Source organism: Mytilus edulis, chromosome 4 (genome assembly GCF_963676685.1).
Source record: "Mytilus edulis chromosome 4, xbMytEdul2.2, whole genome shotgun sequence".
Taxonomy (NCBI): domain Eukaryota; kingdom Metazoa; phylum Mollusca; class Bivalvia; order Mytilida; family Mytilidae; genus Mytilus; species Mytilus edulis.
Genome location: NC_092347.1, coordinates 77432500 through 77504588, shown reverse-complemented (window position 1 = coordinate 77504588; position 72089 = coordinate 77432500). Strand labels below are relative to the sequence as shown.

Sequence of the window (72089 nt, the reverse complement as noted above, 5' to 3'; positions counted from 1 at the left end):
ACGATAAAATATCAATTGGCAGACTTAACTCCATCAAAAAACGTAAATTAATACACAATGAACGAACTTGAACGAATATACACATTTCTAACGTCAAAAGACATTTACATCTTATTTATTTGTGTTCTAAACATTTGTTTTAGTACTCATTGAATAAATGAATTTATAACAAGCGATACGGATTGTTATTTTGCACAAGAAAAGTTCGCGTATTTATACGATCGGTTACTAGCCAAAAACGAAAGTAAAATCTCTGTGGCAACAATACATCGGAATACCCTCACGGTCATCGCGATGTAAAAGAGCGTCCAGGCGGCGAGCTGATTATGTTCATAGAGATATCGATTTACCAACGGGGAAAAGTCTTTGATATCCAAAAAGAACTGTCTTCCTTCTCAATATCTTTTGCTATGTTAATAATAAATTTATTTTCTGTTTGACAAGATTTTTGATTTTCGTTGTGTCTGAAGTTGTCCAATTTTTATAGTCTGAGGCTACTCAGTTGGTATCTTCAAAGAGCGGGACATCAGCATTTGTACATTTTAATTTTTTTGGAATATTCATTTTACCATTTGAATATTCATTGTAATTTGGAGCTGTATTGGATTGGATTGTTTGAATGAATGTTTCTTTTAAGTAATGATATTTTTTGTCTATTTCGATATTACCAAGGTGGGTAGACTATAGCAGTGTGACCAGTAAATTAGAATCTAATAGGTCGGTAGACGTATTTGCAACCGCTTTTAAATTCCGCCATTGCATCATTACTTCAAATATAATTATAAGAAAGAAGATGTGGTAAGATTGCCATTGAGACAACTGTCCACAAGAGACCAAAATAACGCAGACATTGACAATTATAGGTCGCTGTACGGCCTTCAACAATGAGCAAAGCACATACCACATAGTCAGCTATAAAAGGCCCCGATAAGACAATGTAAAACAATTCAAACGAGAAAATAATGGCCTTATTATATAAAAGAAAAATGAACGAAAAACAAATATGTAACACATAACCAAACGACAACCACTGAATTACAGGCTCCTGACTTGGGAAAGTCACATACATAAATAATGTGGCGGGGTTAAACATGTTAGTTAGTTGGTTAAACCATGTGATTGAAAATAATAGACTGAACAGGTTGTTAACACTTTCAACTATCAATAGGGTCAAGCAACATTTTCGGAATATTAAGTTCATGTAAGCGTTAATTGTGTTACAGTTACGAAATTTTAGTGATGTTGATCCTAAAACATTGAACTGGTCATGATCTAAGTTTGTGAATTATGTTTGCAGATTTATTGACATGCATTGTGACGTGTCATCGTATTAATTCTATGTTAGAAAACTATAGCAGTTATATTAGAAAAGTATCGCATTCATAAATTTTTGATATTAAAAAATCATCGCTATGATATAAGACAAATATCGTATTGATATTTTAAAATATAGCATTATCGTTGACTTATAGGTGATTTTGGCGTAGCAAACAATTGAATTCATCTCAATTGCATTCCACTGAATTTGCTACATGATATTTATAGAATGTGTACATCTACAAATGATAAATCGTGCATTTATGTTTCATTGATTCAATAACTCAATTTTCTCGTTTAAATACACCTTGCTTGTTATTACATAAAATAACTCACGAAAATTATACACCAGACGTATGTCATGTTAAATGTCACCCTGTTTTAAGAAAAGAGTCATTACTTTATACCGAGAAATCTGCCTTTCTTCGTACAAATGCTAACATTCGTCTGAAATTTCCCACAATGCAACTCGTTGATATAAGACAATATCGCTCGTTGATATAAGAAAAGCTTTTATCGAATCGCTTCTTCCATAGACTGGAATATAAGTAAATTATTCTGAACAATTTGACATAATTCCATAAAATTATAATATCAGTCAGTCGGTACACAATGTTGTTAATACTACTTTATATACATTATTTCAAATGGACAGGTTTAAAATCCTTTTAACATAAATTGCCATGTGTATAAAAGAGAAAATATTTTTTGGAGCCCTATATAACTTGCTATTCGGTTTGAGAACAGGCTCCGTGTTAAAAACCGTATTTTGACCTATAATGGTTTACGTTTAAAAATTGTGACTTGGTTAGAGAGTTGTCTTATTGGCACTCTTACCACATGTTCTTATATCTATATATATAGTTATACTACCAGTATTTGTTTTTGCATTTGGTTAAGAATTATTGTCTAATACTTTCTTTTTAATACAAATTAATACTTTCAAATATTTCGAAGTGAATTTAACTTTAAGGTTGAGCCTTAAAACTATGGCCCTTCGATTATATGTAAATAATTTTTTCTTAAGACTTCCAAACAGCAACCGTGATACCATGACATGATAAAATAACATGCGTATAATTTATATTATAAGCCTGGTAACTTTGATAACTATTACCAAATATATTTTTTAAATGACAGGACGTTATGAGTGTCTAATTATCCCTCACAAACTGATAGATATACCTCACTTTAGCTAGTTATAATATTTCTATACAAAAGTCAATTAATCTTTATGAAACTAAAGATGTTTGCGTTTATGTGTACTGGAATTACATACTGGATATTTATTGTTTCACTTTGATTAGCTTACCCATTTGTTTTTAAAAAGAATAAAAGTATAAACAATTATCTTACACGTTTGCGGCTTGCTATCAACCAAGGTTTTATTCGCCATTTTTGTGAGAAAGGTATAAATGCTCAATCATTAACTGCATTACGAAAGTATTAGCATACGACAAAGATATTAAAATCAAATTTACATAGAAGAAAAGCAATTTCCTTTAACTGTGGTATAAAATATTAGAAATACAAAGTAGCCAGTCACCTTCTTAATATTCTATTTATTTTTAGTTATCATGAAAAAGACGAAAAACACCTTATTTCTAAAAAATTGTTATGTACGATCGATGTATAAAGTTATTTTTAAACAACATTTGCAAAACGGGGAATTTGATGACAATTTCAATGCAGATGTCTCACTCAATTATTTTTGTCAGAACTAAGAGTGAAAATCTGAATCTTGCTTTCCGTGATGGCATTGGATGTACTTATAATGATGAGCAAACTGTTTATTGATAGGGTACCGGAATTTTAAAAGGGTGTTTTTTTAAACGAGATATCACAGCCCTAAAGTTTTATAAATGCATTATTTTACTTAATGATTTCATAATGCACTTTTGTGTCATTGAGAGAAATGATCCCTGTTATATTTGATCATACACATTTTGATCATATAATTGATAATGGAAATGAGGAATTTGTAAAAGAGACAACAACCCATGTTTGATAAACAATCTGGTCGTTGCTGCTTTTATTAACGATGCATTCGTGTTTTGACCCCTTGTGGATACTAATGTGGGTAGTAGATTTTATAGGATATTCATGACGTCAAGTCTACTGTTCATGATGTATAGATGTTTTTGTATTTCATTTTGTTCTACAAAACGCGATAGGAAAAGTCCAGTTTAATATAAAACTTCGTTAAACGCTTCACTTCTAACCCACTAACGAACCATAGAGGTTGAGTAAAATCCATCTGCAATTCGGCCTTGGGCTTCACCTTAGGGATTAACTAAACCTCTATTGGTTCGTTGAGGGTCAGTAGTGAACGAAATAATCGAGAAGACATATGAAAGGTCAATACATATTCTAATTTAAATAATTACACAGACAAATTTACGACAAAATAAAACTGTCTGTCAAAATGGTTCAACATTATGATCAGTATTTGAGAATATCTAGTTTTAAAAGTACATAGTTATTACAAAACAACAAAAGGTAATTTACTTCTCGACATTTCAATGACATAAAAAATGTAAACAAACATGTTTTTTTTTTCTCACAAATTCGACTAGAAAAACTACTTTAATACGAATAAGGGCGTTCTATTTGAATTAATCAAATGGATCTCATAGTTATTTTGTATAAACATAATCTGAAACTTGGTAAATAAAGAACTATTTACACAAAAATAGATTTTTCAGATCGTGAAAGATCACGTACCGCATTTTTGAAGGTCGTGAAAAGGATCGTGAAAGATCTGATGCTACGAAGACGTTCAAATTATTCTTCAATTATCTCATAATTAATATGTGTTATTGGTATTGAGAAAAGCTATATAGGTCAACATCCTCAATAGGTTTAAGCTTTTCAAAGTATTAATATTTTTAGAAAATGAAATGTAAAATAGTTGGATGATTGTAGGATGAAGCTTTTTTATTGTCATGTGAAGTATACTCACTTATCACGAGTTATAGGATACCCACAGTTTGTTTATTGGATCCTATAAACTACATGTCCGTCAGACAAGATTCACCTGACCCCGAATTTGCCTTATTTCATGGATTAAGATTCATTTTTGTGGTCAAGTCCGTATTGCGGATTCGTTAAGCTTTAGGATAACTGTCTGTTGTTATGATTGTGAGGTGTACATTTTCGACTTCTGCAAGGTTTCAAATAACATCGAACTCATTATCATGCATCATTCGGCAATGCTCGTTTTATGTTGTCTAGCCTTTTGGATATATACCTGTATGCTATAGCGCCATGGTATTTCGTGTATGGTGTACATGTCTGTCTGCATGTTTCATTTATGACCATGAAGAAGTCAATTGTATTTGATATATTGAATGAAATTAAGATGTCTATGTCTTGCTGTGTCTGTGTTATTTTGGTCTTTTGTGGATAGTTGTCTCATTGGCAATCATACCACATCTTCTTTTTTATATTAACAACTATAGGTCACCATACGGCCTTCAACAATGAGCAAAGCCCATACCGCATAGTCAGCTATAAAAGGCCCCGATATGACAATGTAAAACAATTCAAACGAGAAAACTAACGGCCTTATTTGTATAAAAAAATGAACGAAAAACAAATATGTAACACATAAACAAACGACAAAGACTGAATTACAGGCTCCTGACTTTCGACAGGCACATACATAAATAATGTGGCGGGGTTAGACATGTTAGCGGGATTCCAACCCTTCCCCTAACCTGAGACAGTGGTATAACAGTACAACATAAGAACGAACTATAAAAATCAATTGGAAAGGCTTAACTCATCAAATTGACAAAAATACATTAAGCGCATTAAGCGCATTTGACACTTCTAGTAAAACCCTTGATATTATAGACGTTCAAAAAATTAACTATCATAAGTAAAGCAGACGAGACATTACAGCATTTGCGCTCTGGTATTTTATAGTCTGTAGTATGTAGTTAAATCAATCCACATCTGCGTTGTATATACAGAACTTAAGAAAGTACTGTTGCACAAAATGTTGGTTATCGTTCAATCTCAAATTACTCATGAAAGATGCGGTTTTGCTGTAATTTTTTGTTTGATAGATATCATTTTGGTTTAAACGTTGCATATCCATATTATTGGCGAAATAGTGTCGGTCTGTCTGAATTGCACTTGTGAGATTCTCAGAGCTGAATCTTTCAAATTATTTAGAGACGTTTTTAGTTGTTGTTTTTATAACTTTCGAGGTAAAGTGTTGAATAAAAAAAATTTGCTTTTATGTTCATCCTTATCAAAATAGTTACAGGCTTCAACCAGTTGCAGGTTTATCAAATGGTAAAAGAAATACTGATTTCTGATTACTATTAAAAAGTCGGGTCACGCATTATCTTTCAAGATCAAAATAATGCGTTGCCTGATCTTTCACGATCAAGTTTGATGGATATTCAACAAATTCAAGGTTTTCATATACAAATTAACGCTTTTAAGAGAAGAACATACCTTAATTGTACTGTACTATCAGATACACCAAAGATTAAATTTCAAATATATCACTATAAACTGAAATATGACCATTATAGGTACAAAAAACGTGTTATTTGTAAATAATTTTATAGACATGCATTGCGCCTTTTGTGTTTTTTCATAAAGTACTGCATATTTTCTCTATCTTATTTCACAGATATGTTGAGGAAGTTAAACCATTTCGACAGACATATTTTTTTGTTAGTATTTGTTCCGCGTTTTGAAAATTAAGCGATTTTTTCACAGATTCTGACCTAGAAATTTCATTAAATGTCTTTCACGATCCGTTACCAGAGCTTTCACGATCGTCTCTCAATACTTGACCGCCGTTAGATATTCTTTCACGACCATTTCTCTCGATAAACCGAATGATACCCGTGACTTTAGCTAGTTATAATATTTCTATACAAAAGTCAATTAATCTTTATGAAACTAAAGATGTTTGCGTTTATGTGTACTGGAATTACATACTGGATATTTATTGTTTCACTTTGATTAGCTTACTCATTTGTTTTTAAAAAGAATAAAAGTATAAACAATTATCTTACACGTTTGCGGCTTGCTATCAACCAAGGTTTTATTTGCCATTTTTGTGAGAAAGGTATAAATGCTCAATCATTAACTGCATTACGAAAGTATAAGCATACGACAAAGATATTAAAATCAAATTTACATAGAAGAAAAGCAATTTCCTTTAACTGTGGTATAAAATATTAGAAATACAAAGTAGCCAGTCACCTTCTTAATATTCTATTTATTTTTAGTTATCATGAAAAAGATGAAAAACAACTTATTTCCAAGAAATTGTTATGTACGATCAATGTATAAAGTTATTTTAAACAACATTTGCAAAACGGGGAATTTGATGACAATTTCAATGCAGATGTCTCACTCAATTATTTTTGTCAGAACTAAGAGTGAAAATCTGAATCTTGCTTTCCGTGATGGCATTGGATGTACTTATAATGATGAGTAAACTGTTTATTGATAGGGTACCGGAATTTAAAAGGGTGTTTTTAAACGAGATATAACAGCCCTCTAGTTTCATAAATGCATTATTTTACTTAAGGTAGCACAATACAAAGATTTTTTTACTTCCAATCACTAACCGTTGAAATGCTGTAACTTTCTTATGAATGCATAGAAAATAATAAAAGAGGTATATATAGATAGATAAAAGATTAATCTTTTAAATGAATGCAATATTTTTATTATGCAATCATTATGTAATCAATTATTATGTAATTAGTGGCAAAATCTGGGTAAGTTCACTTGAATGAATTTAGCTCTATCATCTCTTTAACTATACAGAAAATTTTAACGAAATCTTAATCAACACTTCATGGGCTTCAAAAGGGTGTCTCAGATTGTCTCTATTGTATTCCATTCTCTCATAAATCTCTAATTAGTGTAAACATCCTAACCACATAAAAGAAGATAATGTTTAATTAGGTGTAAAATTTGTTCTATACATTCTATCTGAAATCTGAGACACCCTTTTGTAGATAATGGCCATAGGAACAACATACAATAAAATCAACCCTCTAGGGATACCTATGCAGATGCTAATTTCATTTAAAGTGGAAATTTGGTGAAAAATATTTTAGACACAGTTAACATTATAATTGGTTACATAATTGTTGCATAATACTAACATTGCATTTATTTGAAAGAGTAATCTGTTAGCTATCCAAAACTACCACTTTTAAAAACTTTCAAGCATTATTAAGAAAGTTACAGCATTTTAAAACTTGGTAGTTGGAGTTATAAAATCTTTGTATTGTGCTACCTTAATGATTTCATATAATGCACTTTTGTGTCATTGAGAGAAATGATCCCTGTTATATTTGATCATACTTATTTTGATCATAAAATTGATAATGGAAATGAGGAATTTGTAAAAGAGACAACAACCCATGTTTTATAAACAATCTGGTCGTTGCTGCCTTTATTAACGATGCATTCGTATTTTGACCCCTTGTGGATACTAATGTGGGTAGCAGATTTTATAGGATATTCATGACGTCAATTCTACTGTTCATGATGTATAGATGTTTTTGTATTTTATTTTTTTCTACAAAACGCGACAGGAAAAGTCCAGTGTAATATAAAACTTCGTTAATGCCCGCGTCACACTGTCCCGATTTTTACGCCGATGGCAACACGATTATGGAAATTTTCAAAATCGGGACTGATCGTATCCAGATCGGGCTATTCGTAGTGCCATCTTTAACCATCTTTAACCATCGGCCACTTTTTCTAGCCTTCGGGGACAACTTCGGGAAGGGTTCTAAATTTTTTAACATGTTAAAAAATCCCCGAAGGTGCGTCCGATGTTGAGGGTTCGTATTGAGTTCGTATCACCATCCTCGCAATCGTAATGTCACCGGGAATGCATCTTTGAACATCGTATTGCATTCGTGTTTCCATCGTTTCCATCGAGCAGTTTTGACATTACGATGTCTACACGAATGAATCACGAAGCTACCCGAAGGTCTTACGATGGCAACACGACTTCGTGAAGACCTCGTAATCCCGTCCTGTTGCCATCGAATAAAAGTACGAAGGCGACAAGATGGAACTACGACGGCAATAAATCTAGCTAAATGTAAGTTAATTTTCGCGCTAAAATACATTTAAAGTGCCATGCGCGATATGAACTGGCCAGTCTAATACGACAGTTAAGAAAGACGTTCACAAAACATGGAGCTCATATCATATGATTCTATGAGAACAAGAAAGGCGACAGCGTTGTTTCTATTAATTCAAATGGAACAAGAAGAGCAGCTATTACAGGCTCAGGATTTACTTTTACAAGTAAAATATCATTTTTTGTAAGTTTTTCATATCAAGTAACATAATGAAAATCATAAACGCGCCTCGTACACCAACACTGCAGGTACACGTATATAGGGAAACCAACTTTTTCTTCATTATTCTGATTTTTTATGTACCGTCTGAGTTGTTGTCAAACGAATGTTTACTCCATAACCATTTTGTTTTCTATATGTCATATTTTGCCGCATTTGTTGCTTTCCCCACATCCTTCCTTTTGTCTATATTATTATGATATTCTCCTGGAAAGACCTTTTTTTTTTAAAAAAAGGGATCAACGAACCCATTACCTTACCTTTAAGATATAGATCAGTAAACATGGGCATAATTATGGGTGATTATTCAGACTAGTGCACACATTTTACAGTTCAAACAAGGCAATGCCGAGCGTGGCATCCCCTCGTATGTAATATATTGACTCATTTCCCATCCCTCTTCCTCTTGCTCTCCCTCTCCCTGATTTTGGTGGCATTACATGCAGAGACTTAGAGTCAAGTTTATTCTTCAAGCCTACGGTCTTCCGTCTTATGATTAAACCAGAAATGAAATGTACAATATAATATATATTCAATATTGATCAAACAATTAAAAACGCGTGATGCCTTCTAATTTAAATGCATCGTAAGCTGTACACGACGTCTTTTAGACATCGTATGGCCATCGCGTCATCATCGTAATCCATCGTGTAGCCTTCGTAATCCATCGTGTAGCCTTCGTGATCCATCGTGTAGGCTTCGGCTGATATATGAAGCTTAAATACCCGTCTGCGGTTAACCTTCGTATGTCCATCTTTTGCTATCGTATATAATTTCGGCACCATCGTATAGACTTCGTTATTCATCGTACTTGCTTCGGTCACTTTTTTGGTATTTTAACGAGATCGGGACCAACTTCGTACGAACTAAAACATTTCGCATTCGGGTGTCCATCGTATATAAAAATCGGGACAGTGTGACGCGGGCATAAACGGTTCACTTCTAACCCACTAACGAACCATAGAGGTTGAGTAAAATCCATCTGCAATTCGGCCTTGGGCTTCACCTTAGGGATTAACTAACCCTCTATGGATTCGTAGAGGGTCAGTAGTGAACGAAATAACTTATAATATCATGCTCACTTGAATCGACATCATACTACGCACATATAACCCACTAGTCAACGCGGGAACGCTGCAAATATACTTCATATGTTGCTAAATCATACACATTTGTTCAGAAATTAGAAACTAGTTAGCTTTACCCTTAGTACCATTATATTGAAAAATCTTTGCATAAAGTGTACAAAACTAATTTAAACGATTAAGTAAGTTCCTGATAGTGACTCCGATTGTTAATGTTCAGTATAGGTGTTTTACCTGAGAAAAAAAAACAACAACAAGGGAATACCAATTGTTCTTGATTGTAAATATTTAGGCCATGGGAAAACTTTAATTACAAATCCGCATGTACGAGGAAATTAATTAGACATTAAAGGAGTAGACAAGATTTCCTGACACGATTTTGAAGATTTATATATAATTATTAATTTTAATTGAGAAAACTTTCCTTTTTATGGTCTGCAGTTTTAATAATCCATTTCAGGTCTTTTCCCTTGATTCGGTACCGGTATATATTTGAAACAAGTACACGCAAAATTATGCTAGAATCTACTTGTATTTACGCTACACTCAAAGTATAAAAGTAAGTCGAGAAACAGCTTACAGAAAATTATCTCATTGAGGTACAAAAAACACTTTTGAAATAAGATATTTCAGATATATCGTTAGTGGTTTTGTTTTGCTTCCACTGCTTTTTTTCTTTTTTGGTAAACTTGAAATTGAATGTAGTTCTTTGCTAGTCTCTGTTATATTCACATGTAGTTGTTGCTTTTATAGAATCGGAAGATTGGTGCATTGTGCAGATACCTCATATTGTTCAGGACAGTAATAAATCTAGATATCTTTTGTGTTGTGTTTATGCATTATCATTGTATTTAGAGATTAAAGAAATTAGTTTAGAGAAATCTATTTCGGAATAGATTCTTTTACTCGGGATTGCTTTCTTCATCCCTCTATTTCTTTTTTTATTTTTGTGAACATGAACAGTGTTAAGGATGTCACGTTGTTTATTAATGGTTTTAATTGTTACAAGTAACCAGGTCATATATTGTTGTATGACCTTCGATTACACAATCTCATTTGCTCATAATCAGCTTCAAGAAAGAGTTATCTTCTTTATTGTGTTATCTGATCAACTAATTGGCTTTTGCACAAATAACATAGTGTAGTTTTTTTTTATAAATTTGTCTAATGAAATTATTCTGAGATCCTGTATTAGTTAACATAAGAAATTTATTTTTGTTTCCCTTTCATACTTTCTAAGTACAAAGGTGTGCAGTTCGATTTCTGATGATATTTACCTGTACTTTTACTAAAAGATTTTAAATATAAAAAAAACAACAAAAAAAAACAGAACAATCAGTGGTGAAATAAGACAACAAATCAAAAAGATTAAGAAAAATGGAGACATTGTAATTTCTATTCCACTTTCCAATATGTTGCCATTTGTCAACTGACCGGTGCTTCTTTGCGATTTCAAATTTATGATGACAGAAGGTATTGAAAAGAGAACAGTTTGTGAACATCTTGATCGACCGATCGAGATCGATAGATAAACAATAAAACGCAAATAACCAAGTATTTATAAAAGATAGCTCAAATACTTGAGAAATAGTTGATGCAAGTTATACTTTATCGTAGTTTTTACGCTATCGCTCGGGAAAAATAATCACGAATATAATACTTTCTCATTTTAAGGGCATACTATACAGTTACAGGGAAGGTAATGACGTGGTTAACGTAAAATACTATTTTCGCGACATGTAGGGAAAAGACACATGTTCGACTGATTTTTATCATTCAAACTGATTTAACTTTTAAACGAGTTCATGGATCCCTCTTTTTTAAAATGACATTTGATTTGATTACGTACGAAGATTATTTGTACCAATTTTCTTGAAACCATAAATAGTGGAATGTTTTTTAATTTGATAAATGTACAGCGAAAATGACGTTTTTTTTCTACATTCATGAACATTTGATAAATATGAGTTATTTGTAAAAATAAAATATATAAATTTATAGGCCAATTATGTTAAACAGAAATTACAAATAATTTAATAAAAACAGCTTGTGTTTATCTTTTAAAACATAAAAGTTTAGTAACTAAACATCTGAAATTTCGACCTCATTTTACTAAAAAAAAAGTAGCACATGAAGGTATATTTTTTATTACATATTTGATTTAATCAGGTATAAAAATAGCCTATATGGACATTTTCATCAAAATTTGAATACGGGATCAAAACTGTATCGTATGCCCTTATAACTACAATAACGTATAGCTTGCATCAATTATTTCGATTCTGATTTAGACAATTAAGGTAATTTCTATGTCCGATGTGTATAAGTGTAGATCGTTTGTGTAGGCTCTTACATCAACATCCCTTTTTTGTTTGTAAACAAGCAGTCGACTGGCTGACAATTTACGAAACGTGTTCACTATATAATGATAATTTTTCATATGAGAATACCTCACCCAATTCCTCGTATGTATATCAAAGCTAAGTATTACTTTTGGTTATATTGAATATCATTTCAATTTAACCATACATACTCAAATAAATTGACAGAAGAGACACGTAAAGCAATACACGAAGTCCTGAATAACAAATTTAGTTTCTATGTATGTTAGCGGTTTTTTCTCTCAAGTCAGTGTCCCTGTTGTTTGTTTGTTTTTCTCTTATAGTTGTTGTGTTACCCTCGGTTTTAGTTTGTAACCCGGATTTATGTTCTCTCAATCTATTTTTGAACTTTGAACCTCGGTTAAATAGTGTTGCCTTTATTAATTCGATACCTTGACGAGAATTTTTGTTTAGAGCAATGAAAAGAATTTAAGAATTGCGTTGCTGTTTTGAAGGTACTATAAACAACACATAAATCAATCTAACAAGACATGATAACATGCTAAGATAATTATATGATTTAACATAATACAAACAACACTGAGAGCATTACATTTAATACGATCACATGCAAAGTTTATCCATAGTTCTATTCATTTGGAAAATAAAAGTTAAGTTTTCAAGGACTCACATGGAAAGTAACCCCTTGCTATAAAACATCCTTATGTATTACATGGTTATCAAATATAAACAAATTATCATTTTTAGTTGTATATCATCGCTCCATTACTTGTAAGACATTACGTAATTTATAATAAAGATGTACGGCATATTTCCCATTAATATATTTAACTACACACAATTTTTCAATATTTCTTTCAATCTCTATTAGGGACCTCGATGGTCGAATTGTTTGTGAGTTGGTATCTCGTGTGACTTGTGCGTTTGACTCCGATCGTTATTGACTAGGAATGCCAGTTTTGAAGAAGATTTGGATGGTACAAGAGGCAGATTAAGCTAGCTATAATGCAAACCATGTTTTACCCTCTCTTTTATCGGAAAATGTCTGCTCCAGGTCGGAAATATGATTGTTGTTCTTCACTCTTACCGATGATTGATAATGGTTTATATGGATTTACCCTGTTTAATTTTTTTTTTTTCATGTTCTGAACTCCGGGGTCATTTGAAAAGTCGAAATGCCTAATATAAACGGCATTCAGAAAGTATAAACATACTATCAAGTTATTAAAAGCAAGTTGATATTGCAGAATAGATGCACTCCCTTATCCGTGTAAAAAGTAAAATCACACAAAGGAAAAATCAAACCGGAAAGTCCCTAACCAAATGGCAAAATCAAAAGCTCAAACACATCAAACAAAGGGATAAAAACTGTCATATTCCTGACTTGAAACAGACATTTTCTTATGGATAGATTATGGGTTGAACCTGGTAAATTTATCAAACATTACAAATACATAGTGACTAGTCAAAAACGTTTTAAAACATGTTTACAGTGATTATGGAAAACATGAAACGATGTATAAAGTAGCTTTTGGAGAACTTTCGTAATCTGAAAAATTTTATAACAATCCCTGTTCAGAATTTATGCTTATCAATTTGTGTCAGATTTATGACAGACAATCTGAATTTTGCCTTTTCTGATGGAAATTTAAGATGTCTTTTCTGACCAGATATAACATCCCTTAAATTTCATGAATGCAGATGCAAGTTTTCTAATATTGCCTTACGGATTTAATTATGTACTTTGATTATGAATATTTTTGGCTCCCTTAATTAAGAGGGCTTTGTGTAAACAAATAGAAATATTATAACGTGTATTTAAAATAAACTTTGTCATTATCGCTTTCATTGATCGTGCGATTTCTTCTTTTTATGATAACTATTTATATATTTATTATTCGTAAACAAAGCATATTTTTTGGAATTCAAATGTGCTTGTTTTTCGCTATCAAAATTTTACTAAAAGGTATTACAGAACCACAATGGGCCTGTAATGCGTAGTTGAACGGCATATTTTCATTATGCTTGTATAACATGTTAGTGAACAACGAGAGAGTGCGGCAAATAAATATTCCACATGAGTTTTTTTGCTAAATGCGAATTTTTAGAAATTAATTCGCATTCCCCATAGTAAAATTTAAATCAGAAAGTCTATGCATAAAGTGCACAAAGTCTATGCATAACGTGTACAAAGTTTATTTTAAACGACAAGTAAGTTCTTAATAATGACTCTGGGAAATGCAAATGTTTAATATTCCTAATAGGTGTTTTACCTTAAGTGAATAACAAACGGGAAACAAGTTGTACTAGATTGTAAATATTAAGCCATGGGAAAGCTTAAATTACAAATCCGTACATATGCAGAAATTGATCAGATGTGAAAGGAATATACAAATGTTCCTTGATACGAAGATACTTATCTATTAATTAACTTTAATTTCAGAAGAATATTCCGTGCCAAGTAATCCTCGCTAAAAAGTATCAGAACTCAAAAATTTAATTTCATTCAGTAAATTAATTGATAACCTGTATATACGTGTCGCTTAGAACACGGTCGTATACCAAATGGTCAATATTAATCATCCATGCAATTTGCTCCATTGAATGTTTGCAAAATTTCAACCATGGCAATTTCTTGTCATGTTTTTATGTTCGGCATTATTATAAAAATATTCGTTGTAACTTGATTCGGCACCGGATTATCATGAAGTTTATAAACAAGTACACACACATTTTCTCATTGAGGACTCAAAACCGTTTTGAGAAATTCGTTTGCAGCTGTGTTTTGCTTTGTAATTTTACTACTTTTTTCACAATTTGGTAAATTTGATGTTGAATACATGTCTTTTATGGTATATATTGTTTAATTTACATGCGTTAATTGCTTATGGAGATAATGTCTTAAATCGGTACTGCGCAATTAGGTATACAATTGGTGATGAATAAATTTAATTCCTTCTTATAGATTGATCAATGCACAAGTACCACAAAAAACTAAAACCTGTTATCGATCGCGCTCGATACAGTTTTTCTCGCCTTTTGTCCTGTTTAAGAATATGTTATTACATAAGGAACTTATAACAAAAATAGATACGATTGAGGAAATCTTTTCCGATTGGCTCTTTATTTTGAATGTCCATTATAGTATATTAAAGAATACTTTTATGTACATTTATCTATGTGACAATTTACAAAACATGTTCCCAGTGTAATGATAGATTTTAACATGATTTGACTTCATCCAATTTTAGCTAAGAATAATATTTGGGTATACAAATAACAATTTTAATTCATGTTGAAATATTCAAGTGTAATCACACCCAGTCCAACACATTAACAATAAATAAGTTAATATCTGTTTTGTCATGTAAACATAAAATATGTACATCCCATATCATTTTTTCTTTCTTTTCAAAATTCAGCGATATATATCTTTTAAATCATTTATAACAAATATGTTGAAAATATATGTTTAAAAAAACACAACGAAAAAAGACCCAAAATTGACAAAATTGACTGCTTTCATGGACAATTTGACGCCAAAAAGCAGCATAATTTTATAAAACTATTCTAATATTAACACGGACCTACTATATTTTTTAAAAGTTGAATTTATTCAGATTGGTCCACTTAATCTTTAATGAAAGTATGAAAAAACGTTAAATTGTGAAACTGTGAATTTTCCCTTTCTAATAGCACACAAATTGGTAAACATTGATGAAAAGTGGGAAAACCATTAAATGGGATACTTTTGAGTGGCCGTGACGAAAAAAGATGTGCACCACAGTATGATGTTGTTCTCGTCATTTGATTCCTATAGATATATAACCCCAACAGTCCATTTAAGGAAAAAAATTAATTTAGAAATTTTTGGGTCCCCAGAGGTGTACATCATTAAGAACAAAGCGTTTTTATCCACCAGCAAGTGGTACATGTTACATATTCTATCATTTATTTGAATTTTCCACAGCAATACACGAGTTTTAAATAATACCTTTTTTCGATGACAGGACAAAAACAGTCTATAAAAAAGCAATAAAATAGAATTTTTAAAAATGCACTGCAATTTCGAAAGAGTTTATCTTACAGAGATCTCCGTAAACACGTAGATTTTGAGTTGGAATCCAAAGCTTGGCAGATGCGTTTGACTCCGATCACAATTGACTAAAATTGCCAGTTGCCATGCAATAGTTTGGTGTTTCTGGTCGGCTTCCTCGGATTCCTCGTCTATTAAACACTGGCTGATATAATAACAAAAAGAGTGAGTGCTGAAAGTGGCATTAAAAACATATTTTGAACAAATACACAAAGAATGAAAGGAAAAGACATTTGTATTCAAAACTAAAATAATTTCTTATGGACAAATAAATATTCATTTTGTAACTGGTTTAACCAGCTAATGATACATACAGCAAAACAAACTAACGTCATTAAAATTCAAAATCATTGCAGACTTGTATAAAAGCTTTGCAACATTTTTTGTATAGCAGCCATTATAAAAATACTCCGTTCGTAATTTCTTGAGTGTTGGAGAATCCCATTGATGTATCCATCTCTTACATTTTTATGATAAAATATGTCTTCATTTGTAATTGTTCCATTCCTATGCAATACACATAATATATTATAAAGTTTGTATCGAATTCGGTGTAGAATATCCGAAAACGTAGCATCCTCTTCAAGCCGAATTTCATTTTCGATAAACAAAATAGCTAGTATGGTTTTATTCGCATAAATACTGAGTATCACGTCCTGAAAAGAAAGAAAAAAATATAAATAAAAGTGAATATATAATTGAATATAAAATTGACAACAGCTGACTTCCCTTAGGTTACCTTAGCCGTATTTGGCACAATGTTTTGGAATTTTTGGTCCTCAACTTTATACTTGTTTGGCTTTTTAACTATTTGGATCTGAGCGCCACTGACGAGTCTTATGCAGACGAAACGCGCGCCTGGCGTATCAAATTATAAGCCTTGTACATTTGATAACTATATCTTCCCACAAGACATCAGGTGTTAGGTAAAGACGTACATGGGCACTGCGTAACTGTTTTTTTCTTTATAAAAACAAACACTTCCAGCTCATCTGTAACAGTTAATCAAAGTTTTCCATTCAATTACAACTACTTTTTTTCAGTAATTTTGGGAGAATTCGCATTAATTATGCCAAACAGCAATACTTAAACGCTCGAAGTAAAAAGGTAGAAAAAAGAATTTGAACTCATGGATGAACTACCAATTCCCCTGTAATTCTATAACTCGTATGGTAAAATAAGTTATCGAATTAGGTTAATGATTTAGGTACAAGAACATTTTGTTCACATTAAGTTTGTCACCCTTAAAAAAATGTTGGATAATCGAATCTGAATTTGTAGAACGTTCAAAACAAAACATTCAGTCAAATATGGTAAAGGCCATCTACCAATTTTTTATTAATAACCCGTATTATTTCTAATGTTTTATGAAAGTTATAGGTCTAACATAGACAATGTAAGTAAAAACTCATTGAACAACTTGAAATGATAATGTTGGTTAGCCGCTATTTAAGGCTACAATAATCAATTATAGCATGTTTCATTTTTTTTTTCATAAATTATTCAAAGTGTACACTTTTTAAAAATGACCAGACATAGCTGTGTAATTATATTAACGGTACAACCAGTGGATGATTCCTCTCTTGAGCATGGAATTTAATATTGGACAGAAGTTCATGTAGGTGACCATTATTTCTATACACAGGTCAACAAATCTTTGTTTGTGCACAACTAATCATTTGCGTTAACCTATTCTAAAAAGTAAGTACTTGTTTACTTAAAACATTAATGATTTATCGTTGTAACATTTTAAAAGTAGGTGACCATTATTTCTATACACAAGTCAACAAATCTTTGTTAGTGCACAACTATTATCCGCGTTAACCTATTCTAAAAAGTAAGTACTTGTTTAAAACATTTATGATTTATCGTTGTAACATTTTAAAAGTAGGTTAAGGTTACATGTTTAGTATGTGACAACATTTTCATAAAACTACCTTCCGTATCATGAACAATTAATCAGATAAACATTCACTCCCTTATAAAATCATGTAGTCAACTCATTTGTCAACAAATTGCTAGCATAAATAATGAAGAGATGCTTTATGTCAGTGGCGGATCCAGCCATTTTAAAGGGGGGAGGGGGTTCCCAACACAGAGTAAAGGGGGTTCCAACTATATGCTCCCATTCAAATGCATTGATCGGCCAAAAAAAGGCGGGTTCCAACTCCCGGAACCCCTCCCCCCTTGAATCCGCCACTGGAAGACCAGGAATCGAAGCCATTTCAATTTAACTGACTTTTATTGTTTTTTACTAGCAGAGACATACTGAGCAACAACAGGTGACTATGAATATTAAACGTTAAGTCAGTGTAAATATTTGTGGATGATATTAGCAATATTATAATAACTACAGAAGGACCAGTGAAAAAAGATTGATGACTTAAGAAACAGAAGGCAATGTAAAAGGGTAAAAGAGTTATACTTGACAAGAAAACAAGGAAAATATAAACAAAATCAAATTTATGAGACCGTGAATAAATGAAAATATATATTTCATGAACAATAAAATATAGTCCATGAAGGTATAATCTAATACCACAAGGTTAAAGACAAAAAGAATAATAATTAACATTGAGCAATCCATCTTGGAACGTGCAAATAGCAAATAACACCGAGTCTAAATGTTAGACGTCGGATTGGTTAGTTGCTGTTTCTTTATCATAAGGAATAAGATGATGTGGTATGACGGTCAATGAGAAAACTATTCATTTCAGTGTAAAGGATAGCGATGTAAATAACTAGTATATGTCACTATACGGAATTAGACAGTAAAAAGGGAAAATGCGTACCATATAGTAAGCGGAAATGGAAAGTCCCTGAATGAAAGCTTTGAAACAATTCAAAAGAGAAATCCAACGCCCTGATTTATGCTAGAAGCAATAAACGAAAAACAAATAAGACAAATAAAAGCAACAGTAGCAAACCGCTGTTCGAAAGTCATAAAACGATTGAGAGAAAAAAAAAATCCGGGTTATAAACTAAAACCGACAGAAACAAATCAACTATAAAAGGAAAACAAAAAAGCAAAAAAAAAAACAACATTGAAGTGAATAAAAACAAAGGAAAATGCAACACACACAGACACGAACTATAAGATAAAAACTGCCATTATCCTGACTTGCCACAGGACATTTTAAGAAAAATGGTGGGTTGAACCTGGTTTTGTGGCTAGCCAAACCTCTCATTTCTATGGCAAACACCAGAAAACCACTAGAAGACAGCATTATAGACAAAACTTCTCACACAGAAAAACAGCTGTTATCATTTATTTACCTAGTTTCATTATAATTCCCGATGACTTAGAACTTATAACCTTAGTATTGACAGGCTACTGATACATTAGATGGACTTCTTAGATTACTCAGCCACCGAAATAATATTTTAATGTCGTAATGTACTTATGTTGTAACTACAATACCCTTTCCTTTTCACGAATGTGACCTACCGAATAAGACTATTTACTGGATTTGTAATAACATAAGTAACACGACGGGTGTTACATGTGGAGCATGATCTGCTTACCCTTCCGGAGCACCTGAGATCACCCCCAGTTTTTGGTGGGATTCGTGTTGCTTAGTCTTTAGTTTTCTTTGTTGTGTCTTCTGTACCATTATTTGTGTGTTTGTCTTTTTTTATTTTTAGCCATGGCGTTGTCAGTTTATTTTTTATCTATGAGTTTGACTATTCCTCTGGTATTTTTCGTCCCTCTTTTAAGGAGAAAACTTCTTTAAAAAAAATAGAAGTGTGATATAAAGCATTTAAAGTATTATTTTGTCGGCAGAACTCAAACTGATTACTACAACATTGATCAGATACACAAGTCCTGGTTCTCAGTGACAAATATACACATCCGATTCTTTGCCTCTAACACGAATAAAATAAATAAAAAACTACATGAATTACCTCTCTTTCCCCTGTAAAACCTAAGCAATTGATTGAACCAATAAACTGGTAAAAAAGAAATATAGTTGCGTCACGGCAAGATTATCACTTACGATGAAATACTAGTAGACTAATAGAATTATAGTTTCAGGAATATATTACACTGGACGTTTCGTCCCCGAGGGTATCACCAGCCCAGTAGTCAGCACTCCGGTGTTGACATGAATATCAATAATGTGGTCATTGTTATAAATTTTCTGTTTACCAAATTTAGAATTTTTCGAAAAACTAAGGATTTTCTTATTCCAGGCATAGATTACCTTAGCCGTATTTGGCACAACTTTTTGGAATTTTGGATCCTCAATGCTCTTCAACTTTGTACTTGTTTGGCTTTATAAATATTTTGATATGAACGTCACTGATGAGTCTTATATAGACGAAACGCGCGTCTGGCGTACTAAATTATAATCCTGGTATCTTTGATAACCCCTTCTCATATCAAATTGTTATACTCTACTCTCTTTTTATTAAATATCTATATTAAAAGATCTAAATAGAGTATCTTTACATCTGTCGATAAAACGTCATATGGTATAAAAAGAGATATGTGATATCCAGGGGCAAATCTAAATTTATTCGAAAGTCCAATGATAAAAAGACGGAAATGCATTCTACACAAATATTCCTTAACGATCACCCATGATTTCATGATGGCGTCCATAAAACTTTTGACTGGATCACTTCAACTTTGCCGCTGGTAACCCTTGCTGCGATAGCTAACTTGTAAGTATAGTAACCCTCAAACAAATAATGGTTGTTTGATTATCCCAGCAGGAGCTTTTGACCGGTTGTACACATAAATGGAAATTTCACAATGGGAACATTAAAGTTCAGTCTATACATTTTGTATATCTCTGATTTTTTTTTTTTTATTTCAAATTAATTTGAATATATACAGTCAACATAATTACAATCTTTGAAACATGTTTTGAAATGACAACATTTTTATATTTCTTGAGAAGCTTGAATCTGTTTCGATATGGATAAAACAGATGTTTTCATTATTAAAACCGACACAAAAGCCTTCGTTTGGTCTAATTTTTTTGAATTTTGTCATTCAAATGACGCCTATTATATGGATATCTTTTGGTTTACATTTCTCAAATAATATCAGCATTTCCAGAAAAGTTATACAGTTTCTGAACCCTTCTTTATTTTTTTATCTCAAATAATACAATGTTATACATTTTTGTAAATTCCGTAAAACTTTATGAATACTTACGGTTGTATTATTTTGTGATTTTGTCGAGTCGAACAATGTCAAGTTAAAGCGAATAATTGCCTGATAACCTCTGCAACTATAAATACGCTGAAAAAAAAAAGAATTGTATTATTGATATAATGCTGTGAAGACCAGATTCTATACTCAAAAGCTCTTGAATTCTATAGGAGGGGCAAAAGATACCAAAAGGGACAGTCAAATTCATAGATTGAAAATAAACTGACAACGCCATGGCTAAAAAAGAAAAACAGACAAACAGACAAATAAAAGTACACAGGACACAACATAGAAATCTAAGGACTAAGCAACAAGAACCCCACCAAAACGTGGGGTGATCTCAGATGCTCCGGAAGGATAGGCAGATCCTGCTCTACATGTGGCAACCGTCGTGTTGCTTATGTTATTACAAACCTGTCTAAAAGGTCACATTAGTGAAAAGGAAAGGGGATTGTAATTACGACATAAGGAACATATTCGATATCATCTGTGAAACGGTTATTCCATAACGGCCAACCAACTCGGGAAGGCGTCCGTAAATTTTACGAAGGGATGATTTCAACTTCACCGCTTGGAACTTCCTTGTTAGCAGCAACTCTCTATCAAGAAAATCATGATAGGAAATACAAGCCTGTGAATATCGTATCAATTGAGAGGTATATACTCCGTATGCAGGTTCTGCTGGAATGTTGCTACATAGAAATTGAAAGTTTACAATTGGGACGCTGAAATCATCTCTTTTGTCGTAAAGTTTTGTTTTCAACTGACCCTAATTGTCAATTTCTAGATGTAAGTTAAGATATGAGGCAGACTTAACTGTATATGTAGTATCCTTTATCTCTAGCTCGATGGGATAGATTTGTTCAACATAGTCACTAAAATTATTTAGTGAGAGAACATCATCTACTAGTATATAGCGGAAAGTAAGTAAACTTTAAAGATATTTCTAATTTCTTATCTTTCGTCTTAAGAAGTTCCTGTATGAAGTCAGCCTCGTTATCATAAAGAAACAAGTCGGCAAGAAGAGGGGCACAATTGGTTCTCATTGAAATTCCGATAGTCTGATGAAAAACACGTACTCCAAACGTAAACAATATGTTGTCAATCAAGAAATCAAGCATCTTAATAATGTCAGTTTCAGATAATTTTTTGTTCGAATCAAAGTGCTTCTTTACAAAGTAGGATTTATTCCTCTCTGAGACAAGATACTTGTATCTACATTTGCCATTCTTTTTTATGAAACAAAGCAATACCAACTCTTTCAATTTGTCTTTTAGTTTGGAATGGGGAATACTTGTGTAAAGTGTAGATAGGAAAGTCAAATGTTTTAATACCATTGCAAGATGAAAGGTTCTTATTTTATATGTACTCTAAAAGATCTATGGAATTTTTTAGTATCTAGATATGATTACGCCACCTCTAGAATCGGCAGTTTCAGTTTCACAATAACCTTGAAGCCCGGCTTTGATTGCTGATAAAATAGATGTTAATAATTTAGAAAGAGGTTCCTTGGAGCACTTGGAAGACCAAACAATAACCTTGAAGCCCGGCTTTGATTGCTGATAAAATAGATGTTAATAATTTAGAAAGACGTTGCTTGGAGCAATTGGAAGACCCAGCAATATACCGTTGTTTGTAAAGACATTTATGTAGTTTAGATATTCATTACAGTGTTGGAAGATCCAGTTCTTTGTCTCTGGTTGAAATTATAAAGGAACATAGAACAGACCTATGATTATCCAGGATTTCCTCTTTGGTAAGTGTCGTGAGGGTATGTATCAGAAATATAGATTTTAAAAGGACACACACAAAGGCAAAACATATCTAAACAATTGATGACTAAATAAATAAAACTGCACATGCTGACAGTCTTAACATAAAGACTTACCTGTCGTGATCGAACTAATTTAGCTCGATAGAATGTTCTATTAAAGCGCAAATTCGAACAAGCGTCTCTACTTGTCATCAAAATAAACATGTCTGCCACTCGTTCGGCTTCATACACTTCCATTCTAAGAATGTCATTTCTCTCTTGTCGTGACAGTGATATCTCTTCCTCAGATTGGTCATCTATATCGTATTCTATTGCTTCTTCGCTGTAGCAGGGATGTCTCAGGCGATCACTCAATTCTGGTCGGCTTGGAATAGGAACACTTTCTGTGCAATGGTGGAAGACAACAGCATATAACACTACGTTGATAGTTTCTGTATCTAAAGGAATTAAGATAAATTAATTATTAATACATACATGTACGGTTTCCAATATCAACTTTACTACAGACCTTTATATAATTAGTATAAGTGATAAACAAATGTTTTCCATGGGTCGAATTTAATCAGAAAAAGTTTGAGTCTTACCAATATGTTGATTTATGTGATATCACTTTTACATGATTATCTAGGCAGTAAAAAATTACACTGCGCTACAAAGTGATGTCGACAAGGTTTGGATTAAAATTTTGAGAATCTTCATATTTGGACAAATGTTCTCATCTTTTAACAAAATTAGGTAATGCACATGAAAGATGATTCAAGAATTTAAACATGTTGAATTTTGGTAACATTGTAGTTCAAAATATTCTTCTGGTCTATTATGCAGATAACAATTCAATTACTATCGAAATTTCTGTCATGAAAGACATTTATGGACTTATGATAAGGTCGGTTTGTTTTAAACGTGATGCTATAGTAAGGAGCTCAATATAAAACTATAAAGCTGTTATACACTTAACGGCAGTGCAAATCGTTTTGAATAACCCTAGTAGGGAAGATATTGAGGTGGAATGGTCATTTATAATAGTTGAAGAATAATATTATATCAATATAAAATTGTTGTTTAAAATTACCCTTTTGGTATAATTATAATAATAAGAAAAAAACCTACAATCTTGTCATGATTGTAAATTATATTTTAAATACGCTTACTATTTGCGTTAAGAATGTTTTAAATTTTAAAATAAATTAGATTTGTTTGTTTTAGATTATATTAGGTTTTTGCATTCTGATTAAAAATTATCACGCATCGCTTCCGTTTTCCAGTAAAACGGCAGTATATTTTCCTCTAAAGGCGAAAATACTTGCATTTTCTACAAATACTACATTTAATAATAAAAACCTGGACATATAGTTATGTGTGGTATAAGTACTTATTTATTATGTTTTATATTGAAGTCGGTGGCATTCCAATATCTAAACGGAAATAAAAAAATTGAGAAAGGAAATGGGGAAACACAACAACACGACCAAAGAGCAGAAAACAGCCGAAGGCCACCAATGAGTCTTCGTCACAGCGGGAAAATCACGCACCTGGAGCCGTGCTTCAGCTGGTCCCTTAACAAAAATGTGTACTAGTTATAAAGGACGTCATACTAAACATTGAAATATATAAATAACTAAAATTAAAAATCATACAAGACTTACAAAAGCCAGAGGCTCCTGAAGTGGGACAGGCACAAACGTGCCGGCGGGGTTAAACATGTTTTGTGTGATCTCAAACCTCTCCTATACATCTAGCCAATGTAGAAAAAACAAACACGCAGTAGTATGCATTGGCACCGACATTTTACATCAAACTGATTTAAATTTTGAAGATTTGACCAATATATAGTTCCAAAAGAAGTATTTCAATGTGTTTCAAAATTTATATTTGTAATATACACACAATAGCTACTCTCATAAATAAATAAAACCAAGATATATTATACCCTTGCATCCAATCACAGCGCTCAAAAGTTAACTTGCCTTAGATACACGAAAGGCCAACCTAAATACAGACACATTTATTTGTTTCTCTTTGTGGGAGAATCTAATTAAAAACCGATCTCGCATCGCTCCAGTTTTAAGATATGTCACGAACTTCACACCCCAATCAGAAGAAATGGTGCGATGTGAGATCGGCTTTTAATTAGTTTGTTACATATATGTCGTCTAAATGACGTATTTTGCCTTATAGTAACAACGATGTGAACAGATACAGTTTATCTCATTTTCACGTTTCTGTGAATTAAATACGAATTGTGGATTGTTTGTGTTTTTTTATAAATATATGTGTGGAACTTTAAACAAAGTAATATCGAAGTTTTTGTAAACAACTACTTACAATAATTATTCATGATGGCATCGGTTTGTATGTTAACAAGAAATACGATTTCAAGCATATTTATGGTCGAGAACTGGAAATTTTGCTATAAGAAACCACAGATCAACGTCCATTCGGGACTTTCAGCAAGCTTATATTCTAAATGAAGTCATTCTAATTTCAATTTCTATTGTGATCTATATTTGCATTGTTGTCAATTATATAACATACATAAATTGTAAGGTATACAAAATGAGGCCCTATAGGTGCATTATTCTTACAAATTTATTTTAAACATTGTATCATCGAAAAGCAACGCTGCTAGTCGAAAGTTTCTCTTATACTAGAAATGCTCTGAACATTAAACTGATTTGCATTTCTTTAAATTACATTGTTATTTTATGCATTATTGAAAATTGGATGCAAATGTGAAAGTTAGTTTTGCAACAAATCACAGTTGTGCCAAAATCAGGAGATGTTTTTTGAAAATGTGTGACTAGTGTATGTTTCAAATTGGAAAATGTTTTAAACTGAAAGAAGCGAAACTGAATATGTATGGTTTTACCATAGAACTTTGTTCGCTTTACACGATGGAATTTATCAATTTTCAGTAAGCACTAGGAATATCAAAGAGTACAATCATAATATTATTCAAGCTTCTACTTTGAAACGAATTTTACTACACTAGTGTATCATAAATTAATGATACTGCTTTTAGTTCGGCGAACAAAATTAAATAGCTATTATGAATAAAATTGAAAATGAAATTGGGGAATATGTCAAAGAGACAACAACCGGACCAAAGGGTAGATAACAGCCGAATGCCACCGATGGATCTGGTCCTCAGCTGGCACCTAGATAAAAATGTGTACTAGTTCTGGGATAATGGACGTCATACAAAACTCTAAAACATATAAATGAAATTATAAAATTATAAAACATACAAGACCAACAAAGGCCAGAGGCTCTTGACTAGGAACAGGTGCATAAATGCGGCGGGTTAAACATGTTTTGTGAGATCTCAAAACCTCCCTTCATACCTCTAGCCAATGTATAATAAAGAAACACACCGCATTATGCACAGTAAAACTCAGTTTAGAAGAAGTTCGAGTCCGATGTGAGAATAGGTAACAAAAGGAACTAAGCAAAATGACAGTGATACATTAACTAACAAAGGACTACTAGCAGTTACTGAAATGTTTGCTCCAGACCTCAATTAAACTGCTTATGTCTACATCATATGAAAATCAAGTACAACCCCCTCGTTAGGAGTTTAGTATAATGTAATCATAAAATAAATAAAAGGAACAAAACCCGTATCATGTCAACAACTGGTTTTAGAATACAATTCCTATGCAAAGACCCTATGAGTGAATCAATATTAACACCAAAATATTAAACTTACGATTGTGAAGGGGTTCTTAAATTGTTTGTCGATTAAATTAAACCAGATACCGCGATACCTTTAAATTTTGAATATGGCTCAAAATTGTGCGAACTTAATGCCAATTATTACTGAGACGAAAAAACAAGACCAACAAATTATTTAAGATCATAACATATTGAGTTACAGATCACGTTATGAAATATTCAAATAAAGTTTTCTGGAATTGTTTTTTCGCATCAGTGTACTTTGTTTCACCAAGTATTGAGGAACGATATTCTGAAGTTTTTCGAAAACTTTTGAACGAAAAACATTTGATTCAGAAATTCGGAATTCAAATAATTTCTCTAAAGCGGATTGTACCAAAACAAGAAGCATTGTAGTCGGCCTATTTGCTCTATTTGGTTCTATGATAACATTTTGTTGCTTTTAAGTTGTAAATTGGACTTTTAATGTAACTGCATTCTTATTCTCATAATACTTACAAAAATAATGATTTTACATAAATTTCCTCGTTGAAGTATTTTTTTTTAAATAATGTGTTTTTAGCACACACAAAAATAGTTAACTGACCAAAAATCTGTAATGACACATTCTTATGTAAAAAGTCGTAATCCTTCAAGAAGGAAAATATGTTAAACCGAAATCTGTAATATTTCTTTCAAAGGTTGCAAAATATTTTACACGTGACAAAACCTGAGGTATAAATAATAAAACACTTGAACTTAATATTTTGAATAATTATGTATTTTCGGAAATTTATTGGAATTCATTCGTTAAATAGGAAGGTATCCCCACGCAAAAAAAAAAGATAAATTTGAAAAATCAGAAGAACGATTATTTCAGCAGGACATTTTGTACTTTGTAACTATTATGTTTTTTTTTCTCCGATGTTACATTTAAGTACAAGAATAATACGATCTCAATTCAAGGTTGCATTAAATGTCCATTATAACAGTTTCAAGCATTTTCATGGCAAGATTCAATTGTTTTAAATCAGATATTGTTGACCCGAAGAAATGCCAGGAAAATATATCAACAAACACAAAACGAAGACATACCGATGAGGATAAGAAACTTAGCTTGCAATAGATCACAATGTATATTTTGGATCAGATGTTTGATAGTAGCATTTCGAGAAAAGTGTTTTCAATATAATGATATTTTTAGAAAAGAATGTGGTACACGTATTATGTATATACAAATAAGGATATGTGGTACGATTGCAAATGATACAACTATCTACGAAAGTTAAAATAAAGTTGTTTTAAGATTATATGAAACTGTACGACTTCAAAAAATGAGAAAAACCCATACCGTATAGTCGGCTATGGAAGGCCCGGACATGAATAATATGAAATAATTCAATTGAGAAATTTAACGTTAAATCTCTATATAAAGCATAAGGGAAATTACTCCTACAACTTATAAGGAATACTTCCCTAAGAATGACTGGGGAATGGTCACTACATGTCTTCTTCCGACTGGCAGTAAAACATATGCAAAAAAGCGACGTCCGTTTGGTTGTGTGGGATGTACAAGTACACAGCCACTCCCGATCAGAATGGGGACGTTAAATCCAATACCACATGTAATGAGTTTGTCATGCTCTTTGCAGATTATGAACCCTTAGAAAACAACACTTTGATGGGTCCTTAGGGGACCTGTTACAAGAACAAACATATGTCTCTTTCCAATATAACTTCCTTTTACAGTGACAGTCCAACTTTCCCTGATTTTCTATACGAACCTCTTTTACGGGACCTTTCTCTTGTATGTAGTGTTAATTTTACCTCATCCTGTATACAGATGCATGAAATATTTGCCACTTGACATAAAGCAATCAACCATCAACCAATACAAGGAATACACTGGCGGTTTAAAGTCTTATGACGATGATACAGCTGATTATATTTTATTACCAGGGGTGTCATTGTTGACATTAACCAAAACGAACCTCTACTTCCTGGTATTGATTTATATCTATGTATTTGATATTTCGTGTTTTGCATTCTAAAGAAAATTAAAATTTCAAAGATTGGCTTGAAATTCTTTAAAAAAGAACAAGACGAGACAAGCACTCAGAAACACAAGTTTTGCTTTTCCAACATCTGTTGAATTGAAATTATTTAAAAGAGAACAAGACGAGACAAGCATTCAGAAACACAAGTTTTGCTTTTCCAACATCTGTCATTCTTCAACTTCAAAAAAAATAATGTAACCATGCAGTTCAGAATATCAGCTTTCAAAAAGGGAGGTAAGGTTCTTCAACATTTTTGTTTAATAAAAATAGGACCGATATGACTGAATGGATTAGCTTTGATGTAAGTGCAGTTTGAATGAAGAAGACGACCCTTGGGATTACCATGCATTTTTCTATAACCAATATAAAGAAAGAAGATGTGGTATGATTGCCAATGTGACAACTCTCCACTAGAGACCAAAATGACACAGAAATTAACAACTATAGGTCACCGTTCGGCCTTCAACAATAAGCAAAGCCCATACCGCATAGTCAGCTATAAAAGGCCCCGAAATGACAATCTAAAACATTTCAAATGAGAAAACTAACGGCCTTATTTATATAATAAAATGAACGAAAAACAAATATGCAACACATAAACAAACGACAACCACTGAAATACAAGTCAACCGTGTATTATGATTTGCAAAACGACTTTCATGAACTCGTTCACAGATAAGCAAGCTCGCATTGGCTTCTCTGTTGAAAACTGAACATATATTACCGGTTAACATGTTAAAAGAAAAAAAATCTTAAAAAAAAATCACAAGTGACAGCATTTGACGAAATCGTCAATTGAAATACGGAAACGATCCTGATCTTTGTTCATAGTTTCCTCGACTGTTACATTTTTTAAATTGTTTCAAGTGTATTTTCTCCCTATATTTGTAATTTAAGTAAGATTTAGTTCTCCGCGATCCTTTGTTTTTGTCCTGAAACACAATTATAACTGGTAAGGGTTCCACATGGCACTCTACGGAATGAAATGTAAGGTATTTTAAAGGGCTTATGACATTTGCGCCGATTTTGAAAATTTTCATTCTTTCATTTGCGCCGATTTTATTTTCTCTCCTAATTGGATTTACAGGTAAGTTACAGGTAAGTTAATACATTTACATGGGCTGAGCACAGAGTATAAAGACAAATTAAGCATCATTGGTAAATGGCTACCCCATTTTTTCGGGTTACCATTCCTTCCCCCAAATGAAATCAATGACTGCTTCACGTTTGACAATATGTCTGACGCTCCTTCTGATGACAAATGTCTTACATTCTTAGCCTACACACTAAGTACATATATATGCACACTGTAACGCTATCCACCTCATTTCTGAGCAGCTGCACCCAAACTTATATGTTTTTACAGATTTTATCAAGAAAATCCAGGCCGTAACGTATGTTAAAATGCGAACTCGATAGAAATGCTTGCATCAGTACGTAAGCCAGACAAAGAAAAGATGGACCCCGTTAGCGACAATTATAGGAATATATTAGATGTGTTGCCTATACACACTCGACAAGAACAGATTTATGATTTGAATGTATTCCGTTTTAATGGATTTGAATCATTCATTTTACCATTAACAGAGTGATTTTATCTTACTGACAACGCCATGGCTAAAAATGAAAAGGACAAACAGACAAACAATAGTACACATAACACAACATAGAAAACTAAAGAATAAACAACTATAACATGACTGGGATAGAGAGTTGTCTCATTGGCACTCATACCGCATCTTCTTATATCTTTTCACCTGTTATTTACCTGTAAAAAAAATCGGCGCAAATGAAAGAAAAAATCGGCGCAAATGAAATGCAGATCGGCGCAAATGCAAAACGCAGATTTTAAAGTGGATTGCCATATGGAACTCTTATCCAAAAATTTCCGAGTTACTGACTTGCACAAAAATTTCGACGGAGTGTTACAAATCTATGAAAATAATATATATTTTACATTATCAAATTTCTTTATCAAATATGATAACACGCAATATGGTAATAAGGCAGTTACACATGTATGTTTGTTTTTTTTTAAGTTGTTTTGCATTAATGTTAACATAGTTGATTGTCAAACAATGTACATCATGAATGCTGTTTGTTTTATCGTAGTGATGGTTATTAGTTGCTATGGTAATAAAACGAATACTCAGAAGGGATTTTATACACTAAAACTTGGTATGTTATCTTGTTTATTGAAAGTTAATTAATTCAAAACCAACAAAATAATAAAAAAAATAATAGTATACACCTTAAAATGTGCAAAACAATATCAAATGTGTTTGATTTTACGCCTTATGTATGGTGAAAATATGTAACCGAAGAGGTTCGTGCGCACTTAAAACCTTTGGAACTCCATTACATTAAGCTTGTACCTGACTATGTGATGTTCGTTGCGTTTATGTATCTCTGTTTATACGTGTATTTAATTTGAGGAGTCCAGTGTTGGTTGTTGGTGTGGTTTGCTGTACTATCGGTTATTTTTAGGATACCTGTTACATATATGACAACGCACCATTTATAATCAAAGATATCTCAGCATTAACATACACCTCCGCCCTATCATATGTCGCAATACTATACGCTTATTCATGTTCGAACAACAAGAGGCATATACAGCAGGATTCACATACCTTGTCTAGTCTCCTTTTGTAGTTCATTCAATTCCTTGATTTTTTGTTTGTTACCTTGACTTGTCTCATTTTAATCGAATGACGAGATTAAAACGTACTAGCCTCAAGTTTTTCCGATTCTAGATAATCTGTAAGTATAATTATCATGACTATATGAAATCGTACAAGTAACTGACTTGATTATATTTGCATTGCTACGCTACATTTTAAAAGGTTTTGATATTCATTCTTTTGTTTATTTGTTAAATAGAAAACGCCAATTATGAGGAACTTCGTAGTATGTTCATGAAGATAAAAGGAACAGGGCAAGGTAGTTATGTATTAATTGTATCTAGAAATTCATATTTTACAGAAAAATCAAGGCTACAAACTAACAGCATCCTGCAATTAAGTTCATTTTTTATTAGATTTTACCGTATTTTATAAAATTACAATCACAACATATGATATTTAAAACAGATGACAGGTGTAAAACCATCTTGTACAGGCAGTATATAAAATTGAGAAAGGAAATCGGGAATGTGTCAAAGCGACATCAACCCGACCAGAGAGCAGACAACAGCCGAAGGCCACCAATGGGTCTTCAATGTAGCGAGAATTCCCGCACCCGTAGGTGTCCTTCAGCTGGCCCCTATACATTTATGGTAGAATTGAAGTAATTTGGAATATGTAATAACATCATTTGAATCACTGTTACATGCGATGTACATAATGTATGTGTAACGAAGATCTTTAATTCAAATTAGTTAGTCCATTCTTAGTGTAACTACTTACTCTCGTAAGTAGTTACATTTATATTTGAGTGAAATAAACACTCCCACACACACACACACACACACACACACACACACATTTTATAATAATTTATTTGAAAATGCATGTTAATTTGTTCTGTTTTGTCGTTGAATAATTTAATCTTAAAATTTAACAATTTATCTCTTACTGCTAAAATGCAAAATAATTAAAAACATATTTTTGTCATTTTTATCATAGACAAAGTCATTTAAAATCATTCTTTCAAATACTACAACGTAGACGAATTAAAACAAATATATACTTTGAAATCTAAAATTATCTTTTTCGGTATAGGTATGAGAGAACACCAGGATACATTTTCAGCTTTTGCGGCTTCTTTAACTGATCCAAAAACCCTGGGAGTTGGACAAATTATAAAGTTTAACAAAGTCTGGACTAATATCAATAAGGATTATCATGCAAGTACGGGTGTATACACGGCTCCGATAGCAGGAGTGTACCAGTTCTCCTGTTCCGTAATGACACCATATAGTAAAACCCTTCGTGTCTTCTTATGGAAAAATGACACAAAGACAGTAGCTATTTATCCAGGAAATACTGGTCATAATATGGGAACTCTAAATATGGTATTAGAACTTAGGAAAGGCGACAAAGTATACATCAAGCAAGGTGGAGGAGAGAAGGACATCCATAGTAATTCTAATAGCAACTTCAGTATGTTTTCTGGTTATCTTATTCGATGAAATTTACGAATGAGGATAACATAAAAATACAGAAATGCATGTTTTCTTTTTGTTCTTTTTGTTTCTATTGAATGTAAAAGCATTTTCAAGCAGACGATACACCTGATGCTCATAGCTAACAGTTTTCTATTTTAGAAATAATTCCAAAATCGTTCATTAAGACATTGTGGTATATTTATAGTTTTAGCTATGGATATCCTGGAGATAAAAAAAAGTTTAAACCACGTCCACTTGTATTTTTGTCCATCTGATGAGTTAAGCCTTTTTCAACTGATTTGTATAGTTCTATGTTGTACTGTTATACCACTGTCCCAGGTTAGGGGGAGGGTTGGGATCCCGCTAACATGTTTAACCCCGCCACATTATGTATGTATGTGCTTGTCCCAAGTAGGAAGCCTGTCATTCAGTGGTTGTCGTTTGTTTATGTGTTACATATTTGTTTTTCGTTGTTTGTACATAAATTAGGCCGTTTTCTCGTTTGAATTGTTTTACATTGTCATTTCGGGGATTTTAATAGCCGACTATGCAGTATAGGCTTTGCTCATTGTTGAAGGCCGTACGGTGGCCTATAGTTGTTAATTTCTGTGTCATTTTGGTCTCTTGTGGAGAGTTGTCTCATTGGCAATCATACCACATCGTCTTTTTTTTTAAATTAAACCCTTACATATATTTATTTTCGCATACAATGAAAAAAAAGTCAAAATGAATGGTGCATTAGTACTAGTATATACAAACTCAATAGAGATTTTATCCCATAATGTTTTCAGGGTTTCCAGCTAACGAATATTTTAGGTTGTTCTTTATATAACCCTCATGCGTGTGGCACGCTAACAACTTTGTTTTCGTACATCGCATTGTAACACCTGCTATTTTTGGGTTATAGACACAAGATAAATAGAAACCAAAGAATCCATGTCTGACGGAATCGTCCATTTTATTGCTCTGAGTGAAATGTCGCTTCAAAATAGGGGTTAACTAATGTTTTGATAAGCATTATGGTATTTTTGTAAATTTGCACCCGGTGAAATGTCGCTTCATAAAAGGTAAGTTACTTTACGTATCTTTTAGTAAATATTGTTGTTTTTTGTTAGTTTTTCCAAAAAACACAAAGTTACAAGAAAAAGGACCTCAGTCTCTTATTATTATTTTTTTTGGCTTTTAAAAAGCTGCAGAAATTGCGAGTACTCTGAATGTTGTACTCAATGCCTTAATTTTTCGAGATGTATATTAAGTACCCGCCAACGTCCACTCTGTTTTGTTCCTTTTAAAATTGTTAAGCGATGATGACTGATGTACCCATATTTTGACTATTATATTTATTGTGTCTGTTTATTTAACGCATCAATGTAAAAATATCGGAAATTGATGAGACTGTCATTAAAGTGAGAGGGTTAGCGCTATAGAACCAGGTTTAATCCACCATTTTCTACATTTGAAAATGCCTGTACCAAGTCAGGAATATGACAGTTTTTGTCCATTCGTTTTTGATGCGTTTTGTTATTTGATTTTGCCATGTGATTATGGACTTTCCCAATTGATCTTCCTCTAAGTTCAGTATTTTTGTGATTTTACTTTTTAGATGTATTTCTATTTCTATCGATCTGATGAATTAAGCTCTTTTAAACTGACTCTTGAAGTTAGTTCTGATGTGTACTCTGTCCCGGGTTAAGGGGAGGTTTGGCGCAATCAAACGAGCTTAACCCAACCAAATTTTGTATGAACCTGTCCCAAGTCAGGCGCCTGTAATTTAGTGGCTGTCGTTTGTTGCTGTGTAACACAATTTGCTTTTATTCTTAATGTATTTTCATTTAATTCAGGCTGTTAGTATTCTCATTGGCATTGTTGCTCATTTTTCTTTCTGGGGGCCTTTACGTTCATGGGTATGCGGTATGGCTCTTGCTCGTTGTTGAAGGCCATACGATGACCTTTACTTGTTCATTAACTTCGGTGTCATTTGGTGTCTGGTGCATGGAGACTTGTCTCATTGGCAATTTTACGACATCTTTTTTTATATCTATATCACAAATCGAAGATAAACTGACACCGCCATGGTTAAAAAAGTTTTAAAAAAAAGACAAACAGACAAACAAACAATTATAGTATACAAAACACAACAAAGAAATGTTACAGAGTTGTAAGTATAAAAACTGAGCAACACACAATTGAAATGAAATACATCCCACAAAATAGTAAACAATTATAGAATCATATTCAAAACAGTGTAGCTGTGGCCATTGATTGACAACCTTAAATTATCCCATTGACTGGGGCAGATTATGTGAACGTTTGTCTGTAACAACCGCTGCTCACTATGTACTTGTTAAAGGCACTTAAACTGTGGGGTCACAAAAGGTTCTCAACACCTAAATAAAGAAATTAGAAAAACTAATCAGGAATAACACGATGTTTTGATTTATATCAATAATATAAATCAAATCATAAAGTTATTCCTGATTATTTTTTCGAACTATTTTAATATTAAAGGCGTTAAGAACCTTTGGTGACCCCACAGTTTAAATTCTATAATAAGTAAGTAGTGAGCAGTTGTCGTTACAGACACACGTTCACCTTATCTGCCCCAGTCAATGGAATAATTTAAGGTTGTCAAGCATGTGCTTTACTTTACTTCTGTCATGATTTAAATCATATTTTAAAATTAAATAATCATGGAACTTTTGAGGGTCTTTCTGGTTCAAATGCAATAAAATAAAGTCTTGCAATGTCTTCATTAAAAGCTTACCTTTCCTGAAATATGTGTCTGTTTGTTTTCCATCGTTTATATTTTGTGATATTGCTGACTGACTCTCGTTCCTCACGGTACTGTCCGGCAATGTTTTAGTTTTGACATAATTTTAACTGCACTTGGCTTTTTTCGAATTCATTATACTAGTAGTTAAAATGAAAGCTGGTAACTTTAACAACCAGTCTTGAAATGAATTACAATTTATATTGTAACTCATGTAGGTTAATTTGATTTAAGAAGTGTGTCATGCCTAAAATAACTAATGTCCAAGCGTACATTATGAACATATTACATTTCAAATAATGAATTTGGTGGTAAGATTACTAATTAGACACGTCTCCACTATTTCAGACACATGCCCGCTTATATTGAAAACAACCCCAAAGTTATATACAATTATTTGTTATTGACATTATCCACACGAATGGAGAACCAATACTGGATCAGGAACTGTTTATACTTCCGAATCGCTATAACAGTTCATCCTAGGTTTAAAACGGTTTCATTTTGCTCACATTTTAGAGTTTTTAGTAGTATTTTAGGGGCTAAGTTATTGTTATATATTTTTTTTTAGTTTGAAGGTTTATTTTGCAAATCTTGATGCTTTGTGCATTTAACATAATATTTTAGAGGTTTTCGGTTGATTGCAACATGTTTAACGTCTGGTACTCCAGCAGAAAAAAATAGCCATTTTAAATGCATAGAACGGCTACAAACAGGGATTTCAACATTGCTATTTTTATTAGAGTTTGACAACAATAAATTATTGGCATACACAACTAAACTCAAAATATGATATCAAGTAATAATAAAAAAAACATAACAAATTATGTTCTGGTTCAAAAAACCTTTTTCAATATAAGAACATGTTATGAGTGCCAACGAGACAACACCCCATCCAAGTCAGAATTTGTAAAAGTAAACCATTATCGGTTAAAGTACGACCTTTAACATGGAGCCCTGGCTCACACCGAACAGCAATCTATAAATGGCAAAATTTTGTCATTTTTTATTTGAATCTTTCCAAAATATGGATTTGATTATAAAACTTCTCTATTTAAGATTATGATTTTTTCACTTGCTCTCCATTGCAGTAAACAATGATTTGTCACAAAAAGCAAAGCATTCCTTTCAAATTTGCGTTGTCCCAGATTAGACAAAAGTTGGTTTTGGCATTCTTATAATGTAGCTATAGATAAACGGAACAAATTCCTGATAGGTTAAAAAAAAAATCAAAATACTCCTAAATGTATAATTTGTAAAACTCATCTAAAAATTCAAATATTTGTGAATGACCGCATTTCTGTGATGACGTAATGCCAATGTATTTTACATTAACCTGAACAAATATTTGACGGAATCCACACAAAACCTGAATATTAAAAAAATAAATAAATAGAAAAATAAAATCAATAAATTACTTATACCACAGCTGTGTAAAGGGCAGCTATTTAACACATATTAATGAAACTACAACAAACAATTGCACGTATCATCTGTGAAAATGTCATGAAAAAATAAATCTAATATATTTGTCCACCATAAACTGTAAATATCGGATGGAATCTTTAAATATTAAGTAATTTCTGCCAAGTTTGTGAGTTCTGTCTCCTTGTCTGTATTCAGTTTTCATCACATTTCGTTCTGGAATTCTTAGAAGTTCGTCATCATTAATTTCTATTTTTAGTATACAAAGAATGTCTCTAGCTTTACTGACGATACTACACAAATTAGCCCCATCGTTTCCATTCGGAATTATGTGATCGTCCCATAACATTGCTTCCACGAAAACTAAAACTGTCGAAAGTTTCTCATAGTCGTCAATAGCTTCAATTGTGTCCTATAAATAATAAACACATAAGTAAACATTTAAATTCATAAAGTATGCAGCCAGCCTCTTTACTAAGTATATTCAGATATATGAGTACCATCTCAGTGGAATTTTTAGTACTACATGGCAGTAGCCTGCGAATGTAGTGGGTTTGATCTCCGACTTGTTTGAACGAAAGACTCATTGGATATCTCACTAAACTCTCGTTTGTTTTCCATATGCAATGTTATTCCTCGAGCACAGTTATATATAGGCTGATCATACAGGATTAGGCAACTTTTTTCGATTTGGCATGTGCTTTATAGAAAATAATGCAATATTAATATGTAATTGAGTTGTAAGTATTAAACACGTTGCAAAGTCATAAGTACAAGAACAAGTTTCTATCGAAGGTCTGCTTTAGAGCTCACATTATTATGTTTTTGTGTAGGTTTTCACAAACTAATTATTTTAATATAAGTGTATTGTTTGAACATTCCAGTTATAAAAATCACTTTCACATTTGTTTCCCTCCCTGTTTTTTATTTGCGTAAGACCTTGTAAGGCTGAAACATCGCTTACCACTTACATTTAGATTAAATGGCCATACTGCAAGTTTTGCATTATCAGCAATTGGGAATCCTTCTAAATGAAAAAAGTCGGTATCTAAATTCCAACAGCGTTGAATATACCTCCTTATGGTGGGATGTTCTATCTGAAAGACAATTAAGATAATTCAATTATTAACAATTACACGTATGACCTTATTAGTTTAAACAATATCTTATTTTCAAAAAGTGCACGAAATATAATTGTACAATATAAATACAGGGATTCGGAAACAAAAAAAAACTAATATAAATCCGTCTCCCTTTGAAAAAATTACAAAATTAGGAACATAGTATAAGAAACACGTATAATATAATTTTCAATTCTTATTCAACATGTTTATTCTGTGGTTTGCCCGTTACTCATATGACCTTCTTGGGGTTAACGTCAATATAAATCTTAAAAAGGTCCCATGCTTGGTATGCTTGGCGCTTCCAAGATCATTAAATTTGGAATAAGTTATATTTTATTGAGTTATATTTACTTGGGTGAGATACATGCTTGCACATCTTCTGTGTTAAAGCAAATGACTTTACTAGGATATTGTTAATAATTTTTTTTTAATTCACGAAAGTACTTACGTAATCGGATTTCATTTTCAAAAATATTGTACGTAATTCTTCTGATCGTGTTACTATGTCTGTTAACCATTGTTCGTTGTGTATGCCGACTGGATTTGTGTTAGGATTTGAACTATAACCGCAAGGTTTGATCCATGGTATTCTCCCTTCAAGACAGGAATTGGCTGTAGCTTTTTCGGTAAGGAAGGCCGCACAGCATACGAGTTTAATGATACCTAAAAGGTAAAATGAACTTTGATATACATTTGGACTAATGCATGATAATATATTGGATTTGTATCTGTTGTTATACTGTAGCATCTCGTTTTCGGTACACTGTTTGTATCTGATAATTTACAATTCACATTTTACAGCAACTTTGCGTTAAGCTGTTATGATTTCTTTTTTGTTGTTGTATTTTTTAAAATAGGTATTTGTAGGGTATTTTTCTGAAGCTGTGTCTGGTAAATTATGATGTGACTTTATTGCTATTAAGACCAAATAAGCAAAACTGAAACTTTTTCCTTCCAATTAATTTTCAATGAGTATCGAGAGTGTCTTCTTTATCATGATTCCAATGCGGTTACTACGTACTTTCCTTATAAAATCCTTCAAATCATTGGTTAATAAGGGACAGTGTAAAAAAGTACAGATGAGAAGAAAGTCATAACTTTTTGTGTCATTGAAATAGCATTAATACGGGGGAAAAGTTTATATTATAAAACAATGATTTTTTGAAGTGTTGGTATTTCCTTCCTTAAAGCCCAATCGATTAAACAATATAAACAACACAATGAATATAAATAGCCAATCTAAAGCACTATTCTGAATGAGGTTAAGATCATCGATTTTTATAAATTAGTTATTCTGTATCATTTTCATTATCATTCACGTATATAAAAAAAAATGCTTGTGAACTGGAAGTTATAGAAATGGACCAACTGCAATTGTACACATTGATTCATTAGTTGTGTTAACACTGAAAACTGGGGGCGATTCTTTAATTGTATATTCAGTTTGCAAATGTACAGCTCTTTGCCCTTGATAATATTACAAAAATACCGAGAGATACTGCATGTGAATAATTTATAATTCACTAAACACAAAATATTATTTCATATTAGCCTTAGTATAATACAAACCTTTACCAACCATTGTTAAACCATTTCACAACGAAGAATAATTGTAAATCATTGCATACCTTTCAACAACCATGACTTTTTAAGAACTAAATCATTGAAATCCCCAAAATGTGACAAATCTATATATGTAAAAATGCTTCAACCAATTCAAGCCATGTAGTGTTACTTTCAATAGGCAAAAAATATCTTATGGTCCTTACGAACGAGAACTGAAACTGAGACTTTCTACATAAGCAGATATTTAAGCAGATCAGGTTGTAGCACCCAAAAGTAAATTTTGAATTTAAGAAGTGGGGAACCCCAATGAAAAAGTCTTTACAGCGATACTATTTTTTCGTCAAGCATTGTATTTATTTACTCTTTCAAGTTGTTTGCATGAATGATAATGAAAAATATTTATAAAGATTAACAAAAGATGTTTTAAATGTTTTATGTCTAAAATGAATATTTGTAAATTAAAACACTTTAGATGGTCAAGAAGATAAAAGCAGGTATTTGAACTCTTCCAAACAACATCCAATGACAGTTCGGTATATCTGTTAATTTATACTTGGTTTTATTGTTTTTTTGTTTTTTTTAAACATCTTAACAACATTTCAATCTCTTTTAATTGTGATGATGACAACATGGAACAATAGAGCGAATTCTGAAAAGGTTATGGAGGAATTTCTTTACTGGTAAAATAAAATAGAATAAAGGTTTTGTGAAACTAACATTAAAAAGTTTCACACGAAAAAAGATATACTTTAGAAAACTAGCGGGAAAAGTTTTAAAAGGAATTAAGAGTTGAAGTAAAAATAATATGGGAAATAAAGTTACTGAAAGGTATGGACTCGAGTAAAGATAAAATTTCAAATAACGAATATGTCATTGGAACAGAATTCATTAATGCTGCCCCCACTTGTTATCTAAAAAAAGACAAACTAAGCGTACCAAAATAATAATGTCAGACCCGACGTTATTAGGTTTGACCCGAATTGATCACGTCTTCAGTCGGATTGAAAGTAAAACAAAATAAAGGTTAAACTACTGTCTCTTAAATTAGAAATACAATCCGACTAATTTATTAGATATTTATGTTATTGAGATTGTATACTTGTACATCGAAGATATATGATACATGTTGTATCAACAGTTAGAAGCACTATTGGTTTGATTTAACTAGATCAATAAGCTCGTTCGTTAAAAAGCTTTATTTTGTGACTTTTTTACCAATATCAATAAACAACAACTCACAAGGACGATCGAAACAACCTGAAGAGACATTGACTAAATTTTTCTTATCCAATTCAATACCATTAAAAAATAAAATAAAAATAAAAGACGTAACTTGCAAAATATGCACACGTTCTCCTACCTGCACAACAAAGCATAAGGCACCACAAAAACAGATCTTCCTCATTTCTGGGTGAAAATAATTATAATCAATACCTGGATACCCGGAAGTGTATCCACATGGCATTAATTGTTCTTTGTAATAAAGCAAGATTGCAGATTAATCGATAAAAAATAATTTAAATCATATACGCTTTATATCGTTTGGACATGAACTTACTATACTAATTATATAAATGCTATATATATACTATATGTATATATATATATATATGTACGGATACATCTGTTGTAGAGTTGTCACCGACTCAGACGTACTTATATATATATATGTATATATATATATATATATATACATATAGTTATACGTCTATCAGAGGTCATCACATAACTCGATCAATGGTTTATTCATACAAAACTACTAAATAATTTAAAAAGAAACGTAAACTGAATAAACAAAATAGATTTACTGTACTAGCGGACATTAACCGAAATATAATATGTAATTGCACAAAAGTAAAAGCAATGATATCTAACGCGGGTTGTATTCTCGATTTTTTTTTTATATTCGTGGCTTGATATTTGTTGGACACAAGGGGTTAGGGGTTAGTCGCAACTAACTTCTCCCGGATATCTCAAAAATAGTTTTGGTGATTAAAGTTAGAACTTGTTTTAAAAGTCATATGATCCTCAAAGTTAACAAAACAGACAAGGACATTTTATGTTTTATATACTTAGATAGCTTAGTTATAAACGCATGTCCCAAAACTGTCTTTTTAAACAAAATATTTCACTTTATTCAAATATTCAAAAATGTACTGTCACTGAATCATAATTGTCTTCCCGTACACATTGATTAATAATTGGTTAAAACTAAAAAGGATTGCCACCAATAGCATTACGCTGTAAACTAATAAAAGATTGATCAACACGAACTCACTAAAAAACCGAGAGTGAAGACTTGAGTTCCGAAAGGGTTACATGTAACAAATAATTAAAAAGATACACTTGGGAACAGTTGAAATTAAAAAGTCGAAAAAGAACAGACAACAAGGATTAAAAGAAAGAAAAAGACAAATTACAATGAATTCTCAAAAAATATGCTACAGACGCACGAATCCCACAAAAAAAATCAGACAACTGAAAAACATTGAACACTGCAAGTTCATCGGAAGGTTGATAGTTTAAGTTTCATTAGTAAACCATTATTATCGCTTGCTTTTATTGAAAATTTATCGACTGAAAAAAATAATCTTCTTGCTTTTCAATTATCTCTCACAGATAAATTTATTGAAAATTTGAGAATAACTTTTTCAAAAAGTAATTATTCTTTATTTCGACAGGAAAGGCATATTGAGCTTTAAGGTCAAATGATTCCGTTATACACTCAAAAAACTATATTTATATCTGCATTATTTTGAAAAATTATTCCTAAAAAATGGTTTTAAGGAAATGATTAAAAATCAATGCAATCAAAGAAAGTATATATGATGCAACACGTAAAGAAGATGAAAGACGATGAATTTTTAAGATGAATTTGATGAATTTAACATTGATATTTCATTTCATTTACCTTTTCGAAGGAAGGAGTTGGCCGTTTTATTTGCTCTTTCAAGAAGTTTGCCAAACTTGTCAGCTTGTCGTAAACGGGTCTTCTATAAACTACTATACGTTATGGGTTTTGATAGTTGTTGAAATATGGACGTTTTATGACCCCTACAATGTATCTTACATTCACGTACTTTAGTATATATTGGGTAGTTGTTTCATTTACAATCATACCACATCTCCGTATCTTCCGATTCCAATATTGTATTCATCATTTGCTCCTTCTTAAAGACAAAATCTACGAAAGCAGCTCTAATGTAGCTCTATTTTATCGTGTTGCAAATGTTGTTTTGGGGTATTACGCCAAATATCAATCCCTCTATTATTATAGGTTATAATTACTGGTTTTATGAGTAAACCAGATACAAGTTAGTATCTACGACAAAGCACCTCACATAAATTTCTTTGTGTTTTTTCTGCTTAGATTTCTCTCTTACCTTTTATCCAATTCATTTTGATTCTTATAAGATTTAATTGTTTCACACAGTTTTATATAAAAAAGATAAAAATTTACAATTGATAATCAGTTCTAACAATAATCATTATCAGTCATAGTAAAACAAAAGTTTTATTTCCGATTATAACCATTGGACTTTTATTGAACATCCGTCTCTCCTTATCTATTCTGCTCTCCTATGGTTGGACATTTCAAGTATCTCTCAATGTAATTTCAAAATTGCGATGATACAATGGGCGACACTTAAATCATCTTTGAACTGGATATTGCTGTACCTGCACATCCGATGGATATTACGCTTGCTCCGTGCATATTATTTGATACGTTTTTCTCAGGTCTGTATGAGAATTTTTTGATCCTTAGAGATGCTAAGTATATGATTCCGAAAGTAACTTTATGACATGAAACTAAATGATTGTTTTTTTTAACATTTTAATCGAGTAGAATAATTCATTTTTAAAGGAATTATGGAATAAACGTTTCACAATTTTAATGATCTATTTTGAAAGCTATTACATCATTGTACATTTGATTAGAAATTCCAATCTCATTTTCATCCATATATGTATGATGCGTGCATTTTAAACTGTCTATCTATAATATCATCTCTTGAGCCGAACACATATTGTAAGAAAGATATTTCAGGAATGACTGTAATATTTTTTCTGTCTATGAAGAAATAACATAAAAAATGTGGTGCACACTGAACATCCCGCGTAACGGGTTATTTTAAAGTGTTACTTCGAATAGACAGTAAACATATTACAGTTATTTTTTAAAATTTAATTCCATTTAAAACCGGAGTAAACCATGAAAAAAACGTTGATGCCGACACGGTCACATGACGAAATTATGTATATGAGCTGATAAACAAAACAACGTCAGCCAATCAAAAGACGCGTTACATCCAAAATTAAATTATTGTCGATAAACGTCAACACACAACCCATAACGAAAAGGAACGAGTAGACAAATAATTTACAGAAGCTACGATTCAGATCGAAGTCGCGTACTTCGGACTGCAAAGCAGTTTAGTTTATAATGAAAGCTATTTATATTCTGAAATTTCAAATGGATTAGACTCGAACTTCACTGAAGGTACATTAATTGTGAAAATTCTACATAAGGTAAACCTGAAAATCTTGAATTCTGTCTTTAAATAAGTCTTCAGCAACAAGTGTTATGTCAGGCAAAATGGAACCTCATTTAATTGTTCTCGGAATATAACGCTGACAATCGGGAAGTTTGAACGCTGTACATTTTTATAGTTCTTAGACAACACATTTTGAATAATCTTAATGTAATGCATTAGACGAATTGCTAGACACTAACTTATCCTTTTTCTAATGTTTTGCAACACGTTCTTTTTTTTTTTTTTTATCTTAAATGTCTGTTTTAATCATAATTCTAAACTAATTTTAAATGGATTATACTTGCATATCCATATATATATATAGGTCGCTAAATCATACATTTCTCGTGCATGTGTATTTATATTCTATAAATACATACATGTACCATTCATATGTAGTGGATTTAAATTTTGTTAATACATTTGTCCTGAAAATTTGATAACTGTGTTCGCGCTAGAATCAGCTTTGAAAGTACATTATAATGTATTTGCTCGATATTGCCCGTACGTATCTGCTGGCATCTTTGAAAATAATGTAATTCCTTTGGAATCTTTCCGTTCTGTTGATTAATCTGTATTCCGAATTCATGACATTTCTCTTTGGTGTAACTTTATCAATTGAAGTCTTTTGACTATGTCTTCTAAATGCACAAAGAACATCCTTGATTTTACGATAAATATTGCATAAATAGTCACGATCATTTCTATCTCCGACCGTATCATTTTCCCATACTATCTGTTCTACAAAAACTAAAATAGAAGCCAGTTTCTGGTAGTCGTCTAGAATTTCAAGGGAAATCTGAAAAAGAAAATCTATAAGCATAATTGCATGTTATTAGATATCTACATGTCTTACTGTGAAACAGAGATGAACAACTGCAATATAAGCGATGTTCATTTGTTTTGGTTTTACAAAGTGCGAGTAAGATTTCTACCATGAACAAATATATAATATCCAGTCGTCCATAACAATAAAGCAAAAATGTATAGTGCATGTTTATAAGTTATATGTTTTTCACAACAAAGTCTTTTGTCGTTTGCTTTGGATCTCCATTGTATAAAACATAGAAACATTGCACCATTTTCCATGGCAATGTCATGTGTTTGATTTAATTAGTTACCATTAAGCAAATTAAATATGTTTCAAAGCAAGCTTAGAAGGCAATCAAATAGAATAATTTGAGACACTTTATCAGGATATAAAAAGTAATAAAAATTTACATTTGGGTTTCGTTATACATTTGGTAATGGCTTATGATTGGTCAATACTTATTAAGCATGAGACAAGTGTAAAATTGGATAGACAAGTTACTTGTGTAGTCTCCAGATGGACATGGGACATAATTTTTGAAAGTGGACGAGTTGGTTTAAGAAAATAATGTTCTATCCTGGTTAGATTTGAAAAATAATCCTAGACACATTGAAATTGAATATTTTGTCTTACTAAATACAGGAAATAACTGATTAGGAAAATGTTTAACCGGATTAGTAGCAGCTGAACATTATGGTTCCATTCCAAAACCCCTGTACATTATCATATGGTCGCCCCTTTATACACGGTATTTACCTCAGGCATAGACTACCTTAGCTGGATTTGGCAAACATTTTAGGAATTTTGTTCCTCAATGCTCTTCAACTTCGGACTTTATTTGGCCTTTTTAACTTTTTTGGATTCGAGCGTCACTAATGAGTCTTTTGTAGACGAAACGCGCGTCTGGCGTATATACAAAATTTAGTCCTGGTATCTATGATGAGTTTATTTATAGGCAGTGACATCAAACGATGGGCTAAATATACCGGAGGGACAGTCAAACATAGATCGAAAATAAACTGACAACGCCATGCCTAACAAAGAAAAAGACAAACAGACAAGTAATAGTACATAAGACACAACATAGTTTCTAAAGACTAAGCAACAAGAACCCCATCAAAAACTGGGGATGATCTCATGTGCTCTGGAAGGGTAAGCAGATCCTGCTCCACATTTGGCACCCGTCGTGTTGCTCATGTTATCACAAACCCATTTAATAGTCTAATTGGACAGGCCACATTCGTGAAAAGGGACGGGGATTGTAGTTACGACTTACGGAAGATATCCGATATCATCTGTGAAACGGTTTTTCCATAGCCGTAAAACTTACGAAGGGACGATTTCAACTTCAGCATTTGGAACTCTCGGTTTATTCCTGTCTTGTGAGCGGCAAACCTCTATCAAGCAAATCATGAAACAAAATAATACCCCTGGAATATCGTATCCATTGAGAGACATATACACCGTATGCAGGCGCTACTGGAATGTTGCTACATAGAAATGGAAAGTTCACTATTGGAAAGCTGAAATAATCTCTTTTGTCGTAACGTTTTGTTTTTAACCGACCCTCATTGTCAATTGATAGATCTTTGTCAAGATATGGGGCAAACTTTACTGTATCTGTTCTATCCGTTATCTATAGTTAAATGGGATAGATGCGTTCAACATAGTCACTAAATTTTGAATTATTTAGTGAGAGAACGTCATCTTTAATGCGGAAAGTAAATTTTAAGGATTTTGCTAACTTCTCACCTTCCTTTCTAAGAAGTTCCTGTATGAAGTAAGTCTTATAAAAATAAAGGATGAAGTCGGCAAGAGGGGCACAATTGGTTCCCAGTGGAATGCCGACAGTCTGTTGAAAAACGTAACAAACGTGTTGACAATCAAGAAATCAAGCATCTTGATAATGTCAGTTTCAGAGAATGTTTTGTTTGAATCAGAGTGATTCTTTTTCTAAGTATAATTTATCACTCTCTAAGACAAGATACTTGTATCTACGTTGGCTATTCTTTTTTATGAAACAAAGCAATGCCAACACTTTCAATGTGTCTTCCTTTTAGGAATGGGGAATACTATGAAAGTGTAGAAAAGTCAAATGTTTTAATACTATTGCAAGATAAAAGAGTCTTATATTGTATGTACTCTTAAAGATCTTTGGATTTTTTTTGTATCCACATCTGAATTACACCACCTTTAGAGTAGGCAGTTCAAAATAAATTTGAAGTCCGGCTTTGATTTCTGATAAAAACAGATGTTAATTATTTAGAAAGAGGTTTCGTGGAGCACTTGGAAGACCCAGCAATATACCGTTGTTTGTCAGGACAATTAAGTAGCGTCGGTATCCAATACAGTGATGGAAAATTCAGTTCTTCATCTTTGGTTGAAATTCCAAAAGTAACATGGAGCAGACTAATGATTATCCAGGATTTTTATCTTTGGTGAGTGTCGTGGGGGTATATGTTGAGTTTCCAAGTGAATTGTCACTACCTAATTCATTTATCAAGCAGTTTATGTAATGATATTTACACACTACACGTTGTTGTTTGGGGATTTTTTTGCGGGGACAACAACATATTTGTCATGGAGGTAGTGTTTTGTAACGTGTACTCATGTTTCAAAAATTCGTTTAACGATAGGTGCATAAAATAGGGATATTTCTGTATGTAATTATATTTTTCAAAACTTATAATGTTCCGAATATATTTGAAAGCCAATTATTCCGGCAATGTTATCAACGTGATGTTTTAGAGTATTATATATTTTCACAGAACCGATTGAAATGTATGAAAACCTCTTTCCTATTAGAATTGATTTACTTTCTGAACAATTAAATATGAAATATAATCGATCAATGACTTCACCTTCCACTATAATTTATCTGATAACTTGTTTAAAAATAACAAACTTGCGTTTAATTCAGCAGGATTGTTTATCCAGGTTGAATCTGCTGTTGGAAACCCAATCAAATGCTGGAAGTCCGAATCTAAATGTCCACATGGGTTGCTCTGTGATTTTCCTTGTTTGTCTAAATACTACAAATGAACGTTTCACATTTACCACCAATGTACATATATACAGATTTATTTATGCAATACCTTTATTTCAAAATGTGTTAAGATATTTCTTACGATGTATCGCTGCATTGTTGAAATAAGAGGTAGATGATATAAAAAAGTTAAAAACCAAAAATACCGAGCTCCAAGGGAAATTCAAAATGGGAGGCTCTTAAAAATTGATAAACTCAGAAGCTCAAAAAGATCAAATGAATGGAAAGCAATTATCATATTCTTGACTTGGTACAGGTATTTCCTTATGTAGTCGCAAGGAGAGTTGCCTCATTGGCAATACTATCAAATCTTCTTATTTTTAAATTCCCTAGAATGAGGTATTTCGATGATGATCTTAATTGAAAATAAATCATCAATTTCGTCTTTGAAGAAATTCCTTTCCTGTTGTAGAACTTTTCAATCTATAGTTTTCTATTTTGTGTATTGCCAACTATAATAATATTCTTTGTCCATTTTTAGAAATGATTCGTGGAAGCCATAGATTTGTTGGAAATTTACACTTGCCCTGGGCAGTTAGATTCGAATTTTATCCTAAACGTTAGCAAGGGGGAAATATCACGGCTCAGGTCATGTGTAAATTTACAACAAATCAATGGCTTCCACGATTTATTTCGATTCTAATAGGACAAATACTGTCATTAAAAAAAACTGTTTGATAAATGTAAACAACATCTAAATAATCTGTAGCTAGCATTAAACATTTCTTAAATAACCGAATAGAAAAAAATGAGATTGATCAATTTAACTTTCAAAACATTTGCAATTTTTAATCAACATTTTTTTCTCGTCAAATTAATCGTCAGATTAGAAAATAAGTCGAAACTTAATGTAATGATATATGTCCGAGTTTAGAAAAAACCTTCAGTGTTGACATTTTCATTCGCATGACGTCCAAAAAAAATAGGAGTTTCGCGAAATTTATATTTTTTTAAATTTTGTACATTTTTCCGATCTCTAATGCTTAAATCTTTTTGTTATTCCTCAGAAAAGGAAATAAGTTCTTTAGGAATTTGTAATACAACGAAATCGACATAGCGTTTGCACATATATTACGATAAGCGGGATTTACGTGGGAGGTACATTTTAACAGCCATTATTATACACATCTTGGAGTCTGCGCTAAGTATAGATATATCGAGAATTCTATAATGGTGTTGTTAACAAATGCAAAGCGATAGAGTATATTTGAAATGCCTGAATTAATCGAATAGTAATTTGAAAGAAGATTTCCTAAACATAATTTACACCCTGAATTCGAAAGGACTAGTGCATATCATATTAATTGGATACAAGTGATGTAATAAACAAGGACTAACAAAAACCATCCTTGACATAATATGAGTACAAAACAATTTCACACAGGCCCTATTTAAAAAAAATTTAAAGCAAAATGTTGAACTTTTTTGTGTAATTGTACAAGGAAAAATATTTCATTTTGCAAAATTGAAAGGGGTCCGTCAGAGGAATACGTGAGATGAGGTAGGCGATATCTTATCCTTCTTATCCACACTCCTGTAATTGTCAGCATAATCTACTTACATATAATCTTTTGAGTTCAATGAAACAGTCGTTTATCTCTTCAAGAACAATAACAAGTAGTCTAATCCAATCTCCGTCGGGGTTCGGGGTTGGCAAGGGTCTATTTGCTTTGTCTATATGGTCTTTGTCCATGGGACCACATGGACTCTTCCATGGCATTTGGTTTCCTTTCATAGGGCATTGCCACAAAGCACCAGTGGTTACAAGTAGACAACACATATAAAATACTTTCTGTGAAAGGTCTACAATATATAATGAAAAAATGGTAAACTACTTTGATACTGTATGAATAAAACTATCATCGTCAACCATTTTCTTTCTATAATTCAATATTTTCTTTAATTTAAGAGAACGTCATCTGATATGTTATGTGTAAAATATATGCACATTGTAAGTTTTTTTTTTTTTTTTTTTTATATATATGTAGGACTCTAAAGTTCGATGGGGACGCTTAAGTACGATGATCACGCAAAAGTGCGATGGTCTACGCTAAAGTGCAATGCTTACATACGCTAAAGTCCGATGGTTCGCGAAAGTATAGATGTAAAAACGTAGTTTGATTATGACGTTAACAGTCGTTAATACAAACCGAAAAATTATGTACATGCCGGAAGATACATCACAAATATTTGATTAACAACTTTTAAACCGGAATGTGCTTGACTTAATTTCAAACCTAACAGGGCTTAGTCGGATAAAACAAATGTGTTTATTTTCGGGTGCTGGAAGTAGGACTTGTGGCTTGCGCAGCATAGTCCTTTGACAACTTTTTTTTATATAGATACAAAATAGTATACGCAGAGGTATCCTGTTTCCTGTATCCTGCTTCTATTCGAAACGAACAGATACTTAAAATCATCGTTTACGTTGCAGTCTACTTAGGGTCCCGTTAAAATAATGTCAATTTTATTGAAAATTAACGTCGGTAAAATAGAGGTATTTGTAACTTATGTGACGACGGTAAGGGGGTGTTCATAGTAGTGATAGACTGTGTGTACGGCAAGCTACACAAATTATCACAATATCGATACGCCCGAATTGTTGAAAAATTCATTTAACAGGACACACAGTATTTTTGACACCTAAATGACTTTTTTTTTAGTAATTATTACGTTGTTGGTCTTTCAAATTTAGAAACAATCACTAAAGCCTGTCGGTAAATTATAACCAAGCCTATCACATATGTTATACCTTAGCATATGTATATACTAGCGTTTGCAAAAAATACTATTTTTCTAAATCCATGCACTTTAATCCCCTAACCTATAATCCATTGCATGATAAACCTCTGATCACAATTTTTGCAATAGACTTCCAGCTTAATGAAATATTTGTTAGCAATACTTGGTCGTCACATGTTTCATCTAATAAAGATTTAAGAATTAATAAATATTTTAAAAAGACTCGCGCTTAGATTTTCTTTTTCTCTTACTCTAGTACATGAAAAATAATTCGTATCCAAACGTAACAAATATGTTGTCAAGCAAGAAAACAAGCATATAGGAACATATGAATAAGAAAGAAAAAAATGGAAAAAGCTGTTTCGTCAATATAGTGTTTTTTTTTACTGTAATATAATTATGTATATTCTGTGTGTGTTATGAAATGGAAAGGAAAGGAAAGACTTATAATTTAAAATTCTTGCTTTCCACATTTAAGTTTTTAAAGCAGTTGCAACCAAAAAATAAATCACAAACTTGAATCAAAATCGACCCTTTAAAAGCATCTGTGAGTAAATGGTGATGACCAGTTATTTTATTTTGATTTTTTTTTCACACTTGAATATAAATACTTTTATGAAAAGGAGGTGTTGCGTATATATACACATACTCATATTACATATCTATATAATGATTAAACAAAAAGACATCTTGAAATAAAAACAGTAAAACAACCGACATGTGTTTATGTACAATATGTCAAGGTCTACATCGTCAATAGTATAACAAATGTGAATACATTTAATAGAAACTATCACGGTTTTGCCTTTATGCACATGCTTTTTCAAATAACAAAGACCATTCAGAGATAACAACTAAATTTGTATGAAGAAAAATATAGAAAAAAGGTGGGTATAATTATATATTTAAATGTAAATGATATCTATGTTTGATAATTCGTCGACTTCATGGATTCTTCTATCAGGTTAGTCCTAAAAGTTCAATAAATTTGACTCTGTTTTGCTTACTTTGATAGTTTCTTTAAACGTAAAATGTGCATGCTACTTTTGTAAAAAAAGGGTTTATCAAGCCAAATTTTTTTATAAGTGATTTTTTATTAACAAATACAAAATATGCATATATTTGCCATTTTTAAAATGTCTTTAGGACTTCCTTACCTTTAACAGTTCTCATTTTGATTAGTTAATTACTTTTAAATCGACTGATAAAATCTAATGCAACGTCTAATATAAAATGTTTATTAACATGAGGAGAGAAACCTTTATATAATTTATTATTTCCGATTAATTCCTATCTGAAAATTAATAGAAAATATGCGGTAAGTAAAATCAGTTGCTCATATTAATTAACATAAGCGATTGGTTAAGTGAATTTAAAATGGAACTGGTAACCATAGAAACAAGGGCAGTTTCCTGTTTGAACATGTGTTGAAAAGTTATTCTCTAAGTTCAAAGAATTTCGATCCATATTTGAGAACTCAAAAGTTCCATATCATTTTAACAAGGTCTTTCGAAATAATCACGATTTAAGTCAGTAATTATTTTTAATTTTATATTGTGTAACAATGCTAAATTGAAGTCAAATATGATATTACTCAAAAATTCAAATTTTCGATTGCATTTGGTTATTTTTGTCAAGAAAAATATCTCCAAAAATAGGTTATTTAATACCTGCATTTATGCAAATATATATAAAGAAATAATTCGTATTCCAAAATTTACCTAGGAGTTATCTTTGTATAGTTAACCTATTTTATATGAATGAATAGGTTATTGAACTGTTCACACGGAAGAGAAAAACTCATTTTTCATAATTGCATACTTCCGTATTGCGGAAATTGTAAGTTAAATCAAATACAAGTATGTCCTAAATAATAACGTCATGAAAGCTAATACGTCACATGCAATAATTTGACAAAAGTGTATTGGCAATTGTTTCATCGATGTGAAACTCGGATATCTTTCTATGGTTATGTCCGAAATCAAAATCATTTTATGAAACCGGAAATTATCAGTTGAAACATCATTGCAATAAGAGGGGCTTCTCTCGATGATAAAAATGGAACATCGGATACATACGAAACTGTCGTCGTTTTTATAATATATAATGTATAAGAACATAAACGTTACTAAATACACTTGCACGAGTCAACCTACTGTCAAAGTGTTAAGCAAATAATATAAAGATAGCAAACCCAATGCCAGTGATCATGTAATAAATTGGGGTACTATATATGGTCAATAAAGTTTCTATGATGTGATCAACTTTTTAAGTATGAATTGAAAACGAATGTTTACGTGGTGATACATGAACGAAATGACAAAACCATAATAAATTTTATCTTGTGCATTAACAATCGTGAAAATAATATAGATTCTACCACTGTATCGAGTGTGTTACGATATTTATCAACTCGAGAGATACATTCATTCAAAGACCGATGTCGAAAACAATTTAGGTCCTTTGGTTTCATCATTTGTCGAATTTCAGTAACAAAATCATTACATGAAAAATAGCCCATTCTTTTTTTATTATTATAGATGCATTCACATTGAGTAACTTCCCTTTGGCTGATTGACTGTCTCAACCCATACCTCTCCAAACATTTACGTTCTGCCTATATAACATAGATACCATACTTTCAAACAACCCCAACTCCCGATACTAGTATCTCATTATAATACTTGATGTGTTGTCGTAGATTGGTATTTTAATACTATTCACAGTCCGCATTATGGTCTTATCGAATACATGTAGCTTAACGCAGTAACATTATATGGAATTGTCATATTTCGATTTTTGAAAAGGATGAGTTGTGGTAACGATTAAGATTTTTCTCATAGTGTCTTATTTTATATTTTAAATTTCAATGTCTTGCCAAAGTCAATTGCATTAATTAAGGTAATGTAATATCGCATTACGTCAGAGCAAACATTTCTTTACTGATGTCGTAGTGTGATCACTAACGCTCTTACTTTGTAATGGGTACAATCAACGGTTATTTAAAATCAATAAAGATTTATTAAACAATATCAAATGTAAAATTCATTTTGAGCTCTACATGTCCGAACTTTTTACAACTTACTGTACAGCATGAATTTTGCTAACGGTCGAAGGTCGTACAGTGACAAAAAGTTGCTTAAAAAGTTAAATTACAAAATTACCGAAATCTGAGGAAAATTCTTAAGTCCCTAAGCAAGTGTCAAAATCAAAAGCTCAGCCACATCAAACAAATGGATAACAACTGTCATAATCCTGACTAGGTACAGGAATTTTCTTATATAGAAATGGTTGATTAAACCTGGTTTGAAAGCTGTAAAACCACTTATATTGACAACAATGTATGAACAAAACAAACAGACATAATCGGTGAAAATGTAAAAAAGGGATACAGCAGTCAGTATGTGTTATACTATTAATCATTACAAAAACAATCAAATATGTAAACACAGACAAACAAACAAAGCTCCACTTTATATGGTCTGTGTTGGTGAGTTGTTTCATTGACAATCAAACCGAATCCTCTTATTTGTATCAACTTTTGAAATACTCTTTATCCAGATCTCCAGATTCTTTAAATATGAATGTTATTTGTAATCATACTTATATCTTCGGGTCACTAGGAAGATAAAACATATACAGTTTGTATCAATATAATGACTTTATACTCACTACAAAAATCAATGTTTTTGATACTGACTCTTTTGATCAAACTTGTCTAGTAATTTATTCTGTATAGACATTCAAAAGACAAACATCATGAAAAATACGCCATAAAAAAGAAAAACAATTTTGAAAAAGTACTTAATCAATATTCTTACAAAATGAGCCTTTATATTTGCACTTAAAATTCATAAACTATCTAAGCAATCTTCATTTTTGCAAACACTATTATAATGTAAACTGATTGGTTTATTTTCTTTATTTTAGGATCGATCACGTTACATTTTGTTGATAGATGTCCCCATTGATGATTAGCTTTCTATTTGGCACTCTTACATAGATATTTTTCGACTCTTATAACGCAAAATTGTCTTATAGATTCTCATTCTGTACCAATAATAATGAGTTTAAGATCATTTTTAGCTCATCTGGCCAAAAGGGTCAAGTGAGCTTATCTCATCACTTAGCGTCCGTCGTCCGTCGTCCGTCGTCGTCCGTCGTCGTTAACTTTTACAAAAATCTTCTTCTATGAAACTACTGGGCCAAATTTCACCAAACTTGGCCACAATCATCACTAGGGTATCTAGTTTACAAAATGTGTCCGGTGACCCGGCCAGCCAACCAAGATGGTCGTCATGGCTAAAAATAGAACATATGGGTAAAACGTAGATTTTGGCTTATAACTCTGAAACCAAAGCATTTATAGCAAATCTGACAGTGGTTAAATTGTTTATCAAGTCAATATCTATCTGCCCTGAAATTTTCAGATGAATTGAACAACTGGTTGTTGGGTTGCTGCCCCTGAATTGGTGATTTTTAAGGAAATTTTGCCGTTTATGGTTATTATCTTGAACACTATTATAGATAGAGATAAACTGTAAACAGCAATAATGTTCAGCAAAGTAAGATCTACAAATAAGTTTGATGACCAAAATGGTCAGTTGACCCCTTAAGGAGTTATTGCCCTTTATAGTCAATTTCTAACAATTTCCATTAATTTGGTAAATTTTTCTAAATTTTTACAAAATATTTTCCTCTGTAACTTAAGGCCAAGTCCATTATAGATAGAGAAAATTGTAGTAGCAAGAATGTTCAGTAAAATAAGATCTACAAACACATCACCATCACCAAAACCCAATTTTGTCATGAATACATCTGTGTGCTTTGTTTAATATGCACATATACCAAGGTGAGCGACACAGGCTCTTAAGATATATTCAAGGGAAATAGTAATTATATACCATGTAAAAAGCATGACCCTCTTTAAAGCTTTACTAAAATACCTATCAAAAGATACAAAAAGATTATTTACACAATACGTTAGGACAAATGATTTCAAAACAGTGAATTTTTCTATTTTCTTGGTTTGAACTTAGCTTCTATGAACTGTATTTGGGTTCTTTCTCATACTACAGTTGTTAGCCTCTCAAGAGCTTTGCTTGTCCAAAGCAGTTATTTAGGTGAGTAAGCTTGATCTCCGTCACAAGAACTGTTACTCACCATTACAGTACCATTACAGGGATTACAATGTCTTTCAGTTCTATCAGAATTCTAAAATCTTTCAGTTTCAATAAGCAATTTATTACGAAGGCAACGGAATTTACATAAATATATTCTTAGATCTAATGATAACCCTGATAAATATTTCTTAAAACAAAAGTCAAATGAATATTCTAAAACTAAGAAATGATGCGGAATTCATAACATTATTAATCCAGTTTAGTATAACTTTAATTTATCACTCAAACATTTCTTTCATTCTTACTAATGTTATCAGATTTAGTAACTACATATGTCATTTTTATCATTCCACATCAAATTAAGTCCCCAACTCATACATAGTATTTCAAATTTCTCACAAGAATGTTGGTGTGGTAGAAACCCCTTTTACTAAGCAAATGTAATAAAGAATACATTATAATTTGTTCAAATAAAAATATGTAATGGTATTCTACACAATTCGTCATAAATCATACTATAAGTAGTATTTTTGGAGACCTTCAAAATAGTTTCACAAAATTGAACATGCCTGTTTACAATAATATTACTATTCTCAAAACCCCATAATTCTGTACCATAAAACAAAATAGGCACAGCCATTATATCAAATAGCTCTTATTACATATCAATTTGTAAATGCAACTTCCTAGTCGTTATTAAGTCTATAAACATGAATTTCTTGCTTACTTTTACAGATAAGATACTTGTGGTACTTGTACATTCTGTCATAATTCATTATGATATTCTCGTATTCTTGTCTTTCATTTTTTGCTAATGTGCTCTGTCAATATGCCTTTTGGTGTTACTTCGATACATATAGCGGTGCTCTGTTTTTATACATCCAGTTATTGTACATGTGCTATTGTAAAGCGGGTTTGTTGATTGTGTTTCTTTTTTGATATGTGCTTTTTCTATATGCCGTTTTATGTTTCTTTGTTACATATATGACGTGGCTCTGTATTTATACATCCCGTCATTGAGTTATTGTACAATGGTCAATTTGTGTATTCTTGTCTTTAATTTTTGCTAATATAAAAAATACTGCGACGTCATAAGTAATAAGTATCGTGAAGACGTGCTGTTCTACTCATATCAATAAACCCATTATATTAATGTGATATAGATCCAACCAAGGGATTTACGAAAAGGGCAAACAATACAAGACAGATTTATTCCTTGGCACACACCAATATTTGATTTCAAAACGTTTTAGCAAGGGTTATCTTATCTCACACCAGACTTTGTGCTGTTATACAGGGGTAAGTTCAGTAAAAAATCTCCCATTGACTTTAATGCTAATCTATGTCTTGAATTAAATTTATACCTGATATACCTTTAGAAATTGGAACCGTTCATATATCATTCATAGCCCTATCTTTAGCAACAATAAAAATATAGGGGCCATGTGGCATTTTTGAGCATTCACATGGCCTTGTTTACAAACACTGTAGATTCGCACCTAATTCCTGTACTGACCCCATTACTTTTCAATCCTGTAGTTAAAAAAATAAATATTCAGCATTTTTGTTTTATTTATTTATTTTTTACTCTGGTATTGATCCATCTATCAAAAAAATATTTATTATAAACATCTTCCAATCAGAAAGGCACAGGACTTCAGTTTTATACAGAAAGCTCTCCCCCAAATGAGCGGTCCCTGATGACGTATATTTATTTACTGAATTTACCACTATAATGGACTTTTTAACTAATTTTTCTACTTATTCTGTATTAATCATGTAATGTATCCAATTTTCAAGTTCTTGTTTCAGTACAACAGGCTGGTTTTTTTTAGGATGGAGCAAAATTTATACTACAGCCCATACTGCGGCTAATGTACATTTGGTATATACAGTTTTACATTGACTGTTTTTAAAACTTTGCTTAATACATGTGAATTGTTGTATGTGTTTGCTTTGACCAGTATTGCAAGTGCGTCTAGTAACTAAAGTATTGGTGTACACTTAGTTGAATTTTGCCTTATATGGAAGTTTTTGATGAAATAAAATTGAGAATGGAAATGGGGAATGTGTCAAAGAGACAACAACCCGACCATAGAAAAAACAACAGCAGAAGGTCACTGACAGGTCTTCAATGTAGCGAGACATTCCCGCACCCAGAGGCGTCCTTCAGCTGGCCCCTAAACAAATATATACTAGTTCAGTGATAATGAACGCCATACTAATTTCCGAATTGTACACAAGAAACTAGAATTAAAAAAATACAAGACTAACAAAGGCCAGAGGCTTGGGACAGGCGCAAAATTGCGGCAGGGTTAAACATGTTTATGAGATCTCAACCCTCCCCCTATACCTCTAGCCAATGTAGAAAAGTAAATGCATAACAATAGGCACATTTAAAATTCAATTCAAGAGAAGTCCGAGTCTGATGTCAGAAGATGTAACAAAGGAAAATAAACAAAACGACAATAATACATAAATAACAACAGACTACTAGCAGTTAACTGACATGCCAGCTCCAGACTTCAATTAAACTGATTGCAAGATTATGATTTCATCATATGAATATCAGACACAATCCTTCCCGTTAGGGGTTTAGTATCATACCATCATAACATATATGAGAAGAACAAAACCCGTGTCATGCCAACAACTGTTTTTTTTTAATAAATGTGTTTATTCCCGATGCAAAGACCCTATAAGTGAATCAATATTAACGCCAAAATAAGCAATCTTTAGTGACCTGACAACAGTATCGTAACTATATTCCTTCTTGATAAATCTATCTAAAGGTTTTGTTAGTATCTGAGGTGAATACTGATATTTTTGTGCTTTATACAGAATATTTCCATAAAAAATTGGATGTGAAATACCTGAACGTATAAGAAGTCTGCATGTTGAGCTATATTTACGAATGATGTCCTTATACCGATGATAAAATTTAGTAAATGTTTTGACTAGTTTGTGATATCGAAAACCCTGGTGTAATAATGTTTCAGTAATACATAAATTTCTCTCGTTAAAATCTAAAACATTGTTACATACACGAGCGAATCGTACAAGTTGAGATATATAAACACCGTAAGATGGTGACAATGGAACGTCACCATCTAAAAATGGATAATTAACTATAGGAAATGAAAAATCATCTCTTTTATCATAAATTTTAGTATTAAGCTTTCCGTTAGTGATATAGATATCAAGATCGAGGAAAGGGCAGTGGTCATTGTTAGTATTAGCTTTATTTAAAGTAAGTTCAACAGGATAAATTTCTTTAGTATACATACTGAAGTCGTTATTATTGAGAGCCAAAATGTCATCCAAATATCTAAAAGTATTATTAAATTTGTTTATGAGATGTTGTTTCGATGGGTCTTTGCTGATTTTTGTCATAAATTGTAACTCATAGCAATACAAAAACCCTGAAAAGACCACAAAAAGACCATTCAGAGGATTTTAAAGTAGTTTCACAGAAAAAAACACCCAACAATTATGTTTCATTTTACTAGATCTGTGTTATAATTACTTGTAAAGTTCACAAAATGTCATTGATAATCACTCCGCAGAAATCCCTGTTACCCCATCATCAGGATGGTTTCTTCGTCTAATTTGTCAGCCAAAACTGAAGTAGAAAACAGTGCAAACATGAAAAAATGAGACTGAGTATAACCAAACAAAGCATTTGGAAGTTCAAAGTAACAATTTAGAACATGTAAAAGTAATTGTTTAACATAGCATTGCAATATTAGAAACATTTCAACACTAGTTTCATAGATGAAGGGTATATGAAGTCATGAAAAATTGCGTAATATTTTTCTTAATTCAAGAAACGCATCAAATCATGTAAAAATAAATGAATATCATCATACGATAAAGTTATTTGAGTGTTAAAATACTTGACAAATGCTTATCTACAACAAACACAGCTAAAAAAAACCACACTATGTCAAAGGGAGGTAATTCAGATTTTTTTTTTTGCTTTTACACATTATAAGAAGAAATATGTGCAAAATGTAATGTAAAATGTGGAGAATATTTATGCCTCTCAGTAATAACATTACTCTCAAGTGTAATTTCTATTGTTTTCTTCAATCTTGACACAAAACTAATTTTTTACCATATTCCCAACGCTTCCTCCCCCCAGAACAATTCAAGCATCATTGATAGCCGCAAATAAACATAGAATGTATAAAAACAACTTTAACTGGTTCCAAAAAGATTCCATTGCATAAAAAGTTACAGGAAATGATATTTGTGATTTTTGTGTGGCCTGAAACAAGTACAGTGACAGAGTGCATATTTTCCTGTAGGAGTAAATTCAGTAAAAAAATCTCCCATTGACTTTAATGCTAATCTATGTTTTGAATCACATTTATACCTGATTTACCTTTAGAAATTGGAATCTTTCATATATCATTCATGAAAATACAAATATCTAGCCCTATCTTTTCCAACAATAAAAATAGTTATCAAAGATACCAGGATTATAATTTAGTACGCCAGAAAAACATAGGGCCATGCGGGATTTATGGTCTTTCACATGGCCTTGTTTACAAACACTGTAGATTCGAACTTACTTTCTGTACTGACCCCATTACTTTTCAATACTGTAGTATAAGTGCTACCAATAATACATTTTAACAGTTTTTGTCATAAATATGCTCCTGTGACAAAAAAGTCAAAAGTTTTTCGATAGTTAACAAATACACAATACAATTTACTAACTCTATATAAGTATAAATCATTCAAGCATTTCGAATCAAAAACATGATTTGTCGTTCAATAACATTTTTGTAACTTGTTTTTTCTTTCAACAATACACCTCAATTTTGTTAACTATATGTGAAGTAGACAGTGTGGTAAAAAGGAAGAAAAAGACACATAACAATCCATAAAAACACATCACAGACATCCGAATCCCACATAAAAAAAACATAATACATACAAATGAATCCAACAACTACATTTCAGAGCCAAACAAATCCCACAAAAACCTTGATGAAGTTGGCTGATACGGAACAACAGATTTGAACTTTATTTGTAAAAATAGTATTGCTTGATTTTAAAGACATGTACAAAATGAATTATCTTGCTGCTGAATACAGTGAAAACAACCGACAAAACATTGTAAACCTTGTTCTCAACGTAATTATTTCTTTATTGTAGCAGGGTATATTTAGCAGTTGAAACATTCAAGTGTGGAATTCCCAAAACCATGTCCCCAGGCATATATATGTTCTTTACTTTGAAAAAAAATTATTGCTAAAAAAGTGCTTTTATGAAAATCATTAATTTACAATACAAAAAACATATTATGGCAACGAATAAAAAAAATCAGACGGCTAATTTATGATGAATTTGGTAAACGTAAATTATTTCTAGTTTATCCTGCACAATGACGATCACTAAGACGCTTGATGAACGTAAATAGTGCAGGGATACAGACGACCCCCTCTATCTGGTAAATGACGTCATAAAGGCGCGTATAATTGACGAGTTTTTTCCGGTGACGGATGAACTCGAAAGTGGTCTATTATATTGACTGCCATGGTTGAACATTTTATAATATATTATCACACATTTTGTACTAATATGTACGTTTGTGCATGGCCAATAATAGCCGGAAGTCAAGGTTGGTTATTATCCCTCGGGGCATATATCGATATCAGCCTCAAAATCCATATCGAGCCCCCGAATTTGACTTCCGGTACAAACCTGTCAATCAAAATGTATTTGTAAACAAGATGTCATATGAACAGCTAGCCGATCAGGAGAGGTTTCTCCGAGTATCAAATGTCGTTTCAAGTAAGTTCATACAAGAAATGAAAAATACGAATACAATGAAAAATTACAACGAAGTCTGTAAACCAATAGTAAGTTTTGAATCTGCTGTAGTAGGAAACATTGAAAAATCACCAGTGCAAATATTCATTTTCTGCTTTTACTGGACATCACACAAGTTCCCGTAAAATTTTGACGCCATTATAGAAAATAGATGGCGCAAAAATTGAAAAGTAATTGTTGTATTACATCGAAAGTTCAAGTAGAACAGATTTCCAAATAGCGATACGTGTACATGTATTTTTCGTTAGCATTAATTTGAAATGTAACACTTAATATTTATAACTATGAGAAATAATGTTTTTGCTAATTTTTTTTAAACTTTTCACAAAACTTTGTTTCTCACTGTATTACAAATTTTGATAAATCACTGTAATACATTTTTTTCATTTTTTTTTAATGTTTTTTGAATATTATTAAAAAATATTAAACATAATTTGATGTATGCTTTTTTTTTCTCTAGCTTGAAAATATGTGATAATTAGATTATTAAATGTCATTTTCCATATTGGCCGTGGTATTAGCCCACAACCCATATCAAGCCCTCGGGCTAAAGCCCAATGGCTAATTTTGGGAGTCTAGGGGTGATACCATGGCCATTGGGGAAAATGCCATGTAATAATCTATTTATGTGGTTTGAGTTTTGTGTTTACTTGAACTATGGACATACGATGATCAATATTTACATCCATGATTTCAAATTGATATTTTTAATTGTCTTATTAGTAATTATATCTCATTTCCTTATTTTCATTACTATTGTCTATTCCACTTTATTATTCTGAAGGATGGAATCCAAGAAAAGCAGTTCCATGAAAGTCTTCAGTTAACCCTTTGTTATCGTTTTGCAACTGTTTTATCTTCGATTTGTGCCAAACTGTGGTTCCTATATTATAATGGATACTAGTAATAATTATTGGTTATAAGTAAATATCTGCATCAGGCCGCTTTTCTCAAATATCATTGATTTTTGTTTTCTATTTAGATATACTTCTAACCTTTTATCCAATTCATTTGCATAATTATTGAATTTAATTGGTTTTTTATCCAAAAAAAAATGTGGGTAAGCATTGTCAAAAACAATTACTATCAATCATGATAAACAAATGAAATTGAGAATGGAAATGGGGAATGTGTCAAGGAGACAACAACCCTGACCATAGAACAGACAACATCAGAAGGTCACCAATAGGTCTTCAATGCAGCGAGAAACTCCCGCTCCCGGAGGCGTCCTTCAGGTGACCCCTTAACAAATATCTATACTAGTTCAGTGATAATGGATAACTACCGCTGTAAAATATTGGATATTTGTTTAAAACATCTGTCGACCCTGAACTATTCTGTATTCTATGGTTGGACACTTCAGGGTAGATATTCCAATCTCATTTTGATCCATATATGTATGATCTGTGCATTTTTAAATGGCTTTCCTTTTAATATTATGGAGGACTGTCAAGTATTATTAATACTGTAAGAAAAACATTTTCGATTAACATCAACAGACAACAAACAACAAAAACGAACGAGTGGACAAATAATTGATCGAAGTTTTGATTAAGAACGTAAAAATTCCGGTTGTCTTTGTTTGGACCGTTTAGGTTATATCCACTGTATAACGTTTGCTCACAGATTTTGATTTTCAAATGGTTTGTCCTCGAGCATCACTGAATGTACATTCATTATTAAAATAATATTTAAAGCCTGCAAATTATACTTTCTTTGTATAAGACTAGGTAAAAAGTTTAATGGTCAACCGAAATGAATTTACATTTAAATTATATCGTAATATAACGCTGGCAAACAGGATGGTTAAACGATGTGCCATTTATTTTCTATAGGTCTCAGACAACACCTTTCAGATAATCCTGATTAAATTCATTAGAGCATGTCTTTTATTGCTAGACGACGACTTATCCCTTTTTTGTCTTTATCAAAAATGGTTGTTATAATTAAAATTCAAGATAATCTAATATAAGATAAGGTCATTTATTTTGATTCAGGATTAAGAAAAACACTAAATAGCACAAGCTGGAAAGAGCTTTGACCGAATATGAACAAACATACAGAAAAACATAAAAGAAAAAAACCAATAATAACAACATGCATTTCATACAGTCAATAATCACATGGCAAAATCATATAACAAAACGCATCAAAAACGAATATATTCCTGACTTGGTACAGGCATTTTCAAATGTATAAATAAAACTCGACAATTCTTCAGATAACACTAAATTTGAGCTGCTTTGACACACTTAAATTTAAGATCTATGTGATAATCAAAAACGTTATAAAAATGAAGCATTAGCATTAACTGTGAAACAAAATGTAAAAATAAATATATAAGTGAGTCAAAGCCACACAAAACATTTGTAAACTGTAAATTTATGAAAGCAATGACCTGTGTGGCAATCGCCTCTCTGAGTCTTATCTAAAATAACTATGATCCGAGAAACAGTTCCAGGACAGAATCAAACTCTCTAAACGAGGAAACACTATGATCAGTCCAGTAAAGGTTGGGCAATCTATTTCAGAGTGAATCGGTTGCATATCTGATTGATATCTTACAGAAAGTACAAGTTTTTATATGTGACATAAAAAAAAGGATGTTGATATACCAATAAAAAACATATTATGAGTTCTTTACATTGACCAAGTCACTCAAGCACACCGGTGCATCCCCGTTAATGATTTCGTAAGTCTCTTATTCTTCTCACCTGCAGAGTTGTCAATTTTGCTACATAAAGAAGGGTTTCACATGATGAGATATACTCCTTATAAACACAACGAAGCGCTCTTTTTTGCGGTTTTGAAATTCATAGAATTAAGTGTCCGCGCAAAAGTGCCATGATCATACGGACACACATTAAAGTTATTGAAATAAAAGTATGAAATATTATCAGTTTAGTTTAAACATATTTATTTATAGTGGATCGGGAAACAAGTTTTGCATTCATTCAGTCTCCTTAGCAGATACCCCAGTCGTATATCGTATTTTGGAAATAACTTCTTGATGGATTTCACTTGTATATGCATATATATTTTTAGATACATACTTTGTTCATGCATATGTATTTATAGAATACATCTGCTATTCATATTTATGCATGAAAATTTGGTTAATATATATATATATATTTGTCATGCAAACTTGATTACTGTGTTTGCACTACAGTCATATTTGAAAGTACAGTCTCCAATATTTGTTCGAGATTGCACGTAGGTAGCTGCTCGCATCTTTAGAAATTACGTAATTTCGGCGCAGTTTTGCTTTTCTGTCTCCATTTCTGTATTCAGAATTCATGACATTTCTCGTAGGTGTAACTTCATCAATTAAAGTTTTTTCACTGTGAGTTCTTAGTTCACAAAGAACATCCCGGATTTTATAGTAAATATTGCATAAAATATCAGTGCCTCCGAAGCTTTCTTTTTCCGGCACAATCTGTTCTACAAAAACCAAAACAGTGGCCAGTTTTTGGTAGTCGTCTAGAATTTCTAGTGAAACCTGAAAAAGAAAAATGTTTTATTTTGTAATGGTATAAAAGTTCTATATGCCTTACTGCAAAAACAACATGAAAGTGTCCCTAGTACACGGATGCCCCATCCGCATTATTATTTTCTGTTTTCAGTAGACCGTAAAAATTGGGTAAAAATTTATTTGGCATTATTACAAAGATCATATCAAAAGGAACATGTAAGTTTGAAGTTGATTGGACTTCAACTTCATCAAAAACTGCCTCGACCAAAACATTTTCACCTGAATCGGGACGCACGAACGAACAGACAGACGAACGGACGCACAAACTAGAAAACATAATGCCCATTATTTGGGCATAACAACTTTTGTTTTGGATTTTACAAAAATGAAAGTATGATTCTTCGGTCGTTAATATATACATTATCTATAATCTTCTATAATCACTAGCCGTTAAGCAAAATGCTGAAATAAACGTTAAAAAGCCATTTGTCCATCGACATTAGGTGTAGAAAGGTAGGAGGAGGGAAAATTTATTCTCCCATTAGTTTTCAATTGAAAAAAGTTGTTTTCACTTACCTCCTAAAACAAACTATTATTTCAAATTTAACCATTTACTAAACCAAATAACAGTGTATAAACAAATTTGAGAGCAAGAGTATCGCAATAGTAAAAAAAACTCGCATTCTGATAAATAAAACATAACCCTGTATACAGATTTACCAAAATCACAATAATGAAACTCGGCTGTTTGTCCGTTCTTGAAATCTCAATACTAATTTACAGTGTATAGAATAAAACGTAGATAGCTGTCAGGTGCGTGTTACTCAGTCTTTGGCTATATATGTTGTGGTTTGTTTCTTGCTGTTGGTCTGTGTTTGTTTTGTTTTTATCCATGGCGTTATCAGTTTATTTCCGACTATAGGTTTTATTATCCCTTGTTATCCATGCATTTTTTTTATGATATTGTAAGTAGATTAAGGGCACATAAATGTGACAATGTAGTTAACGTGATGTTTTCAAGAATGAAAGTTTTTTTAATACGGTTTAAATATACGAAAACCATTATCTAACAAAAACAATTCTTTCTTTCTGAACAATGCAGTATCGAATATCATCTATTCAAGACTTCACTTTCTAAAATATTTTATTTAATATCTTGTAGAAAAAGAACAAACTTACATTTAATTTAGCTGGATTATTAATTTTGGCAGTATCTACTGTTGGAAAACCATCCAAATGCTGAGAGTCTAAATCTGAATGTCCGCTTCTGAGGAACAGAAACTGTACTGTTTGGTTTAAACACTTTAAATAAACGAAGAATAATCGTTATAAAAAGGAAAATTTTACATAAGTGATGACTGTTCATATATACAGATTTTTTTTCTAGATCTGGTATGATATTCCACATGTGCTATCGTTATATTGTAGAAAAATAAGTACATGTAGATGCTATGAACCATCAACCACAGCATGACAAAAGAAAAAAACAACGGTAAGGTAAACACCTTCCAACAACTCAGAAAACTAAATATTAATAAGCAACCAAAACCGGAAGTAAAATTCGATAATTCGATAGAATAAGCAAACCTTAAAACCTTAGTTACAACAGTGGAATTGCTCGTGACATGTCAAAATTCCGAGAAATAAAATATGACGATAGCAAGTTGGCATTCCAAAATATTAAGTCACAATTCCAAAAAAAAAAACCAGAACACCCACGACGTAAAATGTTGAATTACACTAACCTCACACAAAAAACATAACGTGAGCGCAGGTGTTCATGACGGGTACACAGTTCCTGTAGCAATTGTGGTAACATTAGTAAAATTACGTTGCACATTGTTTATTGTACATATTTTGGACTTTTTGTTATATGTATTTTTATATAACTACGTTATTAATCAAATATAAAAATTTGAAAAAAATTCACGAACATGGATTTGACAGCTTATGCTTTTTACAGCAATTTCTAAACATAATTTACACATAGAATTCAAAAAGAATTCGAATAAATATATACCAAACAAATTTTGAAAAGTGTTTAAACGGTAATTTAAAGAAATAGTTATGTAATGAACTATGACTTATAACTACCACCATTGCAAAATTGATGAGCTCAGACAAAACTCCTCAAGATAACAATGCTTATCGTTTTGTACGCAAGACCAGAGGCGATTCATCTTCATAAAATCCCTCGGTGACGCTATAATTTAAAAGAAGTAAATAGACAATATATTGAACTTTCAAACAGAAAATAACATTTTCATAAAATTAAACAAGGTTCGTCAGGGGAAGACATGGGAAGAGACAGACAGTATCTTATCCTTCTAGTGCAAACTCCTGTAATTGTTTGTACAGTTTACTTACATATAACATTTTGAGTTCAATGAAGAAGTCGTTTATCTCTTTAAGAACACTTATAAAATTTGTTATCCAGGTTCTGTCGGCAGCATTGTGGGGTAAACTTGATTTGTGTTCTATTCCTTCGGTACCACATGGGTTCTTCCATGGCATTTGGTTATCTTTCAAAGGGCATTGAAGTGTTTTGCACAAAGCACCAGTGGTAACAAGAAGACAACACACATAAAATACTTTCTGTGAATGGTCTAAAATATATATATTGAAAAGGTGATCATAGTGCAATTTTCACTTGAAATTTAATTAGATACTGTGTGATTAAAGCGTTTATCATCAATAATTTGCTGTAAATAATACATTTTGATTTGAGGAATGTCCGGTTGCATAAAGTGTGAAAAAAATGTTCATTGTAAGCAATATGAAATCCATTTGTACGAACTTTGGTAATAGGAAGAAAACTGAGGCGCGCCTATCTGGTACTGTTTTGATTACACGGAAGCAGGTATCAATAAGTTTTGATTTTCGGTAATGTGGGATGTTATTGTTTTCCTGCAAATTAACCTCAACACTTACAAACATGTTGGTTTTGATTCCCAACTGTTATCTTTAAATTTCATAAATATAGATATAGCTTACCGCAGACCGCGAAGATGACCATAAAATCATTAATATTTATATTAATCCTCGCTCTGAATTTTATAATATTTACCTTTCTATCGACCATGGAATGGTAAGGAAAGGGAAAAATAAAAATAATAATTCTTCCTTGTCCCTTTCTTTTTTTCAAAGCAGCAGTACAAAAATATGCATGGCAAACTTTTATCAGAATCTACTATTTCTAAACATTTATCAACGCAAGCTTAAGGTGACGCTTACATAACACAAAAATATATATGACTGAAAACATCATGAAATACAGTGTTCAACGACTGACATGTGTTTATGCTCTGTCTATGTCTAAATGTCCTAAATAGTCACAAGTATAGAAAATGTAGAACTATCAAAATATACCTTTAAAATAACACTTCTTCCGATAACAAGGACTATTTTGAAATAATAACTACTTTATATAAACAATATATAAGGGAGGGATAGTATAATTATGTTAAAATGCAAATACTATTAAGTTTTATAATAGTTCGTCTTTTTTTGATTCGTCTATCAGATTTCTCCTTAAAGTTCACCAAATTGAATCATTGGTAGTCATTTCACTGTGTTTTAAACGTTATATATTGTTCGTTTTTCATTTTAAATTATGATCACGTTATATTCATAATTCCGTACTTGATATTAACAAATCTAAAAAAAACAATACAATATGCATTATACTTAACGTTTTTAAAATGTCTGTAGAATTTCCTTACCTTTAACACTTTTCATTTTGATTTATATAAATATTTTTAAAAAGACTAATGACATGTAATGCAACGTCTTGTTATACAGAAAAATATAAAATATCTATTTGAAGAGAAGAACTTTTATATAATTTATAATTTCCGATTTTATCCTTTCGGAAAGGAATGAAATATGCGGTAGGATTTTAATCAGTTGCTCATACTAATTAACATAAGCGGCGATTGGTTAATTAGATTTAATATGGAACCGGTAACAGTAGAAACAAGACTAGTTTCCTGTTCAGAATTTTTTCTAAAAGACTTATTTTGAATATTGACTGAATTTCGATCCATATTTGAGTACTCAAAAGTTCCATATCATTCAAATAAGGTATTTTAAAATTCTCATTATCAGAGACTTTGAAAACATCTAAAATGTTCATATTTGTCGAATAATGCTTAAATTTAGATGTGATTTATTGTAAATTTTAAATTTCCTATTTAACATTGATTTATTAGTATTAAGATATAAAATGTTCTAGGACAGATTATCAAATACCTCCACTTATGAACCCAAATTAAGAATTATTCAAAATAGACTACCATAGTGTAAACAGGAGTTATAATTATGTCAATAGTATACCTATTTCATATGAACTTATTGGTCATTGAACTATAACACGGAAGAGACAACTTCCTTTTTATAATTGCTTAATTCCGTATTGCGGAAATTGACATTCAATCAAATGAATGAGTGTCCTAAACAATAGCGTCATTATAGATATTACGTCATATATAATAACAATTTGACGACTGTTTATTGGCAATCGTTTCATCGAGGTGCAATATGAAATCGAATATATATATATGAAACCGGAACATTATTATTAAAAACATTATTGCACAAGGAGAGGGGCTTCTTTTAATTAAAAAAAAACACAAAAAGGGTCGTTTTATATTATTATTTAACATGTAAACGTTAGTAAATACCTACGAATGAATCAAACTACATACATAGTATGTATATTTCATATGGTTTTAGAAAGATGATGACAACTTTTCGTGTGCTTATGTATGTTATTGTTGGAAAATATTTCTGTAACGTTAAGGGCACATTATAAAAATGCCTGTTATCATGTGCAAAATAAGAATAGGTACGTGCGAACATTTTAGTAATACACTTTAGATGATATAACTAACCTCTTTAGTATAAAGACAAATCAGGCGTTTACTCAGAGACAATAAAATACAAAAGTAGGAACACGCTATAAATTCAATCTCATGCACATGTAACATGAAAACCAATATACCTTTACACATGGTGACATGGATGAAGAGTTGTCTCATATGCATGCACTCATACCACATCTTCTTATTTCTATTACCATGTTTTTCAATATAAATTTGACTAGTAAACGTCGTGATATAAAATGTTTACTTTTTGTTTTATTCATATTTTGTGCGTGCTTTACCAGTTTTTAACATAATTTCTTTTATGTTTACTAGGTAATTGTGGACTAGCAAGGTTTTATATTCTTGAAAAGAAGAGAAGAAGCTTTACAGAGATCAACCGAAAAAACGCTATAGCAAACATTGTAGTATACACCTAAAATATTAGAAGGACGTCGTTGTTTCTTGAATAAATGAAAATAAAGGGTTTAATCTTTCAAAGAACAAACCAACTACATAATTATTTAAATGATGTACTGAGGTCATTAACAATAAATGATTTCCTATCTCTACCTCTACAAAAGATTGGAATATATAAAACAGATGTTCATATACAATATACGTCCCAAAACCAGACCATCCGGAGACCAAGACAATCTAATTAAGTCGTCTCTGTAGATTTAAAATGTAGATTTGGAAATATTAATCTTCCATTTTTCAATCCCGATCAGCAGACTATTAAAAAGAAAAAGATCTATAGGACATTTAATACAATGATAAAGACAATAAACAACACATGATATTTGCATTTACTGAATAGCAAGATGCTGTATTAAAATCATTTCGTGCTAAACTCTTATATCGGTAACTAAATTTCACAATACACTTAAAAATAACCCTTACAAAAATATTATGACTTTAAATGTAAAAGAACAAATCGAATATTTTACTAGCAGTCTTTAGGCTTTAATTTGCGAGTTGATCTCTATCTCTAAAGATGTCTACCGTAATGATTCAACAGCAATTTATATTGAATATTTATAACCTTTTTATCCATAATTATAAAAGCCAAAAGGAAATAGAAGATTTGTATGACAATTCATAAACTTGTTTACTTTTTAACTAATAAAACAATAAACCGATTGGAAATTGTAAACAGTAAATTCACACAGAGGAAAATTCAAAAGGGAAATTCCCTAATCAAATGAAAAAATCAAAAGATAAAACACATCAAACGAATGGATAACTGTTATATTCCTGACTTGGAACAGGCATTTTCTTATGTAGATAATGGTGGATTGAACCTGGTTTTATAGCTAGCTAAACCTCTCACTTGTATGACAGTCGCATAAAATTCCTCATGTAAGTAAACGTTTTGATCAATACCTGAAGTATTGATGCAATGTTGTAAAAGTTGTCCACTAATGAAAGTAATTAAATATTAATATATTAACTTTCAGTAAAATCTGATGTCGAACTTATTAATGTCGGACTAATGGGGTTTCAAAGTTTTAATGTAATTCTATTCACATAGATGCATTCTTTCAGCACATGTAGTTTAACATCATTCGTGTTACTGAAGTATAGAAATATTGTTAGCTGGACTTTTACTATATAGCTAGGTACCTACTTAAATGCTGTATATGATTGCAACACATATTGTACACAAGAGGGGCGTAAGATAACAGACAAATAATAGTACACAAGACACAACATATAAAACTACAGACTAAGCGACACGAAACCCACCTTAACTGGGGGTAATTTCAGGTGCATCGGCAAGGTAAGCAGATCTTGCTCCACGT

The 72089-nt window shown here is 31.8% G+C and overlaps 3 protein-coding genes across 3 annotated transcripts; 1 reads left to right on the top strand and 2 right to left on the bottom strand.

Moving 5' to 3' along the window:
* Positions 1–16421: 16421 nt before the first annotated feature.
* LOC139521542 (uncharacterized) lies at positions 16422–24929 on the bottom strand. The gene is made up of 4 exons (XM_071315017.1): positions 24902–24929; positions 23257–23579; positions 21372–21458; positions 16422–16860 (listed from the first exon to the last, which is right to left on the bottom strand). Exons 1-4 carry the CDS (start codon positions 24927–24929, stop codon positions 16552–16554), a joined length of 747 nt encoding a protein of 248 aa, XP_071171118.1. The 3' UTR covers positions 16422–16551.
* Positions 24930–30919: 5990 nt separating this feature from the next.
* On the top strand, positions 30920–32985 carry LOC139521540 (heavy metal-binding protein HIP-like). The gene is made up of 3 exons (XM_071315016.1): positions 30920–31031; positions 31737–31796; positions 32576–32985. Exons 1-3 carry the CDS (start codon positions 30932–30934, stop codon positions 32983–32985), a joined length of 570 nt encoding a protein of 189 aa, XP_071171117.1. The 5' UTR covers positions 30920–30931.
* Positions 32986–36580: 3595 nt separating this feature from the next.
* LOC139521539 (uncharacterized) lies at positions 36581–67936 on the bottom strand. Its single transcript, XM_071315015.1, has 8 exons — positions 67790–67936; positions 66602–66724; positions 65999–66001; positions 65195–65449; positions 48098–48224; positions 38729–38943; positions 38128–38253; positions 36581–37568 (listed from the first exon to the last, which is right to left on the bottom strand). Exons 1-8 carry the CDS (start codon positions 67934–67936, stop codon positions 37236–37238), a joined length of 1329 nt encoding a protein of 442 aa, XP_071171116.1. The 3' UTR covers positions 36581–37235.
* Between the last annotated feature and the right edge of the window lie 4153 nt (positions 67937–72089).

What these genes read in the sequence shown, in the direction of transcription:
- LOC139521542 (XM_071315017.1), bottom strand. Translation starts at nt 24,929, where the DNA reads ATGTCGGTGCCAATGCATACTACTGCGT. An exon ending in AATTAGTTCGATCACGACAG is followed by an intron (nt 21,459 to 23,256) that starts GTAAGTCTTTAT and finishes TTTTTTTTTCAG; the next exon opens with CGTATTTATAGTTGCAGAGG. An exon ending in AATCACAAAATAATACAACC is followed by an intron (nt 16,861 to 21,371) that starts GTAAGTATTCAT and finishes CTTTCTTTTCAG; the next exon opens with GACGTGATACTCAGTATTTA.
- LOC139521540 (XM_071315016.1), top strand. Translation starts at nt 30,932, where the DNA reads ATGTACATCATGAATGCTGTTTGTTTTATCGTAGTGATGGTTATTAGT. An exon ending in ATTTTATACACTAAAACTTG is followed by an intron (nt 31,032 to 31,736) that starts GTATGTTATCTT and finishes TTTGTTAAATAG; the next exon opens with AAAACGCCAATTATGAGGAA. An exon ending in GATAAAAGGAACAGGGCAAG is followed by an intron (nt 31,797 to 32,575) that starts GTAGTTATGTAT and finishes TTTTCGGTATAG; the next exon opens with GTATGAGAGAACACCAGGAT.
- LOC139521539 (XM_071315015.1), bottom strand. Translation starts at nt 67,936, where the DNA reads ATGCCATGGAAGAACCCATGTGGTACCGAAGGAATAGAACACAAATCA. An exon ending in TGAAAATGAAATCCGATTAC is followed by an intron (nt 38,254 to 38,728) that starts GTAAGTACTTTC and finishes ATTGTCTTTCAG; the next exon opens with ATAGAACATCCCACCATAAG. An exon ending in TATGGCCATTTAATCTAAAT is followed by an intron (nt 37,569 to 38,127) that starts GTAAGTGGTAAG and finishes TATTATTTATAG; the next exon opens with GACACAATTGAAGCTATTGA.